At 43.7% G+C, this 72,089-nt stretch overlaps 1 protein-coding gene across 1 annotated transcript; it reads right to left on the bottom strand.

Moving 5' to 3' along the window:
• Positions 1-28,660: 28,660 nt before the first annotated feature.
• Positions 28,661-60,213, bottom strand: TNFSF8 (TNF superfamily member 8). Its single transcript, XM_005901081.2, has 4 exons — positions 59,722-60,213; positions 46,557-46,599; positions 34,309-34,380; positions 28,661-32,841 (listed from the first exon to the last, which is right to left on the bottom strand). The coding sequence occupies exons 1-4, from the start codon at positions 59,914-59,916 to the stop codon at positions 32,447-32,449; spliced, it is 705 nt and encodes a 234-aa protein (XP_005901143.1). The 5' UTR covers positions 59,917-60,213; the 3' UTR covers positions 28,661-32,446.
• Between the last annotated feature and the right edge of the window lie 11,876 nt (positions 60,214-72,089).

The following is a 72,089-nucleotide window of genomic DNA, read 5'->3' as shown; positions in this document are numbered from 1 at the left end:
GTGGAAATAAATGAAAAACGGTCAACTCAAAAAATCAGGAAAATGCAACTACATTCTCCAGGGGTCTTGTGGTCCAAAAAAAGAAGGCTGCCAGTGTACAATGCTTGTCTGGTTGTTCTCAGTATTAAGTGTCTCCTGTGAGTCAAACAGCAGGGTCTCACCTACATTATCTCAAATCCTTTCAAACACACTGCAAGATTGGCATAATTATACCCATTTTTCAGGTGATTAGACAGACTTAGCTAGGTTAAGCATCTTTTTCAAGGACTCAAAACAGTAGAGAGGTGTGATTAGAGTTCTGGCTCTAACGTCCACGATGTTTCCAGTTCGTCACAGTTGATTTCACAGAATGTTCATCTGCATGGTTTGGAGTCCATGAGTTATGGGATAGGACTTCAGATGTGAGAGAATTGAAAAGTCCAAATCATTGATTCACTTTTATTTGGTTGGTATTCCTTGGTTTAGGTTTAGGAACTTCAGTCTCCTCCTTTATCAGACAAAGAAACAAAAATAGGTCATTGTTGGAACAGGATAGAAAACTCAAAACTATGCCCATGCACCTGGTCAATTAATCTATAACAGAGGAGGCAAGACTACATAAGGTTGGAAAGACAGCCTCTTCAACAAATGGTTCTGGGAAAACTGGACAACCATATGTAAAATAATGAAATTAGATCATCTTTTAACTCCATCCACAAAGATAAGCTCAAAATGGATTAAAGACCTAAACATGAGACCAGACACTATGAAACACCTAGAGGAAAGCATAGGTAGGACCCTGGCATCAATCACAGCAACGTCTTTTTTGGCACATCTCCCAGAATAATGGGGGGAAAAAAGCAAAAATAAAACAGGAAGACCTACTTAAACTTAACTCAAAAGCTTTTGCATAGCAAGGGAAACAAAAACCAAACCAAGAAGACAAGCCACAGATTAGAAGAAAATATTTGCAAATGATGTGACCAATAAGGGACTAGTTTCTAAAATTTACAAACAGCTTATGATACTTAACAGCATCAAAAAAAAAAAAAGGCCCACTCAGAAAATAGGCAGGAGAACTGAATAGACATTTCTCCAAAAAGGACACACAGATGGCCAAGAAGCCTATGAAAAGGTGTTCAACATCAGTAGCTATTAGAGAAATGCAAATAAAAACTACAGGGCCATATCACCTCACGTCGGTCAGCATGGCTTTCATCAAAAAATCCACAAACAACAAGTGCTGGAGAATTGTGGAGAGAAGGGAACCCTCCTGCACTGCTGGTTTAGCCACAAACTGGTACAGCCACCATGGAGAACAATATGGAGGTTCCCTAAAAAACTGAAAACAGCTACCATTATGGCCCTACAGTCTCAGTCCTGGGCATGTATCTGGAGACAAACATGATCTGAAAGAATGCATGCATCCCAGTGTTCACTGTAGCACTGTTCATAGTAGCCAAGACACGGAAGCAACCTAAATCTCCATTAACAGAGGAATGGATAAGAAGATGTGGTACATATATATGACAAAATATTACTCAGCCATTAAGCAGAATGAAATAATGCCATATGCAGCAACATGGATGGGCCTGGAGAGTGTCAACTGAGTGAGGTCAGGCAGACAGCGGAGGAATGTGATAGGACATTCCTTATATGCAAGGTCTGAAAACAAACGATACAAATGAACTTACTTTCAAAACAGGAAGAGACTCATAGACCTAGAAAACACACTTATGGTTCCCTGGGGGAGGGGAAAGGATAGGGAGTTTGGGAATGTCGGGTACACACTGCTACATTCCAAATGGATAACCAACAAGGACCTATTGTATAGCACATGGAACTCTCTCTACTCGGTATTATGTGCCAGCCTGGATGAGAGGACAGTTTGGAGAAGAATGGATGCATGTACATGTATGGCTGAGTCCCTTTGCTTTCACCTGAAACTGCCACAACACTGTTAATTGGCTGGACCAAAACAAGAAGGTTTAGACCTTGAAAAAAATAGGTCATTGTTTACAGTCCTTTTCTGGAAGGTAGCAATGAAAGGTGCTTTGGGCCAGGTCAGTTTTCAAGGTATATGGTGGCATTACCGGTGCCTTCCAGAAAAGGCCCCTTCTGTCCATCATGGCGTAGCATGCAGTCTCGTGTATGGGACGTTCCTGACATGTGTTCTATTAAAAATTTCCTGGAGTCTGGGTTGTCTATCCAAGTACTGCTCTAGAAATTACTTTGGACACTTTGCAGCTGCAGTTGCATTTGCTAAAAAATAGACATCACCAGAATTTAATTTGTTTTAAAACAAAGGTAGAGTGGGAATCATAAAAAAATCTAGAATTAATCCATTTCTTAGGGCCTTCTTATCAGTTGAATTCATTTCAACATAGACTTTTCAGGCTTCTACTGTGTGCCAGAACCAGGGCCAGATTTGCAAACAACAAAACAATAACCCTAAGAGGAGCCCTATGAATGTGTGATAGCTGTGTTATTTTTCCATTTGTAAGAACAGAGACTATCCCACGTCAGCTCAGCATATGTTCAGTATTAGAGAACTACTTGAATAAACAACCCAAATTCCAGGGAAATCAGGAGATCCCTCAACCTGCCATAAAGATATGTGCATGAGAAACGCTGGGCTGGAAGAAGCACAAATTGGAATCAAGATTGCCAGGAGAAATATCAATAACCTCAAATATGCAGATGACACCACTCTTATGGCAGAAAGTGAAGAGGAACTAAAAAGCCTCTAGATGAAAGTGAAAAAGGAGAGTGAAAAAGTTAGCTTAAAGCTCAACATTCAGAAAACGAAGATCATGGCATCTGGTCCCATTACTTCATGGGAAATTGATGGGGAAACAGTGGAAACAATGTCAGACTTTATTTATTTTTTTCGGCTCTAAAATCACTGCAGATGGAGATGGTGATAGCAGCCATGAAATTAAAAGACGCTTACTCCTTGGAAGGAAAGTTATGACCAACCTAGATAGCATATTAAAGAACAGAGACATTACTTTGCCAGCAAAGGTCTGTCTAGTCAAGGCTATGGTTTTTCCTGTGGTCATGTATGGATGTGAGAGTTGGACTGTGAAGAAAGCTGAGCACTGAAGAATTGATGCTTTTGAACTGTGGTATTGGAGAAGACTCTTGAGAGCCTCTTGGACTGCAAGGAGATCCAACCAGTCCATCCTAAAGGAGATCAGTCCTGGGTGTTCTTTGGAAGGACTGATGCTGAAGCTGAAACTCCAGTACTTTGGCCACCTCATGCGAAGAGTTGACTCATTGGAAAAGACCCTGATGCTGGGAAAGATTGAGGGCAGGAGGAGAAGGGGACGACAGAGGATGAGATGGCTGGATGGCATCACCAACTCAATGGACATGAGTCTGAGTGAACTCCGGGAGTTGGTGATGGACAGGGAAGCCTGGCGTGCTGCGATTCATGGCGTCGCAAAGAATCTGACACGACTGAGTGACTGAACTGAACTGAACTGAAGAGTAAGAAGATACCAGCCTTTTACTTCTTCCCAGTCACACAGCTTGATCCCCAAAAGACTGGCTGATCTTGGGGGTGCCAGAAGGCTCAGGGCTTCCCCAGAACACTACCGAATACTATCACAGTTTCAGCTACCACCACCAAATCACTCTAATAATAGTCATGCCTTTAAGGGTCAGGCCCTATACCAGACACTTTCCAACTATGATGAGTTTTCTTTTTTTTCAGGTTGCCTACTACTTCTTGGATATTATTTTGCCTCCCTTTACATGTGTGCTCTGGCTTCCTTCCAACTCTGTTAATAATTTCTCAGCTTGCCCTGCCTGGATTACAAATGATCCTAGAATTCCCCATAGGTCCACTTCACTAATTTATTTAACCAGTATTTGTGGTCTTCCACTTATGTGCCAATATTGAATTATGTTCTGGGGATTCCAAATGTAATGAACGAGTGGTAGACCCTAAAGTGTGTGTGTGTGTGTATGTGGTGGGGGTAGACTGTGTTAGACCAATACACCAATGTGATTGAAGTTTTACTTCAAGATCCATTATCATGGATGGAGAATGCATCAGGCTTGCGGAGGAGGCAGGAAGCAAGTGATGAGAACAGGAGGGACAGATTCCGGTAATCCAGGTGAGTATGGTAGCTTGGATTACAGTGCTGAGAGTAGAAATGAAGAAAAGAGGAAAAACATGAGAGCGTGTAACTGGTTGCTTGGATGTTGGACACCAGTGAAAGGGTGATTTCTGGTTTGAGCCATCGAGTTGATGGGATGACACTTTTTTGAGGAGGTCTAGAGAACAGGCAGGTCAGGTGGTCTGGTATTCCCATCTCTTTGAGAATTTTCCACAGTTTATTTTGATCCACACAGTCAAAGGCTTTGGCATAGTCAATAAAGCAGAAGTAGATGTTTTTCTGGAAGTCCTTTGCTTTTTTGATGATTCAACAGGTGTTGGCAGTTTGATCTCTGGTTCCTCTGCCTTTTCTAAATCCAGCTTGAACCTCTGGAATTTCATGGTTCACATACTATTGAAACCTGGCTTGGAGAATTTTGAGTATTACTTTGCTAGCCTGTGAGATGAGTGCAATTGTGTGGTAGTTTGAACATTGTTTGGCATTGCCTTTCTTTGGGATTGGAATGAAAACTGACCTTTTCCGGTCCTGTGGCCACTGCTGAGTTTTCCAAATTTTCTGGCATATTGAGTACAGCATTTTCACAGCATCATCTTTTAGGATCTTAAATAGCTGTACTGGAATTCCATCACCTCTACTAGCTTTGTTGAAGGTGATGCTTCCTATGGCCCACTTGACTTCACATTCCAGGATGTCTGGCTCTAGGTGAGTGATCACACCATTGTGGTTATCTGGGTCATGAAGATCTTTTTTGTATAGTTCTTCTATGTATTCTTGCCACCTCTTCTTAATATGTTCTGCACCGTACAAAGTTGTAAACAAACCTTCGTTCAACCACACCCCACACGGGCCTTCAAAGGCATCTTTGCTTGTGCGTGCACTCCGTTTCTGAGCTTGCTGGGCTCTGCAGCATTCATCAACCAGCCTCCGAGCGACTCCATCCACTGAGGCTTCCACCGTTCTGTCATCTCCGCTGTCACTCCACCAGCCCACACTTCTCACCGATCAAGATTCTGGTGACATCGCATGCCTGCTGCTGTCTCCTCTGCCACTCCCCTCATCCTGTGGGTTTATACTTTATATCTCTCTTACTCTCATTTTGGGCTTCCCTTGTGGCTCAGCTGGTAAAGAATCTGCCTGCAATGTGGGAGACCTGGGTTCGAACCCTGGGTTGGGATGATCCCCTAGAGAAGGGAAAGGCTAACCACTCCAGTATTCTGGCCTGGAGAAATCTCAGTCACATGCGACTGAGTGACTTTCACTCACTGAGAGAATAGCACTGTTATATGTACACTACCATGTGTAAAATAGATAGCTACTGGGAAGCTGCTGCATGGTACTGGGAGCTTAGCTTGGTGTTCTATGATGACCTAGATGGGTGGATGGGGAGGCAGGGAGCGAGGCTGGGGCCAACAAAAGAGAGGAGAGATGGCTGGTGTGTGCAGGCAAGGATGAAGGAGAGGGTTATGGGGAGGAAGTTGAGGGCATTTTCTAGGAAGTAATTAAAACGAAACCCAGGAAATCTAGGATGGCTAAGAAGGGAAGTGAAGTCAAAGGAGACTAAGTGATGAACCTGATGGGGACTGAAGGATAAGGTCAAAGAATTGTGTGTGGGGGGGCGGGGGGGGCTGTTCAGGAGGCTGTGATTTGAAGCGATGGGAGGTGTGTTCAGAGTATGGGTTGTTTCAGTTGACATTTCACAGATGGTACGTGGTTTCTTTTGCGGAGATCCAGGATGTAGCTGAGAATGGGTAGCTGAGATAGAGTGCAAGAAAGGGTGAAGGACCTGAGCCCAGTGGACATGATGCAGACCTTGGGTTGAAGAGGAAAACTGAGCCGGGAGCTCAGGTCATTCAGGACTAAGTGGTCAGGAGGTCAGTAGATTATAGCTATAAGGAAAAGGTGTGAGCTCCCAAGAGCCTAAGTGTTTTATAAGAATAAGGGGGAGGAAGGGTGTGGGAGAAGAAATGAGGGATGAGCAAGACCCCCACCCAATCTCAGGGCACAGATGGCATGGGGTGTAGGAGAACAACGCATCTCTACTGTGAGGGCCCCTGGAGGAATGGTGTCTCAGAGAACAGCCATGTTTCAACAAAACAAAAAGATTTAAAGGGCTCACCAAGAACAGCTGATAGTTTGTAGATGTTTGCTAACCCCAGAATAAGATTTCCAGTGGGTAACAGTGGAAGGGTTTGTTGGGGAGGGATTGGCTTAAATTAGGGGGTATGGAGAGCAGCACAGAGGTCTGCACCCATATGCTCCCCATTGTCTCTGTAGAGCCCAGTCTACTATCCAGGTTCATTCATAGGTGACTGACCAGTCTGTAGGCTTGCCCAGGGGTAACCTATCCCTGGTCAAACCGTCTGAAGTCAGGTCGTGCAGACGTGGCTACAGAGTGCAGCTTCTTGTGCTGAGAAGCTACCAACTTTTCTCCGCAAAGGCTGGTAGGACAGGGCAGATGCTCTGAGGGCAGTAAATTCCTGTACAAAACCGTAACCAATCCCAATCCCTTTTCAGAACAGTAGTCTTCTGAATAGCATGGTTAGTAACTTATTTTTAAACATATTAAATTAATATGATAGGATTTCTAGAATCCAGTTCATATTAGTGTTGGCAGTTTCCATCATAGATATGTGGTAATTTTTAAATGCCAAAGAAAATGTCAATGAAATGTCATCTAATCCCCCTTAGATTAGCCAAAATATTTAAGATTGGTAGGACCCATGATGGCATGAGTGTAAGAGGTGGGCACCACTATACACTGTTAGGGGAATAGTGAACTAGTTCAATACTTAGGGGTGATAATTTATGATGTATGTTAAAATCTTAAATGTTCATATCTGGTGACATTAAATTTACTTCTAGGATTCTAATCTATACAAATTTCTCACTGTATCTTAGGCACTTAAAGGCACATATCTTAAGCACTTTTTAGGGGTGTTGATTGTAATACTGTTGAAACAGCAATAAACTTCAGTTTATCAATGGAGAAATGGTTTGAAAATTACCTCTTTATAAAACATTAGACAATCATTTAAAAGATTGAAGAAAAACAACAACAAAGACAGATCTGGAATGTAAATTGATACAGCCACTATGGAAGATGGTATGAAGATTCCTTAAAAAACTTGGAATAAAACCACCATATGATGCAACAATCCCTTCCCTAGGCATATGCCCTGAGGATACCAAAATTGAAAAAGACACATGTATCCCAATGTTCATTGCTGCACTATTTACAATCTAGAACATGGAAGCAACATAGATGTCCATCAACAGATGAATGGACAAAGAAGTTGTGGTACATATACACAATGAAATATTACTCAGCCATAAAAGGAACACATTTGAGTCAGCTCTGATGAGGTGGATGAACCTAGAGCCTATTATACAGAGTGAGGTAAGTCAGAAGGAGAAAGATAAATATCATATTCTAACACATATATATGGAATCCAGAAAAATGGTACTGAAGAATTTGTTTACAGGGCAACAGTGGAGAAACAGACATAAAGAACAGACTTACGGACACGGGGAGAGGGGAGGAGAGGGTGAGATGTGTGGAAAGAGTAACATGGAAACTTGGATTACCGTATGTAAAATAGACAGCCAACAGGAATTTGTGTATGGCTCAGGAAACTCATACAGGGGCTCTGTATCAATCTAGAGGGGTGGGATGGGGAGGGATATGGGAGGGAGGTTCAGAATGGAAGGGATATATGTATACCTATGGCTGATTCATGTCGAGGTTTGACAGAAAACAAAATTCTGTAAAGCAATTATCCTTCAATAAACAATAAATTAATTTAAAAAATGTAAAATTTAAAAAGTACAGATCTGTAGGCAATGACTTGAGCAAAGGATGTCTTTGGTGTATTATTAAAGAAATATGTAAATTGCAGACCTATATATGTATATAGGTGGGTGTGTGTGTATATATATATATCATGATTGCACTTTTTGTAAAAGAAAATATATGTGTGTGTGTATCATATGTGTGTGTGTGTGTATTTCACCAACTCTAACGCTGACATTTTTTCATATTTTCAAATCTCTGAAATCAAGATGTGTCTTATAACGTGTGGTGTGTTACAGTTTACCAATAGTATTTTTTTTTCTCTCTTTCTTGGTGGTACAGAAACTAATGGTGCATTTTACAATCAACAGAGACCTAGGCATGACAAAATATGGTAGATAAATAGACGAATAGAGAGAAGGGAAGATAAAAATATATGCACGTAGGAAAAAAGATTCACATCAAGTAGTTACTAAAGGTTATGTTTAGGGAGAATTTAAATAACAGCAAGTGGGTGTTTTTCGTTTTTCTTCTTTAAAATATTTCTAAATTTAAATTTCCAAATGATTAAAAATGCCCAGATCTTAAGTAAACAAAGCAAACAGTTTGATGAGTTTTTAGGGATGTATATAACCTGTGTAACCATCGCTCAGATCAGACTTAGGTATTTTCATCATTCAATCACCCCACCACCATAAATGTTCAACTTCTATCAACAGATAGATTTGGCTGTTCTGAACTTTATATATTTGGCCAACCCAATAAATATAATGATATATGAATGTATTACATTCATCCAGTGAAATGGAATGGATTCTTTTGTATCTGTCTTCTTTTGCTTAATAAAATGTCTGAGATGCATTCATATTGCTGTACATGGCAGCAGCTTCCACCACACACCATTTTTTTGCTGCCTAAGTACATTGTATGACTATACCACTATTTATTTATCCACTGTTCTGTTGGTGGAAATCTGAATTCTTTTCATCTTGGGACTTATGAATAAAGGTGCTGCATTTTTCTACCTGTCTTTCTGTAGACTATGACCTTAGTTCTCTTAAGATTAGGGCTATGAGTGTAATGGTTAAGTCATAGGACAAGCATATGCTTGGCTTTAGTAGGAATTGCAGAACAGTTTTCCAAAGTGCTTGTACCCATTTCACTTCTCCTAGCAATTTATGAGATTTCCAGTTGATCCGCACCCTCACTGACACCTAATATCGTCAGTCTTCTTAATTTTAGCAATTCTGATGCATGTGGTATCTCATTGTGGTTTTAATTTTCATATCCCTGACCACTAATGATACAAAACACCTTTTCATATCCTTATTGGTGGTTTGGATTTTCTCTTTTTTTGAAGTCTTGTTCAATTCTTTTTCCTATTTAAAAGTTAGATTGGTTTGTCTTTTCAATTGATTTATAGGAGTTTTATGTATTGTGGATGTGAATTCTTTGTCATATATATGTAGCAACAAGTGAAAAAGTCACTCAGTCATGTCTGACTCTTTGTGACCCTGTGGGCTATACAGTCCATGGAATTCTCCAGATCAGAATACTGGAGTGGGTAGCTGTTCCCTTCTCCAGGGGATCTTCCCAACCCAGGAATCGAACCCATATGTAGCAAATGTCTCCCCAAATCTATGTGGCATTTCTGTTCACTTTTATAATGTCTTTTGATGAGAAGAAGTTCCTAATTTAAATGAACACCAATATATCAATCTTCTATGGTTGTGTCTTTCATACCCTATATAAGATGTTTTTGCCCACCTCAAAATCGTGAGAATATTCTCCTATATTTTATTGCAGAAGTTTAATGTTTTATTATTTACATCTAGGGCCATGGTCCATCTCAAATAAATTTTTATGTACAGTGCAAGGCAGGGGGTAAAACATTTATTTTTAATACCATTGTTTCAGCATCATTTATTAAAAAGGACATTGTTCCTCCACTGAGCCTTTTGTCACAATTCAAATGACCATGTATGTGTAGATCTATTGTTAGACGCTGCTTCTTTGATTACCTTAACCATATAGCAAGTTGAAGTCTGATAGTGTAAGTCTTGCAACATGCTCCTTTTCTTCAAGACTGTCTTGTCTATTCTAGGCTCTTTGCACTTCCAAATAAATTTCACAGTCTGCTAATTTCCATACATAAAATACCTCCAGGAATCTTAATGAGGGTAAAATTTATTCTTATAGGTCCATTTGAGGAGAATTTGCATCATCATATATTGAGTCTTCCCATTCATATAGCAGAAATATCTCTCCTTTTAAGTCTAATTTCTCTTAGCAATATTTTATAGTGTCTAATGCAGAGGTCTTGTACATCTTGCATTAGATTTACTCCTATATATTTGATATTTCAGGGTACTGCTAGAAAGGGTGTATTTTTGTGAATTTTGTTTTCTAATTGTTGATAGTATATAGAATATAATTGATTTTTATATGTTGACTTTTTTATCCAGCAACGTTGCTAAGTTTGTTTATAGATTATTTGCAATTTTAAAATTATAATATTTATATTATCTGTTAGTTAAGATAGGCTCACTTCTTACCCGATCTTTGCACAGCATATTGGTTTTTCTTCCCCTACTGCTCTGGCTAGGACTGCAGGTCCAGTGTTGCAAAAAGTGGTAGGAATGGATATACCTGTCTTATTGCCAACCAGGAACAAATGGCCAGTATTTCACCGCTGAGTATGGTTTTAATTTTGTAAATATAATTCTTTTGTTTCTTAATATGAAGTTTTAAAAATAATGGTGAGTTCCAGATGTTTCTTTCACATGAAGGAAGCTCACAGTGTAACAGCTGCTTTTGCTCTTTGGTTCATTCTGCCACAGGAGCAAAGGAGAGGCTTTATATGCTTTGTAAATCTGAGAAGAATATAGTGAACAAGTTCATCTCAAATACTCTGTTTATCTTCCTCTTGGCAGACCCATGTTCTTCTCCAGGATTCAGGCATGCAAAAACAGGCAGTTTTCTTTAGATAAGGAATTTAGCTAGAAGAGATGGTGTACTTGACTTTGAAGCCAAGTGACATCATCTGACTTGGCCTTTCACAGTAACAGAGTTGATACTTTAATTTCCCAACTGCCTTAATTTTTGCTTAAATTTTCTGTTTGTCCCAGAGCCTGGGTGCAAAAAGCAAGGTCTTGCTATTTACTGTCTCCTCTCACCCCTGAAACTTGGACAGGACCATCAAGGGATTCTGATACCTGTTGCATTATTTCTATATTTTTTAGAATTTTATTTATTTATTTTTGACTGTGTTGGGTCTTTGTTGCTGCACAGACTTTTCTCTAGTTGCAGCGATTGGGGGCTACTCTTCATTGTGGAGCCTGGGCTTCTCTTTGTGGGGCATCTCATTTGGTGGAGCGTGGGCTCTTGGACGTGAGGGCTTCAGTGCTTATGTCGGCTCAGTAGTGTGGCTTCCGGGGTTTAGAGCCCAGGTTCAATAGTTGCGGTGCGTGAACTTAGCTGCTCCGAAGCATGTGGGATCTTCCCAGAGCAGGGATTGAACCTGTGTCTCTTACACTGGCAGGTGGATTCTTTACTACTGAACCACCAAGGAAGCCTACACTATTTTTAAATACAACAAGTTTGTCATGAAGAATTAAAAAAAAATCTGTTAAGACAGGGTGTTTTCAAGGTCTGATCTTCACGAGCCATTTGAGCATCCTTCCTATTTTGTTTCTCCCGGCCCTTTTGCCTTCCCCTTTCCTGCTCCACAGTCTTCCTGCTGTGCTTTGGTCCAGTTTCAGCCTCAGACAGAAAGCTGCTCAACACCCTTCCCTCCTTTCTTTTTTTTTTCTTGGCTGCATCAGGTTTTAGTTACAGCGAGGAATCTTTGTTGCAGCTCGTGAACTTCTCTCTACTTGTGACTCCTGGGCTTAGTTGCCCTTCAGCATGTGGGATCTTAGTTCCCCAACCAGGGATCGAACCTGCATCCTCAGCATTGCAAGGTGGATTCTTAACCACCGGACCCCCAGGGAAGTCCCAACACCGTTTCCTGCTTGAAGCCCTTGGCTTCCCGCTCAGTGCCACCACACCTGCGCAGCTGATTTATCTTGTGGATTGCCTTCTTCCCCGTGGGCCTGCAAAGTCAAGGCCCTGCAAACTCACATCCCGCAGTCATCACAGAAATTCTACCCCAAAAAGGCCCTGAAGTAAACTAACCTCTCAGGGCTTCATTTCCATATCTTAAATTGGCGATTGTCATAGGATACCTGTGAGATTTAAAGAGTTATTTGGATGCAGACCACTTCTACGAATGTCTGACTCCGTGTGCTCTCATTAGAAATTAGATATTATTATTAGCTGATATTATCACATTCGTTGGGCTTTTTAATATACCATCTTTTACTTCTGTCTGGATGTTTGGGGCACATATAACTTATTTTCCAAATTAATTTTCGTAAGCTCTATAAAAGCACATCCGAATCTTGCACTTTTCTTACATTTCTGTGTGCTAGTCAAATTTAGTGTCTGTCATAGAATAGCAAAATGGTTGTATGGGGATGGCAGTACTTCTTTTCCACCTGTATTTTTAAAATACCATTAGCCCGATCCTTTTTGAAGTGGTGATATTTTGGGAATAATGGATGTGTCTCTATTACATGGAGATTTTACTTCTTTAAGTATTCAGAGAAGAAGATGAAGAAAGCTTCTCTCAAGAAATAGCATAAGAACTAATTTGATTCCTAAAAATCTGAGTTAGAGTCCTGGTTTTTCTACTTAGTATTTATTAGCTAAGTGATTTTCATCTCTGATTCTTAGTGAAATACGGACAATAAGGCCTACTTTTCAATGCAGCATTTACCTTTCTTCTATATTTTAATGTTCAGATTGGATTCATTTTGATATTTGGCAAAACCAATACAATTATGTAAAGTTTAAAAATAAAATAAAATTAAAAAAAAAAAAGAATAGCAAAAATCTTATTTATTGAACAAAAATACTACTTAAAAATACCTGGACTACAAGAATGCTATAAATCTGTTCCACCATCACTAGTACATGTATACATTTGAGTACGAGATATACATGTATTAATATATGTAGTTCAGTTGCTCAGTTGTGTCCGACTCTTTGTGACCCCACGAACAACAGCACGCCAGGCCTCCCTGTCCATCACCAACTCCCAGAGTTCACCCAAACTCACGTCCATCGAGTCGGTGATGCCATCCAGCCATCTCATCCTCTGTTGTCCCCTTCTCCTCCTGCCCCCAATCCCTCCCAGCATCAGTCTTTTCCAATGAGTCAACTCTTCACATGAGGTGGCCTAAGTACTGGAGTTTCAGCTTCAGCATCATTCCTTCCAAAGAAATCCCAGGGCTGATCTCCTTCAGAATGGACTGGTTGGATCTCCTTGCAGTCCAAGGGACTCTCAAGAGTCTTCTCCAACATCACAATTCAAAAGCATCAATTCTTCAGTGCTCAGCTTTCTTCACAGTCCAACTCTCACATCCATATATGACCACTGGAAAAACCGTAGCCTTGACTAGACGGACCTTTGTTGGCAAAGTAATGTCTCTGCTTTTGAATATGCTATCTAGGTTGGTCATAACTTTCCTTCCAAGGATTAAGCGTCTTTTAATTTCATGGCTGCAATCATCTGCAGTGATTTTGGAGCCAAAAAACAAATAAAGTCTGACACTGTTTCCACTGTTTCCCCATCTACTTCCCATGAAGTAATGGGACCAGATGCCATGATCTTAGTTTTCTGAATGTTGAGCTTTAAGCCAACTTTTTTACTCTCCTCTTTCACTTTTATCAAGAGGCTTTTTAGTTCCTCTTCACTTTCTGCCATAAGGGTGGTGTCATCTGCATATCTGAGGTTATTGATACTTCTCCCGGCAATCTTGATTCCAGCTTGTGTTTCTTCCAGTCCAGCATTTCTCATGATGTACTCTGCATAGAAGTTAAATAAACAGGGTGACAATATACAGCCTTGACATGCTCCTTTTCCTATTTGGAACCAGTCTGTTGTTCCATGTCCAGTTCTAACTGTTGCTTCCTGATCTGCATACAGGTTTCTCAAGAGATAGGTCAGGTGGTCTGGTATTCCCATCTCTTTCAGAATTTTCCACAGTTTCTTGTGATCCACACAAAGGCTTTGGCATAGTCAATAAAGCAGAAGTAGATGTTTTTCTGCAACTCTCTTGCTTTTTCGATGATCCAGTGGATGTTGGCAATTTGATCTCTGGTTCCTCTGCCTTTTCTAAATCCAGCTTGAACATCTGAAAGTTCACGGTTCACGTAGTGCTGAAGCCTGGCTTGGAGAATTTTGAGCATTACTTTACTAGCGTGTGAGATGAGTGCAATTATGCAGTAGTTTGAGCATTCTTTGGCATTGCCTTTCTTTGGTATTGGGATGCAAACTGACCTTTTCCAGTCCTATGGCCACTGCTGAGTTTTCCAAATTTGCTGGCATATTGAGTGCAGCACTTTCACAGCATCATCTTTTAGGATTTGAAATAGCTCAACTGGAATTCCAGAACCCCCAGTAGCTTTGTTTGTAGTGATGCTTCCTAAGGCCCACTTGACTTCACATTCTAAGATATAGGTATATTCATATATATTATATGAATATATATAATGAATGTATATGTTCATATATATATGTATATTCATGAATATATGTGTATTCATATATATATATATGATAGGGACAGAATAAAGGGACAAAGTAGGTGATTAAATAATTAATCCCACTAGAGGATTATAAATAGAAAAATATGGGAGATTCCTGTAAATTAATGATTACCCAAGATAGCAGGTGTTTGTTTTGTTTTGTTTTGTTTTTTTCTTTTTTCTAATTTTATTTTATTTTTAAACTTTACATAATTGTATTAGTTTTGCCAAATATCAAAATGAATCCGTCACAGGTATACATGTGTTCCCCATCCTGAACCCTCCTCCCTCCCCATACCATCCCTCTGGGTCGTCCCAGTGCACTAGCCCCAAGCATCCAGTATCGTGCATCGAACCTGGACTGGCAACTTTATCCCAGGGATGCAAGGATTCTTCAATATCCGCAAATCAATCAATGTAATACACCACATTAACACACTGAAAAATAAAAACCATATGATTATCTCAATAGATGCAGAGAAAGCCTTTGACAAAATTCAACACCCATTTATGATAAAAACTCTCCAGAAAGCAGGAATAGAAGGAACATACCTCAACATAATAAAAGCTATATATGACAAACCCACAGCAAACATTATCCTCAATGGTGAAAAATTGAAAGCATTTCCTCTAAAGTCAGGAACAAGACAAGGGTGCCCACTTTCACTATTACTATTCAACATAGTTTTGGAAGTTTTGGCCACAGCAATCAGAGCAGAAAAAGAAATAAAAGGAATCAAATTGGAAAAGAAGAAGTAAAACTCTCACTATTTGCAGATGACATGATCCTCTACATAGAAAACCCTAAAGATTCCACCAGAAAATTACTAGAAATAATCAATGACTATAGTAAAGTTGCAGGATAGCAGGTTTTTTAAACACAAACCCAAGCAGGCTTGCTTAGCAGCAAAACCATGTGACAAAGGAAGGAGACATGCCCTAAAAGAATAAAAAATATTGGCATGAGACTCACATATTGCCCAGTGAGCTCAGTAAGTTAGGACACACTCTCTGTAAACATAAAAACATAATTTTTTTTTATGGTAGACCTAGCTTGGCCATGTAGGGACAAGAAAACTCCCCTGCTCAACCTGGAGGAGGAGCTGATGATAGAAGCATGAAGTCTACTCAAGGAAGACGAAGACCTTCTTCTCCCCCTCTCTACTTTTCATTTGATTATAAAACTATAGCCCAGTACGTTTTCAGGGGATGGTGTTTCTCACCTGCCCACTTGTAAACCTCACATGCATTCTATTCTAATAAATCACTTCTTATCTATCACTTTGTCTCTCTTGAATTCTTTTCTACGCTGAGATATAAAGGTCTATAGTACTGGGGCTCTTCAGAGCCCCCTCTCCAAATGACACCCAAAGGGTTTCATATGCATACATACATTTCCACAGAATGATAATCAGTTGCATTGCATGGAGCATAATTTGCATTTTTATGGACAAGAATTATTTGCATTACTGTCATTTTTCTGCAGCTTTAGGGGTTGTAAAAATATCAGAGACAACAAAAGCTTGAAATAATTCAAATTTAGAAGCTAGTTTTAATTTCACTAAATTTAAATCTTTCATAATTTTTTCCTGTACCTCATGTTTTCTGAAGTAGAAGGCTATACTTGTCAATCCTTTATTTAAAAGGAGGCTTAAGTTAATTATTTAAAAAATATGAATATAGAGCTTACTTAATGAGTTTTTGGATAGAATATTTTCAGTTTAAAAGAGATTGAACAGAAAAAAATTTGAAAAAATTCCCTATAGGAAGTTTTTTTTAAGGCGATTTCAGCTTCAATTCCAGTCAATAAATACTTCGTAAGTACCTGCCGTGTGATTCAAAGAGGAGCAATAATGATACTTGTCTCTTGTTGTTGCTGTTCAGTTGCTAAATCATATCCAGCTCTTTGCGACCCCTTGGACTTCAGTACGCCAGGCTTCCCTGTCCTTCACCATCTCTGGGAGTTTGCCCAAACTCATGTCCATTGAGTCAGTGATGCCATCTGACCATCTCATCCTCTGCTGTGCCCTACTCCTTTTGCCTTCAATCTTTCCCAGCACCAGGGTCTTTTCCAGTGAGTCGACTCTTTGTATCAGATGGCCAAAGTATTGCAGCTTCAGCATCAATTCTTTTAATGAATATTCAGAGTTGATTTCCTTTAGGATTTACTGGCTTGATCTCCTTGCAGTCCAAGGGACTCTCATATTGGCACCAGTAATGTTCCACTACCCACAGTGTTGGGTTTGACCCCATGTTTGAGTAGGACCTTATGTCTGATACTTTATTTCTGGAAATCTGGATAATTCAGTCAAGAAAATAGCTATGTATGAGTTTCCATAATTCACGAGAACTCAGTTAAGTCCACTTTACTAGTGTGAATTGAAGGTATGTTCTTCTGTCCCTCCGGTTACCAGTTACTAGTTACATCTAATCTCTGTGTTGTAGCCACGCGCTCTGGGAAACAAACTCACTCAGAAGGACAATGCAGATAGTGGAGTGCAGTTGATTACACTGGTGGGCCCAAGGCAGAGTCTCCTCTTAGCCAAGGGCTCCAACCAGTTTTTGTGAAAACCTTATATACCCTAAGTGTACGTGCCCAAACCCACCTCCCCAAATTCCCTGAAACTAGTCTGAACAAAGGAAGAGAAAGATACAATCAAAGTTAACCCGTGATTCATATGCCTTAAGCCTAGATAGTTAACAGTGGACAATTATCAATAGGCCTGTGGTCATACCCCAATAAGCATAATAGAATGTATGATTCTATTCGGTTACACAGATAATTCAGTTCAGTTCAGTTCAGTCGCTCAGTCGTGTCCAACTCTTTGCAACTCCATGAATTGTAGCACGCCAGGCCTCCCTGTCCATCACGAACTCCTGGAGTTCACGTCTATCGAGTTGGTGATGCTGGGTATTCTTTTAGGCAATGGAGAGTCTAGGTATGAGCCCTGGGGTTCTTCCATCTGGGGGGTCTGGTTTTCCAGTTGGTATGTTGTTTCCACAGATACTGGGCATCTAGCTCAAAGTCCACAGTCCAGTCCAAGATGGAGTCCTGCTTTCAAGATGGAGCCTGTTCTGTCTGTTTCCTCCTTCATCTGTATCCAAACTCCCCCTTGGCAGCTGATTGAAGAAAAACACACACATCTAAGAGCAAACAATAATTTTCCTAGAAAGGTGCATTCTGAATCCCTATTTTAGAAAACGACATTAAAAAGTCTTTTCAAGAAATGTATCCCTGACTTGTTTAGTGTTCTTCATTCTGACAAGGTATAAAACTGAGTTGAGAACCATGATTTTCTGGAGCAGTTTCTCAGACTAACCTGGGAAGTAGGTATCCAGACAAATCCTCAGTTTGGCTCAAATACAACTCTTTTCTATAAAAAAAAAAAATCTTTTCATTATTATAAAGAACTTAAAATCTTTGCATCTCAATCTTCTTTTACTTAGAAAAAGATCTTTGCTTTGTTTTGCAAATTAAATTGTTGTTGTTGTTCAGTTGCTAAGTTGTGTCTGGCTCTTTGCTACCCCATGGATTGCAGCACGCCAGGCTGCTCTGTCCCCTCTATCTTCTGGAGTTTGCTCACATTCGTGTCCATTCAGTTGGTAATGCTATCTAATCATCTCATGGGCTTCCCTGTTGGCTGAACAGTAGAGAATCCACCTACAATGCAGGAGACTTGCAGAAGACACAGGTTGGATCCCTGGGTCAGGAAGATCCACTGGAGAAGGAAATGGCAACCCACTCCAGTATTCTTGCCTGGAAAATCTCATGGACAGAGGAGCCTAAGCGATTGAACAACAAACAACAGTTTGCATAACTAAAAGTTTCCATCAAATGTGTTTTTCCCAAAACAAAAAACTCATCGTCCTCAAAGGTTAATTCAGGTTCTTGACTTAGAAAGCTCCTGGCAGGTTTTTTTCCTAACTGAAGTCATTAAGATTAATAATAAATAAGAATAATATTTTCAGAATCAGCCATCATATTAATACAAGACTGAACTGGGTTGGTCACTTATAAGAGTGTGTAGGGTTTTCACAAAACCATGAGCTAAAGAGGTCTAAGTTGTGATTTTAAAATTCTCTTTTTTTATGATTTTGTCTCCTCTTGCAGTTATTTCTTCTCATTGTTTTTGATAGACTTGCCTCAGACTTTTTTTTCTTATAGTTTGTGGCTCATAAAGTTAGGATACTGCCATGGTCAAAGCTCATGAACTGGCCCAGAAGTATTCTATACAGGATTCCAGCAGACTTGATAGTCCCTTCCCACAGCTAACAGTATTGAGAAGTTCAGATAGACGCAGTGGCCAAATGGTTCTCTTTGTGAGTGAATTTAGAAAGTGTGTGTGTGGTATGTAAATATGTACATCTGAATAGATATGGAGTCACCAGTAGTATATGGCAGAGTTGGCAAACATTTTCTATAAAGGGCCAAATAGTGAATATTTCAGGTTAGCAGGCCATAGAACCTCTCTTACATCCTAGCTTAACTGAAACCAATTGGTGTCATTTCAGGGGCTCTGCAGACCTCTGATACCGTAGTCCTTTATGTCTCAGTGTAGAAAAGAATTCAGCGAGAGGCAAAGTGATAGATAAAAGTGAGTTATTAGAATAGGACACGCCTGAGGTTTACAAGCGGGCAGGTGAGAAATGCCACTTGCTGGTATACACTTCTATAATCAAAGGAAAAGTGGAGAGGGGGAGAAGAAGTTCTTTGTCTTTCTCGAGCAGACTTCATGCTTCCATCATCAGCTCCTCCTCCAAGTTGAGCAGGGGAGTTTTCTTGTCCCTCATGTAGGGACAAGAATTATGGTCCACAAATTGTTTCTTTTTCTTTTTTTTTCAATGTGTTCAGAGAGCACATCCTAAGGATCATGAACTCACTGAGCTCACTGGGCAGGATGTAGGTCTTATGCCCCATTGTTTTATTGTCTTGGGGCATGTCTCTTGCTTTTGTTGCGTAGTTTTGTGGCTAAGCAAGCCTCTTTGGTTTTGTGATTAAACAAAGCCACTTTCTTGAGTAATCATTAATTTACAGAGGTCTCCCATATTTTAAAAATCCCCTAGTGGGATTAACTGTTTAATCACCTACTTTGTCCATTTACTGTGTCCCTGTCATAACTACTCATTTTGTAATCATTGTAGTACAAAAGCAGTAGTAGTAATAGACTGTATGTAAAAGAGTGGGCACAGCTGTTTTCCAGTAAAACTTTATCTACAAAACACGCAACTGCCCCAAAGCTATTGTTTGCTGACCCCAGAATATAGTATAATCTGGGCAAGAAATTAGAATACTAGGGGCCCCCTACTCTGCCCCTTACCAGCTGAGTGCATAAGTTAGTTCCCTCAACTGTGACTTGAAAGAGTGGTTTTGTAAATTCGAAAGTACTGTGTAGACATCTAAGATGGTATTCAACAAACCTTTCATTTATTCATCAAATGTCTATCATATGACCATTGTGCATCAAGAACTCTCCTCAAATTTAGTAATGTGCATAAATCATCAGTGTACAGCTCAGCAAAATTTTAAAGTGAATACACCCATGTATTCATCCCCTCCAGGTTGAAATATATGCATAATATGTACATAAATATTACCTTCGCTAGTGCCCTTTCTCCAAAGGTTTAATAGCCTTTTGATGCTCAAGTTGTTCTAGCTTCGGTTTTTTCTGATTGACTCCCATGTCTAATAAAAACTATCCCCAAAACGAAAAAAAAAAAAAGGAAATCTATCCTAGAACAGCAAGGTGCTAGTAGATAAGGATGAGTCACATAAACTTTGGGGGGTACTGATATTGAGCTGTTAGGTGATTGTCAGGTTGGGGTCACAGGGTAAGATGGCAGCCTGGTAGGTGGGGGTGGGGTTTTCCCCTGAAGGGAATGGATGTCCAGAGAGTCATTCATTTTTGGGAAGTGGTTAATTTTGGGCAGGAAATGAATTGGCACTTTGGGTTGGGGTGGTCACACTTTTCTCTGTCTCTCTCTGGGTCCAGAAAAAGTTAGGTTAGGACTCTCAGTCATGAAAAGGCCTGGATAATTCTGGTAGTGGGGAGTGAGACGTTGCCTGACTGCAGAGTGAGGCCTAGAGTGACTGGTGTCTTTAGGTTCATGGTTCTCCACTTAGCAATGACAGTGACCAAGAGGAGAGGCAGCCAAAGTTTCTAGAACAGCCAGAATGAACCATAAAGTTTCAGTGACGTAGAGTGACAAGCTTCAAGAATCCAAAGTAGGGTGTGAATGGTGGAGGACCATGCCAAATTAATTTGGAAGCAAAAATCACTTTATTTTGTAGACTCGGGCAGGGGGCATGTACTCTGTTTAAGCCTTATCTTATTAAGAAGCCTACAGGCTTGACAAGTGAAGCCAACACATAATTATAGTTATAGCACAATATGATAAGGGTTTTTGATGAAGATGAGATTACCAAGGCCCAGGTTGGAATGCCTAACTTAGCCTGGGAATGGTTCTTGAGAAATAATGCTTGGGTTGAGATTGTATGAATGATATCAGCAAACCAAGATGAAAAGGAAGGGCACGGACCTTGTAGACAAGGAAATCCCATGTGTGAAGTCAAGTGGCTTCACAGTAGAGCAGTGTAGTGTCCTTTGGGATGTGGTTCTTGAGTCAGACTTTGGGCATGTATATCCTGACCTGCTTAAACCTGGACTTGCTGATGCATTTCTTCGAGTCTCAGTCTCCTCATCTGTAACATGGGACTGGCAGTCTCTCATAAGATGGTGTGAGAATGTAAGAGCCTACAGTCTTTGAAGGCTTCAATATGATGTCCAGAACCTGGACATAAAGAAGCATTCAGAAAGTGTTGTCAATTACATGCTGCTGCTACTGCTAAGTCACTTCAGTCGTGTCTGACTCTGTGCGACCCCAGAGATGGCAGCCCACCAGGCTCCCCTGTCCCTGGGATTCTCCAGGCAAGAACACTGGAGTGGGTTGCCATTTCCTTCTCCAATGCATGAAAGTGAAAAGTGAAAGTGAAGTCGCTCAGTCGTGTCCGACTGTGACCCCATGGACTGCAGCCTACCAGGCTTCTCCGTCCATGGGATTTTCCAGGCAAAAGTACTGGAGTGGGTTGCCATTGCCTTCTCCTGTCAATTACATAGATTCATTAAGCTAGGTGTGAACAAGGAGAATGGACAAATCAGGTCCAATTGAGACTGTGTATTCGAGGGTAAGAATGTAACTTCGGCCGTAGAAATTAAGCCTCCTTCAGCGTTTTCTTGATTTTCCTCATCTTGCTGGGTCAGCCGCATGACGGGTGCCCTTTCTTCCCTTGTCATCTTCTGTACCCAGTGCTGTGTGCATCAGGCCAGCTGGTACAAGGAAACTAACTGTGAGAGCAGAAGGCAGAGTCAGGTCACAGCAGTTCTGTCTCCTGTGCCTGTGCCCCTGGTGGAGGGAACGGAATGTTGAAATACTTGAGCTGGTTTTCCCTTGGAGCCTCCCAGTGGCAAGAGGCATAAAGCTTCGATTCAGCATTTTCCTGCTTCAAACCAGCTGCACTGATAGCCTCATCCGCTGACTCCCTGTCTTGCTGCAGGTGAAATCTACTTTTCTGAGTGCTGGCTTTGTGCCAGACACAGATCTAGGTACTGGGGGTTCAGAGAAGGAGTCTGGCCTTCCAGACATTCTACACTCAGTGGGGAAAAAGACACGCCCAACACCAGTCGTCCAGTGCTGCCATGAGGGAGACCCGGGAAAGGACCCCCAGTACTCTGTCTCCAAGTATTCCTTTGGCTTATGCAGGCCAGTTTTCCTGAAGCAGCGGTCCACAACCTTTGTGGCACCAGGGACTGATTCATGAGAGAGTTTTTCCATGGACTGGGGGTGGGAGGAAGGTTTGGGAATGAGTCAAGTGCAAAATGTGTATTGTGGACTTCATTTTTAATCTAATGCCGCCGCTGATCTGACAGAAGGTACCAGTATGTAGCCTGGAGGTTGGGAACCCCTGCCCCAAAGTATAAAAGCACCCCCTGGGTGTCTGTCTCACGGACACCTTTGCTGGTCAATGGCTAGTTTTTCTGGCCACAGATGAGAGATGGCTTCGGTGAGTTTGAGGAACCTTCATTCACCTTCATTCCCCCTTAAGCATTTCCTCTCCCCACCGTCAGACTCCCCTGTGACTGTGAAATACAATACAATTACTTCACGTTTGTGTGCTTTTCAAGCTTGTGGTGTGTTTGTTCTCCCACAGCTTTGGGAAGGATTATGCTTCTTATTTTTCAGCTGAGGAAATTTCAGTTTAAAGAGTGCTTGTAACTCATGGAGCTCCTCATGTCAATGATGGCCTGAGCCAGGATTCAAACTCAGGTTTCTAAGCTGCCCTTCTCACCTGCTGACCTCAGACTTGTTTTCTGTGTTTCTTGGCCACAGGGAAAGTACGGTACATCCCCGTCTCTCTACCATGGCCAAAGCTTTCGACATATTGGCCAGAACTTTGTCCCAGCTCTTGCCTAAGGTTCTCAGGGGAGAGAGCTGGGCCAGAAAAGCAAATTTGAAAAACTCAGTGATAGTCATTTCAAATGAATACTGTCATAGTGACTTAACAATGCCCTTGGCAGTGTCCAGACCCTCACATTTGTATATACAGCAGAAGGGAAGGGAGAGTTCATTTCCCAAAATCAATTTGGGGGAAACTGGGAAGCATAATGGGTTCAGAGTATTCTCCACTTATCGGGGAAAGTCACGGAAACCAGTGTTGCTCAAACCATTAGGTGCCTGTGAATCTCTTTCGGATCTTATTAAAATGCACATTCTGTTTTAATAGGTCTGGTTGAGTGTGAAAATCTGCATTTTAGTAACTATCTTGTGATGCTGAGGTTGCTAGTCCAGGGCACAATATGGATACCATGGATTTAAACCACTGACTTTTAAACTTAGTTTACATTGTGGGAGCTCAATCCTGGGGTCTGGGGCCTAACCCTAGAGATTCTAATTTAACAGATATGAGATGTGGCTTGGGCATGAGGAGTTTAAGAAGTCTTTCAGTTGGCTCTAAGGTGCACTGAAATTTGATATAAACTCTCTAGGGAGAGTGTCTCCAGCTATGACAGGATTCCAATAGCAAATAGTCTTATAGAGATAGTAAGAGAATAGCAAGAAGAGATAAGAAAGCCTTCCTCAGTGATCAATGCAAAGAAATAGAGGAAAGCAATAGAATGGGAAAGACTAGAGATCTCTTCAAGAAAATTAGAGATAACAAGGGAGCATTTTATGCAAAGATGGGTACAATAAAGGACAGAAATGGTATGGACCTAACAGAAGCAGAAGATATTAAGAAGAGGTGGCAAGAATACACAGAACTATACAAAAAAGATCTTCATGACCCAGATAACCATGATGGTGTGATCACTCACCTAGAGCCAGATATCCTGGAATGCTAAGTCAAGTGGGCCTTATGAAGCATAACTACAAACAAGGCTAGTGGAGGTGATGGAATTCCAGCTGAGCTATTTCAAGTCCTAAAAGATGATGCTGTGAAAGTCCTTCACTCAATATGCCAGCAAATTTGAAAAACTCAGCAGTGGCCACAGGACTGGAAAAGGTCAGTTTTCATTCCAGTCCCAAAGAAAGGCAGTGCTCCAAATTTTCAAACTACCACACAATTGCGTTCATCTCACATGCTAGCAAAGTAATGCTTAAAATTCTCCAAGCCAGGCTTCAACAGTACGTGACCTGTGAACTTCCAGATGTTCAAGCTGGATTTAGAAAAGGCAGAGGAACCAGAGATCAAATTGCCAACATCCACTGGATCATTGAAAAAGCGAGAGAGTTCCAGAAAAATATCTACTTCTGCTTTATTGACTATGCCAAAGCCTTTGACTGTGTGGATCACAATAAACTGTGGAAACTTCTTCAAGAGATGGGAATACCAGGCCACCTTGCCTGCCTTCTGAGACATCTGTATGCAGGTCAAGAAGCAACAGTGAGAACTGGACATGGAACAACAGACTGGTTCCAAATTGGGAAAGGAGTACGTCAAGGCTGTATATTGTCACCCTGCTTATTTAACTTATACGCAGAGTACCTCATGTGAAATGCCAGGCTGGATGAAGCACAAGCTGGAATCAAGATTTCTGGGAGAAATATCAATAACCTCAGATAAGCAGATGACACCACCCTTATGGCAGAAAGCAATGAAGAACTAAAGAGCCTCTTGATGAAAGTGAAAGAGGAGAGTGAAAAAGTTGTCTTAAAACTTAACATTCAGAAAACTAAGATCATGGCATCTGGTCCCATCACTTCATGGCAACTAGTTGGGGAAATAATGGAAACAGTGAGAGACTTTATTTTGAGGGGCCCCAAAATCATTGGCAGGTGGTGATTGCAGCTGTGAAATTAAAAGACAGTTGCTCCTTGGAAGAAAAACTATGACCAACCTAGAGAGCATATTAAGAAGCAGAGATATTACTTGGCTGACAAACGTCCCTCTAGTCAAAGCTATGGTTTTTCCAGTAGTCATGTATGGATGTGAAAGTTGGACTATAAAGAAAGCTGAGCACCGAAGAACTGATGGTTTTGAACTGTGGTGCTGGAGAAGACTTTTGAGAGTCCCTTGGACTGCAAGGAGATCCAACCAGTCCATCCTAAAGGAAATCAGTCATGAATATTCACTGGAAGGACTGATGCTAAAAGTTTCAGCTGAAGCTGAAACTCCAATACTTTGACCACCTGATGGAAAGAACCAACTCATTGTAAAAGACCCTGATGCTGGGAAAGATTGAAGGTGGGAGAAGAAGGGGATGACAGAGGATGAGATGGCTGGATGGAATCATCGACTCCATGGACATGAATTTGAGCAAGCTCTGGGAGTTGGTGATGGATAGGGAAGCCTGGCATGCTGCAGTCCATGGGATTGCAAAGAGTCGGACACGACTGAGCAACTGGAATGAACTGAACTGAAGAGATGGATTATATAGCAAATATTACATCTGACTTACAGAAAAGGTTTAATGAAACCAGTCAGGGTTTGTCTTTTTCCAAATTATCTAATGGCAGGGGTGGATTTTGTCTTTTGAAAATTTGCCCTCTCTTTAATCAGCATTCTTGACCCTCTTGAGTGCTGTGAAACATTCGTAAGAGAAGATGGCTTTCAGTCTTTTTAAGTTTTTTTTTTTTGGTGGCTTATTTGGTATTTTTTCTCCAGAATAGGGCCCATGTTTGAGGAGATTTTCTTTGGTTACTTATTTAAGAAATATAGCTATGGAACAGCTATCAGATATATCGGGAACTGTGCTAGACTATGAGGACTGAACACTGAGTAAGACTGACGGGGTCCCTGCTGTTGAGGACTTTGGATGTTGGAGAGGAGCTATAGGGAGAACCAGGGTGAACAGTAAAGTGTCATGCAGCTAAGGATGGGGCGAGAGTGAGAGTGTACAGCAGGGGACTAGATGAGGCCAGAAGATCCAGAAGGACTTCGTTAAGGAGCTCAGAACAATGATAGGAGTTAATCAAGTAAAAGAGAGTGAAATGAGCATTCCAGGAAGAAGGAAAAAACATATGCAAATACTTGGTGGGAAGGCTGAACACAGGTTTGAGGAACTGGGAGAAGTTCAGTGTCATTTGAGCAGAGGACGTAGGAGGTGGGAGGTTGGTATAAAGGTGTGGTGCTGAAGAGAAAGGCAGGCTCTAGAGAGAGACAGGGAGAAGGCAATGGCACCCCACTCCAGTACTCTTGCCTGGAAACTCCCATGGACGGAGGAGCCTGGTGCGCTGCAGTCCATGGGGTTGCTAGACACGACTGAGCGACTTCACTTTCACTTTTCACTTTCATGCATTGGAGAAGGAAATGGCAACCCACTCCAGTGTTCTTGCCTGGAGAATCCCAGTGTCGGGGGAGCCTGGTGGGCTGCCGTCTATGGGGTCACACAGAGTCGGACACGACTGAGCGACTTAGCAGCAGCAGCAGAGAGAGACAGAGCTGGTTTGGAAAGCTTGGATTTTAGGAAGGCTGGGCTTATAGCAGCTGGTGCATGGATGTTGAAAGGTGAATGTTCACAAACCAGGGCTTGAATCCCAACTCTGCCACCCCTGGCCTGTGTGATGTTGACCACACCTCTGTGTCTCAGAGTCTCAATGTAATTGTTGCCTGCAGTGTGGGGGTAATAATGCCTCCCTCCTAGGGCTGATTTGAGGATTGAATGAGTGAGTACATGACAAGTATATAACATATAAGAGCTTGATAAATGATAATTTTTGCTGTCAGTCCCAAGAACAATGGAAAGCTGTTCTTCTGTCTGGAGGTATAATTTGTAAGGAGTGAGACAGGGAGGTGAGTTAGGAGGTGATGGTAGCTGAGACCAGAGGACCCACAGATATTGGACAGATATTGATTGGATGGGAGGTAGGAAACAAGGGTCATGGGAGTCTCGGGTAGTCCTTGGAATTTGGACATGGGGATGGTGACAAGTGTGCGATGTGTATCATGAGGTCGGTTGTACACAGGTTGAGTTTGTATCCATCAGGCATCAGTTGCAGGGAACAGATTTCACTCCAGCTTGTTTAGCAGGAAGGCATTTATCCCAGTGTATTAAATGGCTTGGGCTTCCCAGGTGGTGCTAGGGGTAAAGAACCTGCATGTCAATGCAGGAGACTTAAGAGATATGGGTTCGATCCCTGGATTGGGAAGATCCCCTGGAGGAGGGCATGGCAATCCACTCCAGTATTCTTGCCTGGAGAATCCCATGGACAGAGGAGCCTGGTGGGCTACAGTCCATTTGGTTGCAAAGAGTTGGACACAATTGACACAACTTAGCGTTTATGCATTAAATGGCTTATGGATCATCAAGAGGGCTGAGGAAACAGAATCCAGGTTGAGCTCTCAGGAGCAACCTCTAAGGCTGCTCCTAGGAACTGAGCCTCTGTGGTCCCTGCTGTCTCTTCAACAGTCTTGCAGTCAGGAAGTTGCCCCCTCTACAGCCACAACATCACCATTTCAAACAGGAAACCACCCCCAATAAGGAAGCCACTGCTACTGCCAGCTCTAGAACCAACGTGAATCTACAACAGACCATGTCAGCGGAATGCATTCTCCTGTCCTTACAGCCAGGCTCGCCACACCTGCTAAGCTGGACATTGGAACCCCGGCAGACCCCTGCAGCTACAAGATAACCACAGCCCTGCACAGCTGTGCATGCTGAGTGAGTGGATGAACATCCCAAAATCTAAGACCAAACCATTCTAAAGCCTGAGCTGCAAGGGAATAAGGAAAGTCTGTTTTTAACTTTCCCACCTGTGAGGCAGGGAAAGCTTGAACAGTTGTGGGATGTGACTCATGAGAACATTATAAAATCAATTCAGGTGGTCACAACAAAATTATTTCCGTAGTCACAAATAAGGGTAAGTATTACTTAATGAAATGTTTGTCTTTGAGGTGTGTGTGTTGTTTGTATGTACACACACACATGCAGTTGTTTGCAAAGTAAGGTGTTTTTTCCCCCCTGGGTCAAGGCAAAAGAGTGAAACAGAGCTTGAGAGCCACTGCACTAGTCACTGAGTTCAGTCTCCCACTGCAGGGTCTCAGAACTAGAGCACAATAGCTACTGTACTGGACTGGATTTTAGGAAAAGAACCAAACTGAATGTAGAGATGATGCAGTCATTGGCAAGAAAGTGTCATTTGAAGGCAAGGGGGTTGGTTCAGTCACCCAGAGAGACAGTGTGGAGTTTGAAGAGAAAAGGGACCTGAGCCAAGGAACATGGATGTTTAGTCTCGGGAGAAATTTCCTTCTGGTGTTGCGTTTACCCCTCTTGCAGACTAGATTTTTCATTCATTCTCCAGAAAGAGAACCAGGTCCAGGGGAGCCCTGGAGTGATTTGGCAAGACGTTCCAAGCACACGCTAACTAGAGCTGATTTTGCAGTAGCCTGGCAGAGCCGTGGCACACAGGCTGGCACCTGGCCTGGGGCCTGGCACCACACTGGCACTCCGGACTTTGTGTGGGATGGTAGCACAGAGCAGAGAGGTTCTTAGGAAATACAGAAATGGCTCTTTAGATTCCAAGGCTCCAGCTTGTGAGTTGCAACCACAGAGGACTGTAAACCCTCACTGGTCAAGGTGAACGTAGTAGCTTTAGGGTGCTCTTTCTAAGTTTTAAAGAGAATCCCTTTGCTGTATTGAAAAATGGCAACAAGGGATGGGAAGTATGCAGGAAGATCCTTATTGCAGCAAGATCAGAAGGCAAGCCACATCCTTATCCGTAGGAGAATGAGCATACTCTGATGTATTCAAACAATGAAATAGTATAATAGCAGTTAAATGAATGAGCTATTAATAGATCTGTGTGTGTCAGCTTAGATAAATCTCAGAACCTTAATGTTATATGAAAATTTCAAGTCACAACATGCCATATAAAGTAGGATATCATTTATTGAAAAATTTAAAAACACACAGACTTGTACTATATATTCCTATGGGAAAACAAATATAAAACCATATAAGTGAAAGTGTTAGTCACTCAGTTCAGTCATGTCCAACTCTTTATGACCCTGTGGACTATAGCCCCACCTAAGCGCCTCTGTCCCTGGAATTCTCCAGGCAAGAATACTGGAGTGGGTAGCCATTCCCTTCTCCAGGGAATCTTCCTGACCCAGGAATCGAACCCGGGTCTCCTGCAGAATAGCAGGTGGATTCTTTACCATCTGAGCCACCAAGTGAAGGGAACATGCAAACTCCCAGGCTGTATTAGCTCTGGGGAGGGCACAGGGAAGTGAACAGAGCAGGGAGGCTTCAGCTCTACCTGTATTTTTTATTGTTTAAAAGAAGCAGAAGCAAATATAGTAAAATATTAATAGTTATTAAATACTGGTGAGTCATGGGAGAAATACTACTTTCTGTTCTTTTCATAATTAAAAATAAATACAAGAATATATAAATTTTGCAGTGCCCAGAGCAATAATCAGGCTTCTTCCCCTGACCCCAGGTTAAGCAGATGACCTGTAAAACAATTATTAGGGGAAACTGTATACACACACACATACACATATGCATACATAGAGTATACATATATGTACATGCATACACACATACCTACTTACACACACATATATACACTCACCTATCTATGTAACCTCAAATAAAACAAAGAACTTTTAATTTTTTTACTGCAAAATATTGTTCATATCATGTATTTCTTCATTTTCCGAGAGATGAAACATTTACATCATGGGACCCTAAACTTTTTCCGTGATTTGACCATGTACAAAAATCTACAGACCACCTGTCTCACATTAGAATGATGATCCTGGATTGTTTTGAGAGAGTCAGGGAGAAACAGAGGAATCCCTGAGGACTGAGGCCTGCCGCAGGGCAGTGCTCCTCTATGCTCTCAACAGCTTTGTCCCCAGTACCAGGACAGTCAGCAGTGTTCAGGGATTCCGGAAGCCTCCCCCGTTCGGTGAGTCCTGCCCAGTTTCTCCAGCACCCCTTTCTTTAGTGCCTGATCCTATCAGCCCCCCCACTGCCCCCAGATGTACAGGGCCCTTCTCCCAGCCAAGAATTGTGTGATGCGGGGATTCTGAGAAGGAAATGGATGAGGAAGTTACAGAGGCATCCATGTGTGATGGAGAAATGGGGTGAGGAAGAAGTCCCCAAATGTGGAGAAAGACAGTCCTGTGGATTTTCCCAAGGGCAGAAATACATTTATACTCACTTGTTATTATTCATCAACTTGTCCATCACCCTCCTCTGCAAGTTCTACAAGTATAGTTTGTGTGTGTGTGTGTGTGTGTGTGTAATTATGTGTTTGGGATGGGAGAGGGTAGAATGAGTGAGCACCAGATGAGTTTTTACCAAAGAGGCATACGTTCAGGCAGCCTGGACTCCCAGTTTGAAAAATGACGTATTTTACTTGTGTAGATGGTGTCATTTGCTCACAGCATTACCAGGGGGTTGGTAACACTCAGGGAGTGACAGAATTCCATTTTAAACTTTCTAGGCCATCCACTCCCTATGGGTTGCCATTCCCTTCTCCGGGGGTCTTCCCAACCCAAGGATTGAATCCAGGTCTCCTGTATTACAGGCAGATTCTGTACCATCTGAGCCACCAGGGATTCTGTATTATCCCTACATTGGGTTATTAATGATTATTATTCTAATTGTTTGTCTTGCTACTGGATTCCTTTAAATTCTGTGTCTTCAGATGCTGGCTTTCAGGCCATTGCCTGACAGAGACTGAGATTAGGAACCCCTCAGGAGGTAAATATCAGGTACCTCTGCTCTGGAGTGTTGGTTAAAAATGAAAATGGAAACTTTCTCAAATTAATATATGAGACAGTAGAAAATTTTCCACATGCTTAGGTTGCAGATACTTTTTCAAGAATGCATGAGTTGGTTTAAGCATGATTCTTTTGTCCTACAGAGTTAGGGTGTAAATGCCACGTGCCCCCTTATTCTGTGGCTTCGGGTCCTCAAAACCTATGTTATTTTGTTTGTTTGTTTGTTTTGTTTTTTATCACAGACCACTTGATTTGCTGAATTCAACATCTCTTCCAATGCCCACTCCTCCCAAAGAATCTGCTCCAGAAAGTGTTGAAGAGAAATGTAGACTTCACTGAACATTTCTTAGTGGAGACCTAGGAAGCGGTCAATGTAACACCTGGCTCAGCAAATTACTTTAATCTTTCCCTTAGCCGTTTTTATTCTCCGAAGTCCCTCTCATCCACACCACCACTGCTGTTTTTACTTCCCTTCTTTTAAATCATTTCTAGCCCTTCTCTGACAAGCTTTCCCGAGTTCCTACTCCTTTCTCTTCTTTCCTCCTAATTGAGAAAAATGCAAATTTTACTCCCTTCCTTTACATAGCAGTTAAGGCATTGCTTTTTCCTCTGAAGCATAACTTCACGAGCTTACATTTCAAGTCAGTGGTCCTTCTCTCGAGCAAACAAGGTGCTCCCTCGCGGATGGACACATGTAAACGTAGGTTGAAATGGCCTCATCACCCAGATCAGGAGAGGAGGCGGCCGTTAGTCACAAGTCCTCACCATTTTCAGTCATCATCGTCTGTCAGCAACACAGTGAGGCCTTAAAAACCCTCCACAGAATGGTTTCCTGAGAGCTGTTTGAAGTGGGGAAAGAGTTCATGTGGGAGACAGCAGCCGCTCTTCTCTTACCAAACGGCTGATCACCGTGGCGGCTGCGCGCTGACTGAGTACTTGCCGAACGCACGGCACTTTCCTGACGGGAAACAAAAGCTGCCTGTTGTCTTATTGTCAGTCTCAGTTCCGGCAGAGTCAAGCCTGGCCGGGTGGTTTTCCAAATACCCACAAGGTATTAGATTCAGGATGGTCAGTTTTGCACACTTTAGATCCTACTGTCCACTCCATTTGTCAAGCAAGGCGCCCTGAACCTCATCCCCAAATCCCGAGTGACATGACAGCCAGAAGGCTCCTAAGTACCATCAGTTTTACGCCAATGTGGGGGCCTTTCCTTTGGCTGGGGGCTTCGGGAACAGCGCCTGGAATCTTAGTTCTCAGGTCTGTGATGAGAGAGACCTTTTTTTTTTTTTTTCCTGCTCTTCTGAGATGGAGGAGACTTGGAAAGGTTAAAACTCAGCCCCTTGGCTTTTCTGACATGAAATCCAAGTTCCAGGGAAGGGAAAGGACTAGCTCCAGGTCACACAGTGAGTTAGTGATTGGGCTGGGCCTAAATCCATCCCTTCTGGTTCCCATGCGTGGCTCTGTCCACCATGCCACATTGCGTCCCCACCTTCTATCTGGACGATACTTCACTCAAAAGTCTCTTTTTAACCCTGGGTTGGATCTTCCCAGGGGATGGAAGTGTACTATTTAATTCCCTTTGTGTTTTCAGTCTTGGCCTAAAGTTCTCTTGTTTTCCCCAAGTGTCTGGAAGGATAAGTGCTGTGTGGTAGGGAGTTGCTTTCTTCCCAAAGGCCAGGAGGGGTGGTTCAGTCTGAACTACTGTATAAGAAGAGGGACAGCACGTTCTCAAGGGGAAAGGTGTTTGTATCCACATACTGGAATTTATCCACCTTGACTGATATGGTGGTGTTGACCTGGAGGTGTTCCAACAAGAACTGGGAGAGGTTCTGGTATATGTTCTTGGTTTGTGCTCCAGACTCACACACTGTCACCAGGGTCTGCTTTTTAACGTCTTTGTTGATGAGGAGCTCCAGCTTCAGGTCGACGGCATGCTCTGGGCATTTCACAAGAAACTGCAGTTGGCAGATGATGAAGTACCAACCTGGGAACTGGATCACCAGGTTCTCATCCTGATATCTGACTCCATGGATGATGCCATCTTTGTTCCAAGACAACTGGGTTTTGTTTATATGCTTTGACACTGAAAGGAGAAAGACAAAAGGACCTCAGAGTCATTAGGCAAATTTCGGATGCAGATTGGAAAATTTGAAACTTTTATTCAAGGTTCCCCATTCAAGCCCCATGTTTTCTGTAATATTGCCTGCTGGTTCAGCTGTCTGGAATACCTTCCATGTTACTCCTAGGCATTGCTAAATGTTTAAGGTACAGGTACAAAACCATCCCTCTGCTTTTTCTCTAAAGCATAAAGCTGAAGGGTCAGAAAACACACAGTCCTAGACCTTTACCCCCTCCAGAGGTAATTGTTTTCCACTTAATCATTTTATCATTCTATTATTAAGTTTTACTTTTCCCTTTTCAGATAAGTTCCTGGACTGTATACCTTATAAGTTTTGGGCTATCATGGACATATATTCAATCAATCAATGAACATTTGATCAACAGGGGACTGCTATTGGGTAAGCATTGCACTAAGTATCAGAGAAAAAGCATTCAGTTTGGTTCAGTTAGTAACCAATTCAGGGGTCAAGAAGTCTAGGAGAACCTCAGTCTGTTCTTTCACATTCAGATGCATCCCTTAACTATTCATTTTCTGAAGTTTTAAATGTCTTCCTCTCTTTAAAAGGGCAGCCAGACATCATTGTGCAGACCTCTTAAGTTCACATTAAGGGATTCCTCCCAGCTGGGATTTATAGAGGAGCAGAGAATTAGCAGGCCCTCTAAGCAGACATGTTGGTGTCAGAAGCCAAGTCTCTGAGTCTTTTCACTGACAAGTTAAAATCAGCCCTGATGGGTCCAGGTATCTTTCAGAATTGGGAAGCTGGGATGTTCATTTTAATTGCTTCCCTTTAAACCTCATTGCAATTCAACTGAAGAATGAGAACTAATCTAACTGCAAAATTGAATTTTGAAAATGAGCAGGATGGCTATTGCAGAGAATCTTGGCCATCTCCTCTGTACCTCATCTATCCTAGCATAAATGCCTCTTATTATTTCGTCTCTAAGGGACCTCTTACCTGAAGCATGCTGCAATATGCAAGTGGGGCCTGTGCCAACATGGTCATTAAGCTATCAATCTGGACACCAGGAAGTTTTGTGACTCTCTTGTGAATGACTTGATAGAGGCAGAGATTAAGAGCCTGCTTCCCATGTATGCGGGAAAGGACAGTACCCTTGGCCTGCAGGCCGTAGATGAATGAAGAAGGGTGGGGGTGGAGCACCGATTCCCTCACAGGCCAGGGAGGCAAACTTAAAGGAGTGGATGAGGTTTAGGAAGCAGGAATCTTGCAGCTTTTGAGAGTAATGCTCTCCCCTCTCCCCCTATGCCATTAAAATTCAAATTATAAAAATTATCACACAGGTTAAACAAAATACACACGCAGGTCACATTTGGCCGTGAGCCTCTGCTTGTGACCTCTGGCCCAGAAACCTGAGAAAGGCCGCAGGAGTGACCCTCATATGGTTGGGGTTCCTGGTTTTGGTTACTGACCTTGGAGGTAGGCCCATGATTTCTTGAATGGAGCCCTTTTCAGGATACATGAGATGTCCTCTGAGCAATTCCCTGAAAATAAGACCACATGTTAAATGCCTCTCTCTGCTCTGGGAAAAGGAGATAGCAGATCTTTTCCCATGACCCTTTGATGGAGACAATTACTATTCTGCTTCCATTTGGGGGATAAAAGGAAAACCTGTTTATTTCTCATTTTGCCATCAAGTACCTTAGGAGTTTTTCTCTTTAAACTTGATTGCTTCCACATGGACTTTTAACAAAAGACTGTGGAAGTTGGAGGAAGGAAACCAACAGGGCCTGACTTCCTATATGTACCTGGTGCCATTCTTGTCACTTCGTATACTCCACCTCACTGGATCTTTGCAACAGCTCTGTGAGAGAGGGCTGACTAAGTCCCTTTGAGAGATGGAAAAAAGTGTGGGCACTAGACAAATTCAGTGCATTGTCCTATGTCACTCAGCCAGGCAATGGCAGTTAGAACACTAAGGCTGGTAATAATTATTGCCATCCTTCCTTTAACAGTGTGCTTCTGTGTATTCCAGCTGATTGAATTCTCAGAATAGCTCTGCAAAGCTCACCCTGATGTCCAGACATGGTCAGCAATACAGCAAAGGTCATTGCAAGTTGGAGGAAACCCTGATATCCACTCCCATGTCTATCTGATTTCAGAGACCAGACTTCCTCCCCAAGGCCATTTTGCCAGACAGAGGAGGTAAACACATCCTGGTGTTCAATTTTAAAAGGCTATAAGATCATAGAGACCTAAGCAGGCAGCCTGCTATATGGAGCTTCCTTGGCAGGGAGAAAAGACAATGTTTATGTCATTGTGGAATTTAAGAAATCAGAATATTTTAAATGTATTCACTGGTGATGGCAGCTTCATTTCTTAGTATAGTAACTATTTTGTATGCACAGAACCAAGCCATACATTTCCTGCAAGACTCATGAACTCAGCTTATTCTGGGCATTTTTTTCTTCTCATTGAGTCTTGGTTTCCGTAATCTCTAGAACTGGCAGATCTAGGATCTGACATTGACATCTTTTTGATGGTGTCACCAGAGATGACAGAGACAACTGATGATTCCATCTGTCAGAGACTAGGCAGCCATTCGGTTGAGGCGGCCACATCCTAGCGGGCTTGCTCACGGGGATTTTAGAGTAGCATCTGTTGGACTCACAGTCTTCCCCGTTGCCCTCTGTCCTGGCCTGGGAAAATCCCTCCTGGTTGTCCTTACAGTGGGGGCTTGCAGTGGTAGAAAGTTAAGTGAAGAGTTCCCCCTGCTGTCTGAACAAGCTCACTGCTAGAGGCACCCCCAGCAGAAGCAGGGGTCTGTCTTCATTCTTATCTCCCCTGGAGGCATGAAGAGGCTCTGGTCCACAGGTCTCTTGGGTGAGAAGGGCTGGAGGGCCAGCTGCCCTTCTTCTTTCGTTCTTTTGATTTTACCCCTCACTCATCCTCCAGCTTTATCCTGCCTGCAGCCCACACTCTTGGGGTATGCAGTCATAGCAAGGAGGCAACGAGGACTGCTCCTCCTTATTTTTTTTTTTTTTTTTTTTGAGCCATGCCTCACAGGGCTTGTGGAATCTCAGTTCCCTGGCCAGGGATTGAACCTAGGCCAAGGCAGCGAAAGCCTGAATTCTAACCACTAGGCCACCAGGGAACAGAGGGCTGTTCATTCTTAAATGTGCTGTGGCTATGAGAAGGCCCAGCCTTCTCTTTTTGGGGTATGGAATGTCAGGTCGAAAGGAATCGCAGAGAGACATGTCTGGCTGTGTCTCTTTGCTTGGAACCCCTTTCTGACCCACTGTGACTGTGGGATCAGGGCCAAGCTCCTCCCCATGGTATTTGTGTTCCGTTGTGTTCTAATCCCTAATGAACTCTGCAGTCTCCCCCCTCGCCTTCCCTCTTCCCCCTGTTGCCTCTTGAACTTGTTCCACCAGTAGCAGCAGTGGTGCTGGGAATAACAATGCTAGCTAGTACATAATAACGGATGGCTATTTTCTTTTTACTCGGCTAAGCCTGCTACATGCATTCTTTTATTTCATTCTCACCATCACCCCACAAGAAAGGTACTCTAGAAACTTCTCTCTTGTATATAAGGAAATTGAGTCTTTCAAAAGTTATGTGGCTTGTCACATTTTCACAGCTGGTCAGTGGTAGAGGGGCAATTCAAGCTGAGGCTGTCTGACTCTAATGCCTGAGTGGAATTTTGACCATTCTATTGGAGGTTGGGCCCTTGGGATGCCCCCAATTACACCATGCTGGCTTTCCATTTCATCTGGAATCCCCCTCTTCACTGGCAAGTTGTGCCTTGTTTAAAGCACTGCCTGGTAGCCACCTCCTCTGGGAACCCTTCTCTGACCTCTCCTTCCATTTATTTGCCTTCTCCATTGGACCATGAATCCTCAGGGCAGAGACTACTGTTTCCATACCCCCACTGCCAGCCCAGAAGATACTCTGTAAATGTTTGTCGAGCTGAATCATGTAGTCTGTCTCTACTCCTTCCCTCTGTGGATGTCAGCTCAGCTCTCAGGGCTTGAGGAAGGGAATGCGGATGGTTGGCCTGGCCTCCCCTTCCGGGCTGGATGACACCTGGCTTCATTCTGTCCTTGGTTCTGCAGGTCAGGTTAGATTACATGGGAGGTTAAGCTTCAAGCCCTCGGCTCAGGCCAGCATGTCACACCGTGAACAACTCTCCTCCTTGGCCAAGGACCCCTCACACCTTGCCACTCATGGCATCTGTCAGGTGAGCTTCTCTTAACAGGTGGATGTAGAAGTACAAGCCTGGACTCGCCTCTCACACATGCAGGTTCTTTTTTTTTTTTCTTTCCCCTTTGGTCTTTGTATGTTTGTTGGGTTGACCTCAGCTGTAATTCTGAGAAACCCAAGGATGGAAAAAAAAAACTTACTTTTGAAGCTTTTGCATTTCCTGAAGTCAAATGCCATGGTGTATCTTAGTTTTTCTTTTCTTTTTTTTATCTTAGTTTTTCTTAAAGAATCTGTTAGATGTTTCGAAAAGATGGGAAAACAGAGGCAACTCTCTTGAAGAATGACATCACTGAGTTGGCTAAGGGAAGGGACTGGGGAAGCAGGGCTCCAGAGGAGCTCTCGGTGGAATGGAACTGCTGAATGTGGAGAGGAGCCTAGGGAAGGCATGCTGCTGGTGCTTAGCGACTTTCAAGGCTGTTAGGAGGGCCAGGGCTGATGGGGGCTGGCTCTGTGGGCCCAAACAGCATGGCTCCTGGAAGTTTAAGGAGATGATGCACTCAGCTAATGGCGAATACCGCTCTTGTCCCCATTTCCCGGAGGAGGCAGTGGGAAGACTTTCATTAAGGACATACAACACACATTGCAAGTCACAGTGCTGGCAGCTCAAATGTTGGACCAGTTAGTGCTGTTCAGTGATGTGTTGGGCTGGTGTGAGAGTCATGTGGCTCTTGTCAAGACCTAGATGAATATTCCATGGGTCATCAGCCATGTGGCTTTGAGTCTCCTTATCACCCTGTGAGCCCATGATGTAATCTTTTTTGGTTATGAGACAGGAATCCTATAGTATTCCTGGAAGTTTGAATTTGGGGAGCATTGGAAGCAAAACACGGAGAAGGCAATGGCACCCCACTCCAGTACTCTTGCCTGGAAAATCCCATGGATGGAGTCTGGAAGGCTGCAGTCCATGGGGTCGCTGAGAGTCGGACACAACTGAGCGACTTCACTTTCACGTTTCACTTTCATGCATTGGAGAAGGAAATGGCAACCCACTCCAGTGTTCTTGCCTGGAGAATCCCAGGGATCGGGAGCCTGGTGGGCTGCCATCTATGGGGTTGCACAGAGTCGGACACGACTGAAGCGACTTAGCAGCAGGGAGCAAAACACACTTCTGTTTCATTTATTTCCCAACCAAATTAGCTGCACTGAGGGGTTTAATTTGAAGAACTAAAGACTAGGGAGGGGAGGGGAGAACAGTCCGCACATCATGGCAAGTGGATGGCCCGGGAGTTAAAACCTAGGACTTTTCTTTGGGCAGTTGTGTCTCATGCTAGATGAAGAGCAGGGTGGATCAGATGATCCAGAAGGGCCCTTCTAGCTGATTTTAGACGGCTGTGTAGACTCAGCTGTACACTGCCAGGCCTGCTGCAGGGACACGAAGTCAGTCCCAGCTCCAACTATCTATCTTTTGAGCACGTTGCTCTACCCCATCTAGGAGTCTGTCTACACGCATTAAGATTTCCGGATACCTGCGGCAGTAGAACAGAGTGTTTTAGGTCTGGGAATAACCTAAGTTATGAACAACCTGGTTCTGTAAGGGTTTTCATGGTTCATAGAACTGGAATTTCCCTGAGAAATCATTTGGCCCAGCCTTGGTAACTACATAACACATGTGCTCCCCAATGCTACCCCCATAGCAGACTTGTCCGAGGTCACCCCATGAGTCAGTGGTGGGGCCGGGCCACAGTCTGGGACCCCTTGCTTCTGTCGGGCATTCCATCTTTCAGACAACTCAGGTTCTTCGTGAGTACCTGAGAACCAAGGCCTTCAGGTGGGCAAGATTTGTAAGCCATCCTCTCAAGCTTTGGTCTCTTCTAGAAGGATCATGACATTTCCTTGGGCTTTGTTAGGAAGCCTGGAGAGAAATATTTGCCAACAAAACCCTCCTGGTCAGGTGCATAGAAGACAGAGATAGGGAGAGAGATGCTGCTTTAGGTGGTTGGAAGGGTCATGTTCTAGATAGAAGTCAGAACAATGCAACGTGAAGATGGGAACCCTCCTTGAGATCTCAAAATATTAGACCCGAGAGGACCATCGGATGCCAAGCTAACTGTGACCCTAGATCTGTGAGTGGAGAGGCTGAATCCAGAGGGACTAACGGTCTGGCTCAAGACCCCACAGTAGGTTAAGTGGCAGAGCTGGGCTCAGAGCACAGAGTTCCTGACTCCTAGTCCTGGGCTCTGCCCTGGTTTTTAGTTTTCCCATGGAGCAGAGAGGCTTTAAATGTAGGAAGAAGTGGGTGTGCAGCCGCCATACACACTGGCCTGAAAACTGACCAGACAGCTGTGCATGCCTGGAAAACAAGTGCTAATGAGCCATCTGGATTTCCTCTTCCCGGGGAATGCCAGCAGGTGACTTCAGGTTCACGGGCTGAACCCTGCCAAGTAACAAGTCAGGGGCTGTCAGGCTTCCATTAAGACGCAACAATGCCCAATGGGCAAAACAAGCCACACCTACCACTCCAGCCAGAAAGTGTGTGGTCTGAGTGCCAAGTACCTTCCAGGTTAATACTGGAGCAAAACAGACACAGCGCATCTCAAAGAAAGCACCTGGGTTCTGGTCAAGGCTTCTAAAATCAGACCTGTCCCTTCCTGTTACTGACCCTCAATTACTGCATCTGTTAAGTGGAGACAGCAACAGTCAACCCCAGCGTGTGCATGTTGCGAAGATGCAATGAGGTTATGGATGTCAAATGGCCTGTACAGCACACGGCTTGGAGGAGATAGCCCAGCACGCGGTAGACCCCTCTTCCCCAACTCTTCCCTTGGTTCTGAAGTAGCACAGCTTAGCAGCGCTCTTAGCAGGCTCGTCTGGCCAATGAGACGCTCGTTAAACCAGAGCCCACGACATTATCTGGTGGACTGGTTTGTTAATTATGTACCTAAGTGTTTGAGGCCATCGGATGGTCTCAGGACAATGTGAATAGCCCTTCGTCATCTGTTGAAAATACTTTAATCCTTCCAAGAAGGAGAGGAATTATCCTCATGACTCTGCGTCTACCATGTCCTGGCTTCTGAGTTCCACTCTTTTGGCGCGATATCCAGGAGAGTCGCAATAGCGACATCTAGGGGAGAGCCTCGCCATTGTCAGTGGAATTCGGAATCACAGTGAATCCCTAACCTCAGGGTCTTTTCAGCTGACTTCAGTGCTCCGGTTTCCTTGGCTAACTCGTCAAGGAGAAACTCCAGAATAGGCCATTCGTTAAACAAAGGGCTAGGTAGCCTTGGGTTTACAGACGGCATTTGAGGAGTAGCTGTTCTGACATGCTCAGTGTTAAACATCGAAAGTCACCAGTAAATACAAGTTGAGATCAAGTGAAAATTCATTTGAATCCCTTGAAGCTTCCTTGGGATTTTGAGGGTTTTGTTTTTGGCCACATGGCACATTGTGGGATCTTGGTTCCTGACCAGGTATTGAACAGGGCCCACAGCAGTGATGGCACAGAGGCCTATCCACTGGACTGCCAGGGAATTCCCTTGGGGTCTCTTCAATCCTGACCTGTTGCAGTATGTAAGATAAAGCTATCTGACTTGATGTGTAATTCCTGGAAATTCACTTATACTAAGTGCAGATTGAATTGATATTTTTGGAGGGTATTTAAGAAGCACCTTTAAAGTCTAATTGAAAAGGCAAAGAGAGATCTGCTCATGTCTGGCTCCCATTTCCTGGCCCAGGGCTTGCACAGCAGGGCTTGCAGAAATTTAAGACAACACGTGTGGTGTCCAGAGAGCTTGGATGAAACATGTAGTGAAGCCAGTTTGAGAAACAAACTCGCTTTCCTTCCCTCCTTGCTTTCTTTCCCTCCTTCCTTTCTAACTTCTGTCCTTCCCTCCCTCCCCCGCCTCTGTTTCTCTTTTTCTCCTCTTCTCCAAAGTGAAGGATGGGGATTTTTCTCCTAGATTTAAAGACTTGTGACATGTGTATGTGAAAAATTCAAGTATAAGTGTTAATATGCGCCTCGATGATCTGAATTCTTTTCCTTTTTCTTCCCCTCCTCCTGTCTACCCCCCGCCCTCCACCGCATCTCCCCCTCCCTCTCCTCTCCTCTGGGTGACAAGGGGCAGGGATTAGACACAGATGGCTTTAGCACTCTGATGGCCTCTCCAGGACTCTGTCCCACCTTATTCTGTGTGGCCCATTTTCTAGTTTATTTCTGTTAGAGAGAGTCCTGATCCCGGTTAGCACTGCCTTAAGAAAAAGACACTTTCTGAGTGAGCTTTGAGTGAATAGGTTTAAAGTAAACACAAAGGCAAATAAGTTCTTTGAGGCCTGTGACTACGTGAAAAGCAGTGACCACTGAGCAGTTGTATCCCCACTTAGTGTGGGGGGGGGGAAACTACGACAACCAGCGGACCGGGCAGTTAGGTCCAGCTTTGTCCACCTGACAGACGTGAGGTCTCTGGTTGCTGTGTTCAGCCCTTCTGGAGGAGGATGCTGCTGCATCTCTACCTGCCTCTTGTGCAGCCTGCATCCGGATCCCAGCTACATGACCCCAGGTACAGCGGGCGATTGCTGAGCAACCAGCTCCTTGGTTTAGTTTCACTGCCTTCCATGGGCAGCTTGTATTGTTTCTTTGGGGGTGGGTTCACTAGCTGCAATTAGCTAACCTTATTTGATCTCTTTTAAATGCCCACGTTTTCCTTTTAGCAGAGGGAGTGGGGGAGGAGAGTAGCTTGCAAGCCAGGCAAACATGGGACATTGTTGGAATGGTATTACGAAAGTGGTGAGAGAATCCTAAGATATTTGTTTGCGAGATGGGGAACACACAAGAGGGGTTCAGGACTCCTCCAGGTGGTCTATCCACTATTTCCACCTCCTCAGGGCCCCCAGCAACCTCTGGATATTAGTGTGCACGTGACGCTCACAGGAAAGGCAGACTATCTTAACTGGCCACGGTGGGGGTGGGGGGAGGATCCTCCCAGTTCTTAGGATCCTCCACTGCAAAGCTGGGGCCTGAATTTGGCCTCCAGATCCCCTGCCGTGGGCTGTTCATGCTCCCCACAGCCCTGGCTCTCGTGCAGAGCCATGTGTGGAGGTGCCTTAGTGGCCTGGAGCTCAACACCAGAGAGCAGGCTTCACTGACGGGAAGACAAACAGCTACAGGAGCAGGAGTGGAGGAGTGCAGAGAGCCCTGGGGGGATTCCTGGCCTTGGAGCCCTGGTGGGGACACTACGGAAGCACGGTCCTGTTGCACTCAGCATCTTGACCATGACATCCTGGATAAGCCAAAGAGCTCCCAGGCACATCAGCTTGGATTTTGAGGTCAGGCCCCACTCCTTGCTAGCTGTGCAATCTTAGGCAAGTTGGTAAATCTCTCTGTTTCCCTACTTAACAATTATCAAGGGGCTAATAATTATCCTGGGATTTGTTGTGAGACTGCACGAGTGAATCACGAAGCCCTCGGCCCAGTGCTTGGCCCAAAGCAAAGGCCCCATCAGTGTTTACTATCTTCATCCCATCACATCCTCGCACCTGCCTAGCTGGGGAATAAAACAAAAACTGATTTACAAGTCGTCTATGGAATGCAGGTAAGAACTGATATTTGGTTGTTGGGATGTTGGAAATGCCTGGGGCTGAGGTGATCAAAATTATTTTGCAATGAAGTCAGGAGTTTGAATTTCTGCCGAGTTTCTGAGGGGAAGTGATGGGTGGTGAAATTGGGAAGAAGGACATGGAAGCAGGTGGGGGTGGGGGGTGGGGGGTATGTGTGCTAGAGGGCTGAACCCAAGGGAAGAGTGCTCCTGAGAGTGCCCCACCTGGTGGGTAGAGTGCAGAGGCTTCGCGATCACGTAGGCTCTGAAACTCCATTCTGCTTCCATGTTGGGAGGCACCACCCCACCAGCCTCTCCACATCCCTAAATCCTGCTGCCAGCTTTGCTGCACACACACGTGGGTGCTTCTGGAACTCTGGGGCGATCAGGCATGGGGGCTTGTTCTGGGGTTGGGGCAAATACAGCACATACATGAGAATGCGTGGGATTCAGAACGTGCGGGAGGCAGGAGACAGGAAGGAGGATGCCGAGAAGCAGCACAGCCCCCCTCTCCCGGCCCCCGCGTGGCAGACAAGAGTCGTATCTGTGGTCCCTCTGAGCAGCTTTGTGAGGGAGCCCCTAGTGACTCTGTTTGCTAGAGGAAGGGAGAAGGTCCTCCTCCCGGGGCCCTGCCTGGCTGTCCGCAGTCTCAGCTGAGCCGCCGCCAGGCCACCGGGTCCTAAGCACAAGAGCGTGGGGGTGAGGTGGCGGTCTGCCGGTGACAAGTCTCCTGGCCGGGAGTGGGAGGTGAGTGCTGGGACTCAGACATCCTCTCCTTACAGAAAAGGCTTGGCATTCCATGGTTTCCCTGCAGCTAAGTGTCGTCCTGTGTTAATGTTACTTTGGTGTGTGTTCCTGGCCCTGTTTGCTAAGCTCTGGGCTGCTGCTGGCTTCCTAGTGGACAGTTTCCACCGGCCGGCAGCACAGGGCTCCCTGGTAAGAGTCCAGCTTCCACTCTCATCCACCTGGGGGGCAAACCACACGCTGCCCCCAGAGCCTCCTCCCTGGAGCCTCTGGGAAACAGCGCTCCTCTGCCCGGAGTGTCTTGCCATGGTTTTTCCAAAGGGAGTTCACTGCCTCTGCCTGTTCACAGGGGGTTTGTTGGGGAGGAGGCTGTGCCTCCTGCAGGAAGCCTGCAGACTTCCTCAAGATTATTAGGAATCATCTTTTTAGACTTTTTTCTTCTGTATTTACATATTGAAGGAAAGGTTAGAATATCATAAAGCATCACAGCTGGAAGGACCCTTCCCGTTCATTCAGTGCACCATCTTTGTATGTTACAGACCTGCCCTGAAAAACGCAGCCTGCTGGTGTGGAGGTCAACTCTGGAGCCCAGGTCTTGCTCCAAGGTGGTATTCTTTCCACCTCATCTGACCACCGTGTCTGTAGGTGGTCAAGTTAAGACAGGTGGAGACTTTCATTAAGGACCACACACAGTAGGTCACTGACATTTTATGGCCAAAGCACATCATGAAACTGTGTATGAGCCCCTGTGTCCTTGTCTTAAAATGCCGACTCAAGAGTCAATGATTGGGAAATGTGAAGATGTAGAAGCAAGGAAGAGCTGTTGGGCTAAGAAACTGGTAACAATCTATAGACTATAATTCAGCCACATAACAGAATCACTAAACTCCCAGTTTCCTGAAAGATACAGATAAAGGCCTGACACACATTCCTAAGTTGTTTTTACAGGAAGCAGACCCCTTTCCAGATGAAAACTGCTGACCACAAGAACATAGACCCTAGACTGAAACCAGAAGGTTGACCCAGAAGGTTGACGATGCTTGAAATTTCACCTTGTTGCCAACCAATCCAAGAATGAGCTGATCACACCCTGCTCCTTGAACACAACTCCTCACTACTGCCTCCAGGGTAGGTCACATCGTCTTCAGGGCATGGACCCACTGTGGCCCGCTTTGCCCGGCAAAGCAGTAAAAGCTTTTTTCTACTTTCTCTTTTCTACTTCACCCAAAACTCTGTCCCTGTGTTTCTATTCAGCACCAGTGGACAGAGGCTGAGTTTTGGCAACAATCATGTGGGGCTAGAGAAGAGCCCTGGATTCTGACTCCTGCTCTGCCATCAGTTCCCTAGACGACCTTCCAAAAGTCACCTTGATTCCCTGGGCCTCAGCTCACCACCTGCCAAACAGGACTATTAATCCCCAAGCTGTTTGCTTATAGGATGGAGGCTAAGATAAATCTAGGGTAAGAGTGGGAAGGTCTTTAACAAGAGTTTCATGGCCCTAGGGAGAATTATTAGCATTTTTAAATCTGGCTGCAAAGACATTGAATTGTGAACTGTGGTTGGTTTTACATTAGTTTGTGTTCTGATATCCACAGTGATGGCCCATATAAGAAGGGATCTGATAAGTGTTCTAGTCCATGGCTGCCAAAATTTTAAATTTCTATAGACCAAAATAATTACTTCAAAACCAAAACTAAGGACTCCAAAATGTAAATTTCAGTGACCAGTACAGAATCGGCAGCTTCTTATTTTGCCTGTTGTTGTTCAAACAAACAGACAAAATAACTCTGAGTAAAATGCAAACCAACCTGATTCCCATCTGTATCAACCTCGTGTTGTAAAAGAAAGGACATTTTCACACAAAAACAACATAGAAAAGGACATGCTCTCAGAGGAAAGTATAGTTGACTGCAGGAAAAGGGGATCACTTGTGAGACCCCCTGTAGTTGACAATCTACAAAGCCTAAAATGTTTACTGTCTAGTCGTTTACAGAAGAAGCTAGCTAGCTTCTGCATTATGCCATGCTCCCTTCTGATGTGACAGTCTACAGAGGCTTGGTGGGAATCGAGGTCTCATGCTAAGTAATTTCAGCCAAAGTTCAGCTATTGTTGACAAAGCTGTAATTATCAGTCTGCTTTGAAATACACAGAGTGCTGCTCATTTAGGGGATTCTGCCCTTACTTTCCAAGTCTCTGGGTGACAAACAGAAGGAGAAGCAGAGCTCAGGGTGTCCTGAAGGAACTCCAGGTGTGATTGCTCTTGTGTGAGGAACTGTATCCACACACGTGTGTCCTCTGGTCCCAAGCATGCCCTGGTGTGTCTGTCCAGGTGCCTATGATGACCCACTCTTTCTCTTAGTTTTTCCCTCTGAGCTGTCTGGTCACCCAACTGTGCTTGCTGTCTAGGTTCTAAAGGTGACAGGACTGAAGGTTGGTGTTCTGAAATGAGGACATCTGGGTTCTAAGTTTGACTCTACAATACCCTGAACAAGACCCTTCACTTGGTCTTACTTTTCCTTTTCTGTGCAATGAAAACATATATCAGATGGTCTCAAAGTTTTTCACTTTTCCATGTTAACCTAACTCTGCATCTCACCAATCTGAGGCTAGTAGAGACAACCTATTGATTAGTGACTTTAGTGATAGAAAAATATGGGGCATGGGAAGGTCTGTTTGACAAACCCTCAACTTCATTATGCATTTGGGCTGTAACCAGTTATTTAATGATTACTATATGTTGGTCACCATGCAAAGCAGTTTCCAGAAGAGATCTAACAGTTTCTCCAATACCTTCGTGAGGTTGTTATTATTACTCTCATGTCATAGATAAGGAACTGAGTTTCTCAGGTGGGATGTAGAGCCAAGATTCAAATCCACACCACCTGACTCTAGATGTTAAGCTCTTAACACAATAGCGCTTTGTGTTCCTCTCTGGGTCCATGGGCCAGTCTGTCCAGAGGCAGCCTTTTCACTAGTGGGAGAGTTGAGGGCTGGTGGGATAACGTGGGGACGTGAGTGCAGCTCAGAAGCCGCTCGGAGGAATGGAGATGCATCAGCTTGGCCCTGACAGCCCACCTCCGCCCCCACCCACTCTGTTGGACACTCACGATGTTTCTGGTGGTTAATCATCTGTGATGTGATATGGACTATCCCCTGCACAGTTACTCCTAATTCCAAAGTCTTACCTCCTTTAAGGGGGAATTGGCCCGGCGGGTTGGGAATGGAGTCCTGAAAGAGAAGAAAGAGAAAAGTTAAAAAAAAAATGGATGAGGATGTCGTCAGATTGAAACAGCTAGTCTTTTTCTTTTTCACTTTGGTTGCCCTCAAAGTATTGTGTAATCTAGAATTTGTGTTCCATCTGACTCTTAAGATTAAAAAAAAAACAAAAAACAAAAAACGAATTCACTGACTTAGTTTACATGAGCTTTACAACCTGTTTATCAGAAATAATATTGGAGGATTACTATCCACGTTTCACAGGTGAGGAACTGGAAGCTGAGAGGTAAAAAGTTTATGGCCATCAGGGGCAAGAATCTGCAACTCTTAACTTTCAGTCCAGCGCTTTTTCTTTTCACCACCACGTGTACTACTTTTTCTTACTTTTGTCAACGTAAGGCAAACAACTGTAGTGTATAAATACATGTGGGCTCTTTTCTTCTATGTTTGATTCAGCAAACAGTGAAAGTATGTTGTAAATATAGCTGGGAAGGTACTATTTCTCCTGTGGTTGGAAATTCTGAATTGATAGAATGACTATGTGCCAAGCATTGTGAAGATACCATAAATGATTAAATTGGGCCCCTGTCCTTGTGGATTTATTGCAGATTTACATTTGACTCTAATATCTAAATACTTACATAACATGCTGCTGCTGCTGCTGCTAAGTCGCTTCAGTCGTGTCCAACTCTGTGTGACCCTATAGACGGCAGCCCACTAGGCTCCCCCGTCCCTGGGATTCTCCAGGCAAGAACACTGGAGTGGGTTGCCATTTCCTTCTCCAGTGCATGAAAGTGAAAAGTGAAAGTGAAGTCACTCAGTTGTATCTGACTCTTCGAGACCCCATGGACTGCAGCCTACCAGGCTCCTCTGTCCATGGGATTTTCTAGGCAAGAGTACTGGAGTGGGGTGCCATTGCCTTCTCCATTATATAACATAAATAAGCATAAATGTATATTATTTATGTTAACATTCACCTATGTTTTATTTATTCTAGAATAAGCATAACTGTATATATAAATAATCACACAGTTAAGAAAGAGGTTGCTGGCAGACAATCTGAGAGCAGATTGGCTCCTGAAGGAGGACCTGCGGGGTTGGGGAATGGAGGGGAGGAAAGGAGGTCTTGCTCACATGTTCTGAGCAAGTAAGCAACAGAAGCAGATGGGCAGTTTTTCACCCCAATAAATTTTTCAGAAGCCGTTCTCTACGTCTGCGTCTCTATGTCTTCCCTGTAAACAGGTTAATCGGTGCTATTTTTCTAGATTCCATATATATGCCTTAATATGTGATATTTGTTTTTCTTTTTCTGACTTACTTCCCTCTGTATAACAGGCCCTATATTCATCCCCTTCGCTGCAACTGACTCAAATTGGGGAAGGAGTGACTGAAGTCGCTCAGTCGTGTCCAACTCTTTGTGACCCCGTGGACTGTAGCCCCCCAGGCTCCTCCGTCCATGGGATTCTCCAGGCAAGAATACTGGAGTGGGTTGCCATTTCCTTCTCCAGGGGATCTTCCCGACCCAGGGATCGAACCCAGGTCTCCCGCATTGCAGGCAGATGCTTTACCATCTGAACTGAAGGGTTTAGAGGCCGTCAAATGGACATGACCTATAAAGGCAATTCTGATGGTTTTACATAGAAATGACCTCTAATGGAAGAGAACACAAATGGGAACTATTTGAGATACATTTCTATGTAAAATGTAGTTTGCACTTAATTCAGAATTTTAAACGAGCACTCTGCAACCGAGACCAAATATCAATTATCTCTTGAGGTTTTCTACTATGTACCAACATCAAATCTACATAGGAACAAATGTTACTCCTGCTTTTCTCTTCTATATCAAATGTCCTGAAGCCTTTGTGTCTCTCTGGAGCGAGGCCGAGTTTCTGAAGGCACATTCAGGGTAGGGCAAATTGAGAAAGTAGCACTGACATATATATATATACACACACAGACTATCATGTGTAAAACAGATAGCTAGCAGGGAGCTCTGTGTAATAGAGGGAACCCAGCCTGGCACGCTGTGATTGACCTAGGGGGTATAATAGGGAGCAGGGGAAGACGGTTCAAGAAGGAGGGTGTGTGTGTATATATATATATATACACACACACACACACATGTGTGCTAAGTTACTTTAGTTGTGTCTGACTCTTTGTGACCCTATGGACTGTAGCACACCAGGCTCCTCTGTCCATGGGATACTCCAAGCAAGAACACTGGAGTAGGTTGCCATGCCCTTCTCCAGGGGATCTTCCTGGCCCAGGGATCGAACCTGCATCTCTTATGTCTCCTGCATTGGCAGTTGGGTTCTTCACCACTAACGCCACTTGGGAAGCCTATATATATATATATATATATATATATATATATATATATATATTTATGACTGATTCTTATTGATATATGGCAGAGACCATCGCAACATTGTAAAGCAGTTATCCTCCAATTAAAAAAATAAAAATAAATGAAGCTAAAAAAATTCTTCAGAGACTAGTTTTCCCACCTTGGGCTCTCTCCGCCTTTCCCCCACCTCAACCTTGGAGACACCCCTCACTGTCCTGGCAATAAGGAGTGAAGTATCTTTTGACCTACCCAGATCAAGGTCTCCTGTAGTGCATTGGATTGAGATATTAATAAAGACCTAAAGAAATGTGAGCATTTTCATGGATTAAAACAACTTCCCAATGTCTAATCGAGCAAGAAATTAGTTGCTGCTTGCATCTTATTTTCTTAGTGTTGTGTCAGAACACCTAGGACCATCTAGAGTTCTCTTTTTATTCTGCCACTGCTCTAGGGACTCTGTCCTTTTCCTTCCACTGACAGCTCTTCTGATCAGTGACTCTCCTCTCCAGCCCAAGTGGATGGTCCTGAGTCGAGGAGGTCTCCTGAGGCACAGCCCTGCAGAGCACTGATCTGGAGGAGGAAGTCAGTATAAACTCGAGGGCTTCAGCTTATCAGGGGAAAAGAAATGAACTTGGCTTGGAAGGTCCTTTCCTATTTGCTTCCATAGTCTATGATTTTACTGCCTTGGCTGAAAGCTCTTAACCTAATAAACAGCGCGGTACATCTGTGGTCTCTCAAGTACACACACAGTTCAAAGGAAAATCTGATGTCATAGATTCCCCTCCTGGTTGCCTCCTGAGACAACAAACAGCCTTTCATAAGTTAATAAACATCTGGCTTACTGCCAAGCATGTCCATCGATTAGTATGATGTGCACACATGTGAAGAAAAACATCTGCATTTAAGTGTGGTGCTGAGATGGTGGACTTCATTGGCTGCCCTGGAACATATCCAAGGACAAGGAGAGAATGCCAGAGCAACAACCCCCGAGGAGCCATCGCAGTGGCTACTGGCAATTGGGAAATACCAGAGAATTGTACATTCAGCACATGTCAAATGGGCACATCGTGTGTGCCAAGCTCTAAGTCATTGGAAGACATCCTGTGGATTTTATGGCTCAATCATTAAAGCAGTCGTTCAGAACATACAGATAAATATAGAACTAGAATTGCAAGTTGTGGCAAGAGCTACGAGGGAGAGAGGCAGCATGTTTCCAGATAGCACTTGAACATGTGTACGAATCACTTGGGGAGTTGTTAAAATGAAAATTCTGATTCAGCAGATGTGGGTGGAGCCTGAGAGTCTATTTCTGCTAAGCTCCCAAGTGACAGCAGAGCTCCTGGCCCACAGAACACAATTTGAGTAGCAAGGCTGTAAGAAATACTATCCGAGCAGAGATCTAATTTAGGGGAGTCTGAGTTGGTGAAGTGGGGGTGTGGTCATTTGAAGGCTCTCTGGTTTTCTAGCTTCAGACAGAGGATGTCAAAAACAACATGTCATAGTACAGGGAAGAATCCTGTTGCTTAAACCTTAGCCCAGGACCCATGGCATCCAAGACAGAAGCGTGACTTTTGCTGCCTTGAAGAGCTCCTGGCATGAGAACAGGTCTCCATAGCTTCCCTTAGCTACCCCCAGTAGACAGGATCAAAGGATCAGGGCCAGAGGGGAGCCAAGGCATCCTTTAGTCCATCAAGCCAATTTTCACAGACAAGGAGACTGAGATATTTGTGAGTTGGTGGCAGATCCTAGAATGAAATTCTCCAGTGCCCTTTCTATGCCCCAAGAGAGATGCTGTCTGCAGAAGCCATGGATAGACCAGCTCACTCTCCTTCCCCTCCACCCATGCGCCCTCCTGTTGGCCGTCTTTGCATTTGGAGGCGGAGAAGTAGGGTATAAAGAGATGACAAATTACATTTTGTTGAGGACCCTCTATGCCCTTGACACTATGCTGAGTGCTGTCCGTTTATCTACTCCTCTTTAGTAAGGTACCTCCCAGTCTAAGAATTCTTTCCCAAACCTAGCCTGGGGATCTGGGTCTTGGCTGGAGAAATGTGAACTACCATGCTTAGCAACTTAGCTTTGAGGTAAATAGTAAACAGGCTAGACACAGACAGAAGCAAATGGGCCCTCCCAGGTTTTCATTCTCAGCTCCATTGAGTAGCTTCCTCATAGCTCAGTTGGTAAAGAATTCGCCTGCAATGCAGGAGACCCTGGTTCCATTCCTGGGTTGGGAAGATCTCCTGGAGAAGGGACAGGCCACCCACTCCAGTATTCTTGGGCTTCCCTTGTGTTTCAGCTGGTAAAGAATCCACCTGCAATGCAGGAGACCTGGGTTCGATCCCTGGGTTGGGAAGATACCCTGGAGAAGGGAAAGGCTACCCACTCCAGTATTCTGGCCTGGAGAGTTCCATGGACTATACAGTCCATGGGATCGCAGAGTCGGCACAACTAAGCTACTTTCACTTTCACTTTCACTTTAGTAGCTCAGGAAACTTGGTTTCCATGTATACCAACCAGCTACATTTCCTTAAGTATGCTTCTCTCTCTGTCTCTTTTTTTTCAGACTCTGAGTATCTCATGGGTATCCTCAACAATGTTTCTGTGTATGGAGGGAGGAACCCTCCTTACATTTAACCTTTTTGTTCCCAGGTGAAATGAGCTGTTCCAGTCATCTTCTCTGCCTAGGACTCTTTGTTTTCCCATTTCCTTTAATCACTGTGATTGCTAATAATTCCTCTCTCTGCTGGATTATTGACATAATAAGATATTATACATAAAGTTATGGACATTGTCAGATATTATGCATAAAGTGTTAGCAAGTGGTTGGAAATGGTGGCTATTTTGGTTACCCTCTTAATCCTAATGAAGTGTGTAATTTGTCTCAATACCTTGAAAGGTTTATTTCTTTTCACAGAGCAATCCTGTGCAGGGAAATCAGCTCCTAAATCTACTTTGACAAAAGATGCCCTCTCTTATTGAAAATGGCCAAAGACAACTGATGTTTGGACTATGCCAGGTGGCCTCACATCTTGTAAGGTGGGCCATGGAGACCTTTACCAGGAATGCCTCTCTTATTTTTGAACTAATGTGATTAAGCACTTAATGTGGGTACTTCAGAGGGGATGACAGAGGATGAGATGGTTGAGTGGCATCACTTACTCAAAGGATATGAGTTTGAGCAAGCTCCAGGAGTTGATGATGGACAGGGAAGCCTGGCGTGCTGCAGTCCATGGGGTTGCAAAGAGTCAGACAAGACTGAGCAACTGAACTGACTGACTGAGGGTACTGAATCATCAGGGGCTAAATGCTTTACATGCATTAACTTATTTTATCTTTACCGTAAGAATTAGTGATTGACTGAGACTTAGAGAAATAGCTTAGTGGCTAAAGGTCCCTTAGATGGTGAATAGGAGGGAAAGGATTCAAACTGGGGCATATTGACTTCAAAGGCAATGCTCTTCAATCCCAAGCCACGTTGCCCCTCTAGGGTAGGGCAGGATGCAGCTGGGGCAGAAAATTCTCCTGAGACTCCATGATAAAGTGGATTGAGGTCCTAGAAAATTGTCCTCGGTAGCCTTGGTTTTGCTAATGTTAGTGAAAGTGGTCGTTGGAATACAGGGGCTTAAAGCAGTGCTTCTCTCACTAGGGGTCTTGTTAAAATGCTAATTGTGATTCTGTAGGTCAGGGATGGGCCCTTAGGTTTTACATTTCTAATGAAATGACGAAATCATCTTCCAGATGATGCCAATGCTTTGGGACCAGGGACACACTGAATAACAAGGTCTTAAAGACAAGTGAACTCTGGGAGTTGGTGATGGACAGGGAGGCCTGGTGTGCTGCAGTTCATGGGGTTGCAAAGAGTCGGACACGACTGAGCGACTAAACTGAACTGAACTGAACTGAAAAACATTACTCAACACATAGTCAGAACACTGAGGTCTGCCTGTCCACAGGAATGGGGGAAATGGCTACTGGAGGCTGAGTGTGGAGCTGAGCTTATGGATAGGTTCAGAAGACCTTCCTAGTCTGTTGATGGGGTGGCTTCCTGTCATCTTCTATCTGTGCTTCTTGCCACCTGGCTCTAAGTCCTGCTGCTCCCTGGTGCAGTCTGGACTGATCTCTGTTCTGCGCCTGGCCTTACTCCGGCCCCACCTAGAATGCCTGGCACCATCTCCTCTTGCTCCCATCCTTTCAATGGAGAGCTCTTCTCCACTGACGCATGCCAGCTAGCAAATACAGAAGAAGTGAAAGAATTAGGCAATCATCATCCCTCAACCCTCAGTGCATTGGCTGATTCAGTTGAGGGTCATCACCAAAGAATGCCAAAACCATGGAATGAAGGATCTTTGAATGCCTTCGAAGTATTACCCTGTAGATTACTTAATAAAAAAGATTAAAGTGGTTTACTAAGAAGACTTCCCTGGTGGCTCAGATGGTAAAGCGTCTGCCTACAATGCAGGAGACCCGGGTTCAATCACTGGGTCAGGAAGATCCCCTGGAGAAGGAAATGGCAACCCACTCTAGTACTCTTGCCTAGAAATTCCCATGGATGAAGGAGCCTGGTAGGCTACAGTCCATGGGGTTGCAAAGAGTCAGACACGACTGAGCGACTTCACTTTCACTATGAAGACAGACAGTGGTCATGCCTTGAATCAACTGACTAACTGTTATTGCCAATAATGGGGCAACCTGACATATGCTTCTAGCCCTGCTGCGAAAAAGAAGAATATAACATTGCTTATGTCCTTTTCTTGCCCAAAATGTTTCATCTGAATATTATTGTGAGTAAACACTGACAGGCCCAAAACGTGACAATAGAACTGTCCTGGATCCTTTGAAAAAGTCAGTGTCATGAAAAAACAACAGAGAGCAGAGGAGACTGTTAGATCATTGCTTCTCAAACTTTAATGAGCATATAGATCACCAAAAAAAAAAAGTGAAGTTGCTCAATCGTGTCTGACTCTTTGTGACCCCATGAACTGTGGCCTGCCCAGCTCCTCCATCCATGGGATTTTCCAGGCAAGAGTACTGGAGTGGGTTGCCATTTCCTTCTCCAATAACCTTATTAAAATGCAGAGTTTGATTCATTGCGTCTAAGGTGGGGCCCGAGAGTCTGCATTTCTAATAAGCTCCCAGAGCCACCTTTTAAATAGTAACATTCCAAGGTAAAACAGATGAAACCATTTCTGTATGTGACCTGAGAGTAGATTCTGGATCGAGAAACAAAAGGCACAACAGCTATAGAAGACGTTTTTGAACAAGTGGAGGAAATTAAAATATGGCCTATGTATTATTATAAACTGATGCTGCCAAGATAACATTAACTTTCTTGGCCATGATAATGGCACGCAGTAAGCAGGAGATGGGTGCTGAAATGCGTGTGGGTGAAAGGTCACCCTGACGGAACCTTTCTTTCATATTTATAGAAAGGAGCAGAAATATGGCAAGATACCAACACTTACTGAATTTAGGTGAAAGATTATATGGGTATTTACCATTCTACTTTTCAGTAGGTTTAAATTTCTTCAAAATAAAACTTTGGGAATCAGACATGATCCTTTTAATTCTTGGAGGAGGCTCAGCTTCCCTTCTAACCTCTTTTGCAAACCCCTTCCTCACCCCGAGCAGAAATTGTCTTCCTCTCTTCTGGTCTATGGCAGTGAGTGCAGCGCTTGCATGCTACGTTACTTCAGTCCTGCCTAACTCTTTGTGACCTTATGGATGGCAGCCCACCAGGCTCCTCTGTCCCTGGGGATTCTCCAGGCAAAAATACTGGAGTGGGTTGCCATGCTCTCTTCCAGGGGATCTTCCCACCCAGGGATCAAACCTGCATCTCTTGCATCTGCTGCATTGGCAGGTGGGTTCTTTACCGCTAGTGCCCCCTGGGAAGCCCACATTTAGTGCCATTCTGCCCCAAATTCAAGCACGTGAGGGTTTGGGCCTCACCTCTCCAACTTAGAGTTTCCCAGAAAACAGGGCTCCCACCTTGTCCACTTGGGTTCTTCCCTTACAGCTTAGCCTAGGGCTTTCCCTGGAGAAGTTGCTCAGTGGACTTGTTCGGATAAATAACTGACTGCATTGGAGAGAGTAAGTTGGATAGAGAGAAGTATCACAGGGCATTTCAGTTCAGCCCTGTAGTTTATCTGGAGTGGAAACAAATCTAAAACCTTGCCACCGTCACCTCCAATCACTTCCCCTAAATTCAACTCTCGGTGGGGAAGTAGAGTGGCATTGGAAGGGTAATTTTTTTTTTTTTTTTAATAAAAGGAGTTTTCTCTGTTTATAAAGGGAAAGAAGGCAGTTGCTTTCTCTTCTTTCTAGAATGCATGAGCCCTTCCTTACTCTAACATTGTGAAATGTAAATAGATGTCTCCAGGGGCTAGACAAGACCAGGCTTCTTGTTTATAACAGAAACATGTCTTAAGATTGAAGGCCTCCAAGCCAGTTGAACTGTGAACACCTCTAGCGTCAACCTTATTGCTGTTGTTTAGTTGCTGAGTTCTGTCTAATTCTTTTATGACCCTATAGACTGAAGCTTGCTAGGCTCCTCTGTCCATGGGATTTCGCAGGTAATAATACTGGAGTGGGCTGCCATTTCCTTCTCCAGGGGATCGTCCTGATCCAAGGATCAAACCCTCATCTCCCACTTGGCAGGTGGATTCTTTATCACTGAACCACGTGGGAAGCTTGTCCACCTTATAGCCTATATATGATCTATTTATAACCCTTTGTCTCTGGAGGAGATATGAGAAAATTTTTTCTCTTTGCTTTGCTGTATAAGTTGTGTGACATTTCATTCTGACACAAATGCATATACTCTGTTGTAATTACTTCATAAGAAATCAATTTTCTTTCTTTTCCATGAAGATCTGTCTCTTTGTTGGTAGGACTTCTACTTCCTCAAGAGTATTGTGTACAATCTCTTGAAAAATACACATTGCATTCCCACCTCCAAGGATTTATCCCACAGATAGACTTGCAGATGTGCACAGTGAGCAAAGCTTCTAGAGAAAATCTTGTGTCCTTCACTAGACACAGATGAAATATGAAGTACAATAAAATGCTATGTGACTCTTCAAAAGAATGAGATAGACTTCCATGTATTGACATGGAAGGATTTCCACGATCTATTAAGTCAATAAAGCAAGCTGCAAATTTACGGGTTTGCTATAATGACGTGTGTGTACTATATATTTATAGAGCATAGATTTTTGGAAAGACATGAAAGAATCTGTCAATTGTCCTTATCTCAGGAAAGAGGAATTGGTGGTTGGGTGGAGAGGGTGTGAGAAATTTCTACTTTTTTCTTTGCCTTTGCTTACTATTTACTTTTCTTAAACCACGTGGATATAATATTTTAAATGAATATAATGGTTTAAAGGTCAGTAAAATACAGCCACTTCAGAGACTTAAGACAATAGGCAATAAGTTCCATAAGTAATATGAAAACAGAGATATTTTTGGCTTTGATCAAGGTTCTATGTCCATTACTTAGAACATTACTGTCCTGCACACAGTAGATGCTCAAGAAATCTTTAAGGTTGAAACCTAAGTTCTTTGCCTCTCCCAAGGAATTTGCCTTTGGAGTTATTTGGTTTTCAAACCAAATCTCAAGGCGATCTTTGCCGATTTTCCTACATGCCCTACACTTCTCACTTTCCTCATGCTGATCCATTGGCCAGGAATACTCTCTCCTCTGATCTCTGGAGACCTGTTTGAAATTGTGCACATTTCTCAAGCCAAACTGAAACTCCAGTCTCCAGTGAAGTTTCTCTTAGATCTGCCTGGGAAAACATTCCATCTCCGTAACTTGTGGTTTCATGGTTAGCCCTATGTGCCTACATCCCATCACTTATTATATATTATAAGTTAATTTTGGTTTAAATTTTGCCTGTACATGTGTCTTTTTATTTAGAACTGTGACTTCTGGGGGCTTCCCAGGTGGTTTTGTGGTTAAGAATCCACCTGTTAATGCAAGAGATTCAGGAGACCCGGGTTCAATCTCTGGTCAGGAAGATTCCCCTGAAGGGGGAAATGGCAACTCATTCCAGTATTCTTGCCTGGAAAATTTCATGGACAGAGGAGCCTGGGAGGCTACTGTCTATGGGGATGCAGAGTCAGACACGACTGAGCACACACACAGTAACAGTGGGGACTTCTTAGGCCAGTAGAACCAGCTCATGGTTCTCACCTTGCCCCCACCCACCCTCAGAAGACTGCTGGGTGGCCATCGATCCATTTCACTTTTAATAACTGGGCTATGAGTTTAAGGTCCTTAGGTATCTCCCATTGATTCTTTTATTGGGGGTCCTATTAAGAGTCAATTCATTTGTCTAAGTTGTACCTGTACTAAAGCCTCTTCCCACAGGAACCTGGTAACTCAAGTTCAAGGAGATAACTCTCTCTTCTTAGTTTTTCTGACAGTTAATATCTGAATGAATTATTGGAAATGGTATGTATAAAACACTTAACTTGTATATCACAGTACTTTTAAGCAAGTTACTGATATTTCTCAGGCTAAGAAATCATAGTACATCAAACCCTAGAGTCAGATTGTGAAGTGAATCTTTTCATCTCCCAGAGTGAGGGGAAGTCAAGGAATTGGACGCCAGGAAGGACACACTCCCAAGAGAAGAGGAGGAAGGGAGATTTTTTTTTAGTGCTGCTGTGGCTGTCTGTGTCCTTAAAGGGAACAGTGGCCTCATTAAACAGCCAAGCAGTCTTGACTCCCACTTTCTCAGGACAATTTAGGTCAAGCCCTGTCCCCTTTCTGTTCCTCGTTTTCCACATTTACAAAAATGAGGCAGAAAGATCCACTCCAGTTCCTTCATGGAAAGAATCAATTCAACCAAATGTGGGACTTGAATTAGGAGCATTCTGGAGCTCCTCCTCGCTTTATATGTCAGCACCACACCACGTACCAGGGTTATATCTTTCTCTCTCTCTTTTCCCCTCTTTCCTTCTTTCTTTCTCTCTCTCATACCAGTTCTAGCTACAATCTAACTGAAGACATTTTCGAAGGCCACTTTAATTTCTTTTCTTTGGCTCTTGCTGTAAAATGATACACCTCTGATTTACTTCAGATTAGAATTACAGAAGTTATAGAGTCTGTACAGAATAAAAAGGGTCCTAGAAGGTAATGGCACCCCACTCCAGTACTCTTGCCTGGAGAATCTCATGGACGGAGGATCCTGGTAGGCTGCAGTCCATGGGGTCACTAAAAGTTGGACACAACTGAGCGACTTCACTTTCACTTTTCACTTTCATGCATTGGAGAAGGAAATGGCAGCCCACTCCAGTGTTCTTGCCTGGAGAATCCCAGGGACGGGGGAGCCTGGTGGGCTGCCGTCTATGGGGTCGCACAGAGTCGGACACGACTGAAGCAACTTAGCAGCAGCAGCAGCAGAATATTCTCAAGTGTGTTATTCCTAGTAGATGTAGATGAGCCCAATAAATGATGAGTTTCATAAACTTTACAATCTAAGTCTCAAATGCTAGCAATTCTGTTATCTTTCACTTTTATGGAGGTATGAGTTTCAAAGCTTCATTTAAATGTCAGTTCTTGAGGACACTTGAGAAGCAGATACCCAAGCCTTTTAAAGCCTGGTTCTTTTCAGCAATCAATAAGGTAAAGAGCATTCAACCTAAGACAACTAAAGGAAACCAGAACAAATTCTGCAGGATTGAAATACTATGAAAAATGAGAGCTTTGAAGGAATAAATAGAAATGTACGTACTTTGAAGGGGTGGTAGTATTGAGGGTACAGTTCTTAAACTATCAAAATTACTTCATTAAAAATTCATGAGCAATATATACTCTCAGTACAGTATTTTCTCTAAAATACATCCTGGTGGATTTGCTGTAAACACCAATTTCCTAAAATACGAATAAGCTTCCTCCTTCACCTCCTCTGTTTTCATAGTAATTCTTACCATTTACTTATAAAAAACAAAGGTAAATTTCCTGAGACCGCTTAACTTCACAGTGTGTACCCATAATTGCTTGTAGTTTCGGGGTTCTGAGCAGTCTCAGAGGGAACAGGTGTGAAAAACATTTCTACCTTCTGCCTCCATGAGCTGTGTTTTTGTGACACACTAAGCCCTTCAAAGCAGTGGGTCAGGAGGAAGCTTTGAACTTGTCTTGTGAGCTTTAACACTGACATGTCCAAGCTCTAAAGAGCCCTGGTCTTCTCTCTGGCCTCCTTTCCTTGCTCTCTTTTCTTGTTTTGGCCTCTGAAACTTAACTCCTGGCTAGAAAAAGTGCTTAGCATTGGCCGAGGCCTCTGAAATCTCAGGAATGTCTGGACTGAGAATACAGAATCCTGGAATCTGCTCTGAAGTCATCAAAGACATGACACTGGTTGCACAAATGTGTTATTAAGTTTCCTTGTCTCTTCCATCTTTAATAGAAGTCTTTAGATCAGCAACAGTTATTATTTTTTTTAATTGCAGTATAATTTCTTTAAAGTGTTGAGTTCATTTCTGCTGTACAACGAAGTGAATCAGCTATACATGTATGTGTATATATCCCCTTCCTCTAGGAAAATTTCTCAAGGCTAAAAGCTCCTCTCCCTTCTTTGGCTCAGGTGTATATAGAAAGTTTGGAGGTGATGGCTCAAGAAAATTTTCCCTCAAAAAGCCAAATTATTTGAGAGGAGTGAGTTTCCCGTTTCTTTGCTCCCTCTCTCTGTTGATGTTGGTTCTTTGCTTCGTTTATCCCGAAGTCTCTGTGGAGAAACTGAACATAAATCAGAAAGGAAAGGCAAAGAAGAGAAGTCCACTTACCGTCTTCTGAACTACCAGCACCATAATGGTCGCCACAGCAAAGACGAGACACAGAGCCAGCGAGGCCGTGGTGAAGCAGAAGTACCCGCGGCCCGTGGTTCCCCAGTGGCTGGTGACGGAGCCTGCGGGCACATGCATGGCTGTGTCTTGAGACGGGGCCAGTGGGTTGAGTGCTCGCTGCAGCCCTGGGTCCATTCTTATATAGGCTTCCCCACATCACACCTTATCTCTCCTCATCTGATTCGGTTCTGGGCCCATCTCTGTTCCAAGAAGGATTCTCCCCCTGCATCCTGGATCATGTGACTTGGAAAAAAACCTTCACCGGCTGCCTCACGAAGAAACTCTTCTCTGGGGGCGTGAGGCGAAAGGCAGCAGGACGGGTGGGGGACAGGCTCATTTTTCATCGCCAGGGATCAGTTTGAGTGAAGAGAAACTGTAGCTATAGAGAAGGTGGCTGATGTCAGAGGCCGAGTAGGAAAATGACGGTTTCCCTACGCTGCTGTGTGTGTGTGTGTGTGTGTGTGTGTGTGTGTGCGCGCGCGCGCGCGTACACACAAAGCAGCTGCTGTTTCAGTCAGACTCAGCCACAAAACGCCTTCCGGCTTGAGAAGCTGCACGTTCTCCTCAGCGCGGCCTGTGGCTCAGAAGTCCTCATCAGAAAATCTCTCTCTGCTGGGCCTGGAGGGCATGGCAACCCCTACTCCAGTATTCTTGCCTGGAGAATCCCATGGACAGAGGAGCCTGGCGGACTACCGTCCGCGGGGTCACACGGAGTCAGACACGACTGAAGCGACTTAGCACACGCAGGGAGGCTGGATCCCCCGGACCGTGGCAGAATGACTCAGAGGGGTTGATGATGTTGGCTCCTCTTAAGAACTGGAAATGCTACCAGATCTCTGGCAAGGAAGAGCCCACAAATGTGGAAGTTTCTCCACAGGGAGAAAAGCTTAATGGCAGGATGAAATTGGGGGACAGGTTCAAAGATGCTGTCTGAGAGCAGCAAACTGGCAACACCGATCTTTTGAACAAAAAAATCCTCCAGAGTATATTGGGATCTGTTAAATTTGCATGTAAAGTTGGACCTGCGGTAAAACTCAGAAAAAGGGGAAGCAGCTGGCAGCGAGGGTGGGGGTAGGGAAGTGGTATGGTGAGGAGTGCAGGGGTGTGTGTGTCCTGGTGGTGTGTGCGTGTGGGTGCTGGGCGTGTGGTATGTGTGTGCTGTGCATGTGCGGAGTATCTGCATGCTGTGTGGTGCGAGTTGTATGTGCTGTGTGTGTGTGTGTGCGCACGTGTGACTACTACAGTCGAGCCTCTTCTGTCTCAGAGTAACACAATGCCCCACTTCACCCTCACCTCTGCTCTCTGAGGCAGCTAAGATTTTTTTTTTTTTTACAGATATGGGAAAATTGAGAATCAGAGAGGATAGACACTGTCTCAATCAAAGTTGCAAATGTTGATCAATGGAATCACTTGGGTAAACAATTAAACCCTGCTGGCCCCGGAATCCCTGCTACTGTCATTGTACGTGAGGTTGAAAACCTGAGGTCCTCTCTCAGCCTTCCCCCTCTCCCTTATGGTCTTGGGTCCTTGTACAAACCCTTATGCCCCTCTCTTTTTTTCCCTGTCTGCACTGACAGGCACCATAAAGATCAAATGAGAGCGTGATATAAGAGTACTTCTTGAATGGGAATAGACTTGGCAGAGGGTATTGGACCATTCTGGTTGAATGTTCCAAATAGTCTGGAATTTAGACAGAGTGGATAGATTCTCAAGGCAGGCAGAGCTGCCCACATCTGACTACTAATCATCTCCATTTCAAAAGACCATTTAAAAAGTGAATTACTGCATAACCGGTGCCTCCGGATGTAGCTGTTTGAAAAGTTCATTTGGAAGTACCCAGTCCTTTGCAGCACCTCTCCCCTTTCTGTGCGCTTTTCAGCTGCTGGGTATCTGCGATCCCACAGAAATCCCAGAGCCCCCCAAGGAACTGTTCTGTGTCCAGAGCCAAGCTTGGATTACTGCGACTTTGGCCTTTGCAGAGACCCCACTACTGAGCATCACCTGACTTGGGTCACTCTTAAGAACTGGTCTGGATATTCCTTCCCAGTGAATCCATAAAATCATAGGGATCCTGGAAATGGAAGAGCCAAAAAGAGGTAAATTCTGGGGGGCTACATAGAGTGGTATAAAATGTACCATCAGTTCAGGTCAGTCGCTCAGTTGTGTCCAAATCTTTGCGACCCTGTGGACTGCAGCATGCCAGGCTTCCCTTTCCATCACCAACTCCTGGAGCTTATTCAAACTCATGTCCATCGAGTTGGTGATGCCATACAACCACTTCATCTTCTGTCATCCCCTTTTCCCCCCGCCTTCAAGTGTACCATAAACAAGGAAGATGAGGTTCCCTTGATCCCAAGTAGGACTTGGTTTGGGAAGAAGCGGGTGCACATATCCATTGGATCTGTCACTGAGGTGGGAATAAAGCAAGCCAGCGTCTTCGGGGGTACGCACCTGGCTGATTCAGGGAGAAGACTGTGTCCCGTGGTGGGCTCGGGGTAGTGAGTGGGAAGCAGAGGGCTCTGTCGTCCGCCCAGAGCCGCTGAGAACCGGCTGCTCCCTTGGCCTTTCTCTGCAGTCTCTTTGATGAAAGTGGAAAACTTCTGATTGTTGAATGGAAGCTGTGGGTGTTGAAAAATAAAAAGACTTTACTTGAAGTGCAGGTCTTCCTGAAGGCCTGCGGGGCTCAGAAGGGCAGTGGAAAAAAATGTTTGTCTTACAGTCACAAGTTTTGCATACAGTGTAATGTCCTGGGAGGGAAGGCTGACAAGGGGGAAAAAAATCTTTGTTTTTTATTCAAAGATTTTTATTTTGTTTTTATTCAAAACCCTTTGTTTTAATTCAAAACCTTCTGAGCAGTTGAGATTTTCACATCAGTTCGGTTCCCTGTTGGACTGCGGACCCAGTTTCGCTCCTCTCCGTGTGGCACTCCTCTACTGTTGAACCACCCGTGGTTACCTGTTTCTCAGCCTCGTTGGTCTAAACTCTCATCTGCTGTCAAGCTGTGCCTGAAGCTAGCCCGGCCCACCTGGTGGTCCCATCTCTTGGGTTAGCTGGCTTTTTTCTCCTCTCTATTCAGCCACCCAGTGCACAAATGGAAAGAGTTTTTACAGAGCTTCTTGTTGAGTGATTTTCAAATCCTTTCTGGAAGCACCAGCAGTACAGTGAGTGTAAAAAGTCATGAAAGTGGAGTTCTCCGGCTAGAGCAGAGTCAGGAGAAGAAGGGCTGATTGCAGGCTGCTCATTCATCATTTAATAGCCAGAGGTCTCTCCAAGGTGGAACAACATTGGGAAACTTGTGATTTAGCTCAAACCCCTCAATCCTCAAACCAGGAAACTGAGCTAAAGGAATGGAAGTGACCAAGATGGAGTGGGGTAGGGGAGTTCCCCTGGGGAGGGGTAGATAACTTAGAAGTCTCTGTGCTCGGTCTCATCTGCTTCCTACTGATGTTCCAGGCACACTCGGGCTTCTTGTCACATTCTCCTCGCCCTTTCACAGCTTCATATCCTTCCTGTCCCTGGAGGCCCCTGCCAGCCTGGATCCATCCTCTGGGAAAGCCTATCCAGACCTCTCAGGTCCAGCATCTTCACTCCAGAGCCCACTGTCTTCATGCCACATAACACTGCATCTCATTATCTGCTTGTCTTGACATCTGTCCAGTGTGTGAACATGTGTGAATTTTGCCTCCCCCTTAAGATTGAGAGTTTCTGGGGGCAGTCTGCACCTTTCTAGTCTTCTGAGTCCTCACATCCCACCCTGTATTACTTGATGCAGGGGCTACCTATGGTCAATCTGCACTCAATGAATGAGTTGATTTTATGTTTATAGAAAGAGAAAGTTCTAGAAGTTTGGCTAATGCAAAAGAACTGTGTGATGGCATAGGTGTCCCTGACTTCTCAGTGGTCCCACCTTTCCCTGTCCTGCTCCAGATGGCTCACCCATTGGCTCTTGCGTTCCATCACAGCTGCATGAAAGTCACCACCAGCCTCCTTTCAGCCTGTAGTTGCTGAGGAGTGGCTGCAGCATCTGAGACGCAGTGAGCAAACCGACTTAATCTCTCATCCCTTCAAGACGGAATCCCATTTAAAAACACAAATACGAGCCAGCTGTAGGATCCCCCTACCCTCCTTTGTTTCCCCATAAGAGAGACTAATACTGCTATCATGTAGACACCTCGTTGTTCCCAAAGTGTGGTCCCTGAACCAGTAATAGCAGAACTTAGTGGCTGGCACTGCAAATTCTGGGGCTCCACTCTACGCCTACTGAGTTAGAAACTCAGGCTGGGGTATGGTAATCTGTGTTTTAACAAGCACCCAAGGGAATTCTGACTTCTGAAACCATTTGGAAATCACTGGTTGAGGGAAATAACTTCTCCAGCTTCTAGAAAGAACCTAAAAGGGATCATCTTGTCCAGACTCTGGCCTTTAGGCAGGTGAAATCCTACCCCTATTTTGTAGACTAGAAAACTGAAGCTCATTAAGAGAAGAAGAGTGTTGCCATGAAGACTCATTTTTAAAATCCCTTGATTGAACCCTCTTTCTAACCTCAAATATGGCTATACGCTGCAGAAATACTATTGCTTATGCAGATAGAGATATATTTGTAGTACTTATCTAAACTTCTTTTGCGATGATCACTGTAGGTAGTAGAGACAAATCTTAAAAAAAACACCCAAAACTCCTTGTGTAAAAATACCCCACGGGTATTTTAAAGCGGTAAAACTGGCAGTGAAACTACCTACTGAGGAGAGTGGGTCCTGTCCTGCTAACCGGAGTGGCCTTTATCTTGCTGAAGGGAACTAACTTGAATACATCAGACATTGGTGTTAGCCAGAGTGATTGTTCCCTAAGAGGATCCAGTGATGAAAGATATAGTCAGGGCAGGTTTAGGGCAGGGTCAGCAAACTGTGGTCACTGGCCAGTTTCAACCCACCACCTATTTTAACAAATGCAGTTTTATTAAAACAGTCATGCATGTTTGTTTATGTACCATCTGTGGCTCTGTTTGCATTGTAATGGCAGAATGAAGTAGTTGTAACAGAGATCTCAGGGCCCAGAAAGTCTAAATTATTGCTATCTAGCACTTCACTGGAAGAGTTCAGTGATCCCCGGTTTAGTGTATTAAGCTCAGGGCAGAATAACCAAAGAAAGGATCTGGAGAAAGGAATAGAAATGTGTTTCCCAAGACTCCTCTGTAAAATCTTCACTTCTGTTTACATTATTAAGTCATGCTTGCGTAAGAACTGAGAGTGAGGTGTGGCAGAAAACATCTAGGAAATACATAGATAGATATACTTTCAGTATGGGATATATCCACATGTGTGTGTTTATAAACACTAGATAATATACATGTATACAAGAATACACACATGTTAATTCTGCCTACTTTAAAAAGGGTTTGAGGCAACTTGAAATAAATGCACAAATATGTAAGGACTGAAGCCATTACAACAAGGCAAACAGTAGGAGCCCAGATATGAAGGTAGAGTGTAAAGTGAATGGATTAAGGAATCCTGGCTGATGACATTGTCATGAGCACAACACACACACACGCCTGAGCTTCCTGGTAACCAGGGCAAAGAAGAAAGAAAGCACATTGGGTTGCAGAACTCTTTGACTGTAAAAAGCAGATGAGTTCAAATGGAGACGTGGACCCTTTGCTGCTTGTACAGGTGCTTTGAAATATACTCTCTGACTTAGGATAATTCAACTGACAATATTTTGACTTGACGATGGTGTGAAAGTGATATGAATTTAGTAGAAACCTCCCTTTGAGTTTGGGATTTTGATCTTTTCTTGGGCTAGCAACACAGGTATGATACTTTGTCCTGATGCTGGGCAGTGGTGGCTGCAGCTCCCAGTCAGTCACAAGATCACCAGGGGAAACGACAATTCTGTTCTGCACTTTCAGGGTAGTTTTCATTAAATTACATGAGATACTCAGCACTTATTATAAAATAGGCTCTGTGGCAGGTGAATTTGTCCAACTATAGGCTAATGTAAGAGTTTGAGCACGTTTAAGGTAGGCTTGTCTAAGCTATGATTCTTGGCAGGTTAGGTGTATTAAATACATTTTCAATTTTCAAATTATAAAAATTACCTTCAATTTACGATGGGTTTATCAGAGCATAATTCTACTCTAGTTCAGCAAATGATTGTAACCTATGAATTGAAAGTATGACATGGCAATGACTTAGGATAAAAGCCGTTTTAACAAGTTGAAAATACTGCAATATTTAAAAAGACATGTTGTTTTATGATTTTCAGTGACACAAAACTAATGATAGGTAACTACTAGGGAAGCAAGAGATTCAAGGGAAAAAAGGAGAAGTAAATGGCAACCCACTCCAGTATTCTTGCCTAGAGAATTCTCTGGACAGAGGAGCCTTGCTGGCTACAGTCCATGGGGTTGCAAAGAATCGGACACAACGGAGTGACTAACACTTTCACTTTTACTTTCCTAACCTCTAGGGTCTTCCAGTAGAGTTGAAGGACTAGAAAGCCCTTTCATTTACATGGTGCTTAAGGACTCAATTATGGGCTGATGTACTGCAGTCCAAGGGGTCGAAAAGAGTCAGATGGGACTGGGCAACTGAACAACACAATAAGGACTCAGTTGTCATTCAAAGAAGAGAGGTGGGTCTGTACTTTTTTGCAAAGCTGAGGAAAGGTCTTTCCATATCAATAAAAAAGACATGAGAAGATAAAGAATGATGTGGTACACATCATCCACTAGGTGTACAGGAGCTTCCTATGCTGCCCTCAGGAAGCTTATAATTGGGTGAGATGGCAATTAAATAAGTGATTGAAATATGACATGGCTGATATTAATAACAGATGATTCAGGGTGTTACACGTGCACAGTGGGAACACGAGAACTCACCTGTCCCTCTCTAGGGGACTTCCTTGAGGTGACCTCTTTGACATCTACATTAGTTTAATGAGCAAAAATCCACCCAAACTCTTCTAGGTTGTCTTATTGCCTTTCTTTTCCAGTTTAAAATCTTTTAGCATCTCTCCTGTGGAACCCTGGTTGTGTTTCCTTTGCAAGGCTTCCCGGGCCTTCCCCTAAGTTTCCTTTTCAACCTCTGATCCCTCATAAACCTTCCCACCCCTCCAGGTGCAGTTTATGCTGATCCCCTCACCTGCTAATCTCTCCCCTGAATCCATTTCTCTGCAGGCAGCATCCTCACTCCAATATCAAATTCCCTATCTTATATCTCTTGCTCCAACAATTCAACAGTTTTTTTTTTTTTTTTAAGTTGCTGTTCAAATGTTTTCTCTTCTCTGAGCTTCCACTCCCAACTTCTAGTAAGAAATAATATATCCCTCTTTTCTCTGTAGGACTTCATAGCACACCTATACCTCCAAGCAATAATGATGAGAGTAATTATTTTATGATTACAACCACCACTTACATTTAATGAGTTCATATTGTGTGCCACACACATTACATTGATAATGTCATATATTAGTTTTTACAAGTAGCCCATAAATGCTGTTATTCCCTTTGGCAGATAAGGAAACTTAAACTTGGAGCTGGCATTCTGACATAGGCCTGCCTGATGGCAGAGCAAGTTGCTGTAAGCACTGTGTGATTATATTGCCTGTACTCTAGGAAGCTAGGCTTCCTGATGGCTCAGAGGCTTCCCTGATGGCTCAGCGGGTAAATAATCTGCCTGCAATGCAGGAGACACAAGGAGATGCTAGTTAGATCCCTGGGTCGGGAAGATCCCCGGAGGAGGAAATGGCAACCAGCTCCAGTAATCTTGCCTGAAAAATTCTGTGGACATAGTAGACTGGCAGGCTACAGTCCAAAATGGTCACAAAGAGTTGGACACTGACTGAGCGTCTGAGCACTCTAGGTAGCTACCGAAGGGCTTCGTTCCCCTAGATGGACTATAATCACCTTGAGAACACAGCATGTCCCTGCAGGAAATGACTTACATGTGTCCGCAACTAGCAGGCACCCAGTAAATGTTTAATCTATAATCTACCTACCAAACCCATTTAAAATACATAATATTGGTGAAAAACGCCATTTAAAAAGTTTTTCATAAATGAGGTCTAAACATGAGACTGTCCCAGAGAAGAGATCCCAGGCCGGGTCCCCGCCCCAATTCTTGTTGCCTTCTGTCTTCCAAATTCCTGTCTCTTTCCCTACCCCAGTCCTTGCTTCTAAGCATATGTGTTCACCCATGTCTAGAAATGGAAGCAGAGAGAAACTCTGACATAGAGATGTCAAAGGACATTAGGGTGTTCTTGGAATGTACTTGGTGAACGAAGAATCAGATGAACAGATGTTATTTGGAGGAAAGGAGAAAGATAAAGTGTGGAGAGGGAGCGGCAGACGTCTGAAAACTTTTCAGAAGGTCAGGATCTGTTCTTTTGAAGAGAAGAATGCCTTGTTTCTGAGATATTCAAACTTTTTTCATGTAAAGTCCAGCCCCTATTCTCTGATTGTGTTAGATTTTCGGACTTCACTGAGGGTGGAGATTGACACTGAAAGATGTCCCAAAGTGTTGTTTCCTGATGTTAACAAAACCAGGAAATGACCTTTTCTTTTCTCTTTAAAGTGAGCTAACTCTTTTTTTTTTCAATTTCTACGAAATCTGCAGCTCAATTGGTCTTTGTTTTGCAGTAAAAATTGATTTATCCCTGGAATAAACAATTCAAATTAAATAGCCGCCTTTAACTGGTGCAGCGCTGCATATTTTTAGTTGTTAAGGGCCAAGCAAAGGAGAAAAGATGTGAACCACAGCAGAATGCACCAATCCATTTTTTGTGGCTGTTATTTTTACTGGAAAGGAGAGCAAAGAAGTCCCAACCTAATCTAACTTCTTAACACCAACTTTTCAGTTGTGCAAAGAAAGAGGGTATTGGCAGATAAAAAATGCCAAAATGTGAGTGCTTGCACAGGGCATAATCCAGGAAGTGGGGCAATAGGGTGTGAAAAACTAGAAAAGCGGGTAGTGGAGCACTCTCCGGGAAGGGCATTGACAGTGAAGCTACAGAGGAGCACAGACATTTGGAGAGGGCTTAGAGAGGTGTCCTGAAAACACAGACCCGACTTCAAATTCCTTCCCCTTCCTTCTACTCAGAAATGAACCTCTGTTGAGCACTTGCAGTAAGATGCTTGTGATTTTTGAGAGGGATCCTACTTAGTCACCCCAAGTCTCAGCTGTTTTTGTTGGTAATATGACAACAATCATTGTCACTTTTAGAGTAGTTAAAAGATAGATCTTGTGTTTAAAAACACCTTAGAACACCTCCTGGTACACAGCGGGTACTTGGTTTACATTTGTTGGAAAGGTCTGAACTTTTCTTCTTGAAGTTTTAGATGCTAACTTAGTGAAATACACCACTGGGTGCATATTCAGGCAACAGAACTCTTCCTCCATCGTCCCCCGTCCAAAGATGTCTGTTCTCTTTCCTTTCTTCCTCTTTCTCTCCTCCCAAACTCTTTCCCTTTCTTTTCTCATCTGTCCTTGTGCCCTTCTTGGTTTAACTTCCCAGCTGCAATTTAACCAAGTATATTTCTCTCTTTTATTTTCATGTTACATGTCTTTTTGTTGGTCCCTAATTGTTTATAACAAATATATATTCTTTTCGTAAAGAAGATACTGGAAACAACCTATAATCCATATCCATAGGGAGATCACTAGCAGTACTTGGGATTGTATTAAATATACATTATACCGTTGTTTGCTTTTTAAATGTGTGTAGTTTCCCATAGGTCATAGAAAATATGTTATTTTCTTGTCTGAATATCATACTATCTTTCACTACCTCTTTCCAGGGAATGTGGAATATATAAAAAATAAAATTAAGTTTCTCCCTCTGAAACCAGCCTACAAGGTGGTTAGCATGTGCTATGTGCCCTTTTCTTCCTGACATGTAAAGTTGCTTTCTGGGATATCCCATTCTGTCCTTCGGGTGAGAAGTGTACGCAGTAACTGACAAGTAGCTGGACAAGATGAAAATCTTCCATAGGAACTGAGAAAGCGCAGTGCATCAGCACAAGGGGGCTTCCCAGGTGGCACTAGTGGTAAAGAGCCTGCCTGCCAATGCAGGAGACATAAGGGACTCAGGTTCAATCCCTGGGTCAGAAAAATCCTTGGAGGAGGGCACGGCAACCTACTCCAGCATTCTTGCCTGGAGAATTCCATGGACAGAGAAGCCTGGCAAGCTACAGACCTAGGGTCACAAAGAGTCAGACATGACGAAAGTGACTTAGCACACACACACACATTGGTACAAGGGACTCATCTGCCAGTTTGGCAAAATCTTAGAAGCTGCCCTACCCTTAAAGGACTGATACCCAGGTGTGGCTTGGCAAGGTGTTCTTAATGGCAAGCTCTTCCCATGAGGTTCTGCCTTTGATTTCCCTGTGAATGCCCCTTGGAGCATCCAGACTAAGCAAAATCGGCCCAGGTCTCCTGGACTTTCATGGGACCAGAGAGACCTGTACCCTGGAGGCCATATGGCTTTGCCTTTCTTTCCCCTTTTTCTTCTTTGAAGTGATGGAACTTGATAACCACTTTTGGGGGGAGAAAATAAAGCTCCAAATTGGATACATTTAAAACATTGTGGAAGCCGTAGTCCCTGTTGCATTGGGCAAAGAGTTACTTGATTAATTAGGTTAAAATAAAAGGACCTCATCATTCTTACAGGGTTATGTGGAAAACATCATAATGTTGTGATTAAAGAATTACAAATAAAAAGTAGAAACAACAAGGGGAAAATACGCACGGATATTGATTTGATCTGGGAGTGCATAAGAGCTCTTAGGAGTGGCAGCAATTGGTTATGAGCCTGCTATGTGACCACCGGTTCTAGTCCTGCGCTCATCTGTACTACTGCTTCTCAGACTTTAATTATGCATAGGAATTGCCGGAGGATTTTGTTAAAATGCTGATTCTAATTCAGGCAGTCTGGACTGAGGCTGACTCTTAACGAGTTCTGGGTAATGTTGATGCTATCTCTCCAAGGGCCATGCTTTGAATAGCAAGGATAAATAACCGGATCTGCACAACCACAGAGACATGCCTCACCTAGAATACAGCAGAGGAAATATAGCAGGCTGAGAGGCAGCACCGAGTGTGTCTTTTCACTGTCTTCATGGCGGTCGCTCCCCAGCAACACCGGTGTTGGCTCTGTAACGACTGCACAGTTGGGCATAGGGGCCACTCTGGTTTAAAAGCCCAAAGCTCCGCCAGAACCAGTGTCTATACGCACAGCTTCCAGGTCCCACATGGTGAGAAGCCTAAATCTATGGCTTTCCACCCGGTATTCATAGTTCGTTCACAGTTGCCCAGTCTAGAGGCAGTTTATCATTTAAAGATCATTTTTCCTGTTCACAGTGTCATTCCACCTTGGTCGGGGAAGGGGAATAGTGCTTTGAAGTTAATGTGTAGTCACTTTCCTGTGGCGAAAACAAAGGCATTTTGTTAAACGTTTGCTTATGCTCCCAAATTGTTTTTGTTTCTGAAGATCATCATGAAGTCTATGGCATTCTGTTGCCCTTACAGAGAGAGTGGAGCCATGCGGAAGCAATGAAATATGATGAGGAGGTACGAGTTGGCATATTTCTCTGAGCTCCTTCTTAGCTACTGGGCTGGGGACAGAGGATCCAGCAAAGAGCCCCAGGGAAGATGTTGGGGGTGGGGTGGAAGATGGTAGAGACTCAAGCTGAAGGGAGAATAAAAGTTTGAACAGAGAGATGTCTGGTAAGTGTTGCTTTATGTTGTGTGAGATATAACCAGCCCAGCCTGCAATGCATTGTTTAAAACAGGATGCCTAAGAGGAAAAGGGGGTTCTTCTAATATTAATTTCATTGAAATACACTGGGAGAATAGGCCTAAAGGAGCACTGTCCTCGCTAAACCCCAAAACATATGGTCTCTCTAGATATAATCCATTTTGTGATCAGCCAACAGATTTGTCAGTCAAGCAGTATGGTTTACCATTGCTTTTGGAGCTGTGTGTATGTGCTGGAGAGAGGAATTTAATGAAATGCTGAGTTCAGCTTCCAGGTAATATGCAAAGTCAAGGACCATCCATGGTAATCTGTTCATGTTTGAGAAAATGCAGAGCTAAAGAGGTGAATTTCCCGTGCCATCTCATAAGCTAATGGTGGAGTTGGGCCTCAAACTCTTATTGCCTTCATTTCTTTTCCTGTTGTTCTACTCTGCCTCTCTGTATTAGCAGGATACTACTAGGATATGCAGCAGTAACCAGTTAACCCTGAACTGTCAGGAACTTAATAAAATCAAAATTTCTCGCTTATGTGAAGTCTTCTGAGTGACAGAT

The sequence above is a fragment of the Bos mutus genome, chromosome 8 (genome assembly GCF_027580195.1).
Source record: "Bos mutus isolate GX-2022 chromosome 8, NWIPB_WYAK_1.1, whole genome shotgun sequence".
NCBI classification, from domain to species: domain Eukaryota; kingdom Metazoa; phylum Chordata; class Mammalia; order Artiodactyla; family Bovidae; genus Bos; species Bos mutus.
The sequence above is the reverse complement of the archived record's forward strand: the minus strand, read 5'-3'. Positions and strand labels throughout refer to the sequence as shown.

Excerpts from the sequence above, each read along its gene's own strand:
- TNFSF8 (XM_005901081.2), bottom strand. The coding sequence starts at position 59,916 with ATGGACCCAGGGCTGCAGCGAGCACTCAACCCACTGGCCCCGTCTCAA. Across the intron at positions 46,600-59,721 it reads TGCTGGTAGTTCAGAAGACG|GACTCCATTCCCAACCCGCC; the intron begins GTAAGTGGACTT and ends CTTCTCTTTCAG. Across the intron at positions 32,842-34,308 it reads ATCATGGGCCTACCTCCAAG|TGTCAAAGCATATAAACAAA; the intron begins GTCAGTAACCAA and ends TTCTCCTTTCAG.